General features: G+C 37.6%; 1 long non-coding RNA gene across 1 annotated transcript; it reads left to right on the forward strand.

The window, feature by feature from the left end:
• The first annotated feature begins 9163 nt into the window (after window positions 1-9163).
• LOC138067842 (uncharacterized) lies at window positions 9164-50030 on the forward strand. The gene is made up of 3 exons (XR_011142263.1): window positions 9164-9176; window positions 48701-48805; window positions 49949-50030. It is a non-coding gene; the product is annotated as an uncharacterized lncRNA (long non-coding RNA).
• Window positions 50031-72089: the final 22059 nt, after the last annotated feature.

A 72089-nucleotide genomic window follows, 5' to 3' on the forward strand; every position in this document is an offset into this window, starting at 1 on the left:
TAGAAATTTATTAACGAATTTCCAGTTTGGCACCTATTAGATAGACAAAATTTGTATTCACTAGAGGAACAGCATCTGCCAAGGGCTCAGACCATGCTTCATAGTGACAGGTATTTCCAATTTGGCCAGCAAGGCAGGCTTTGGACTCCGGATAACCTGACTAGAGGGTCTAGATATATAAGGAGAAACTCAATTTTGATTTCTTTACCGTACATTACATTAAAAATTTTGGATTTAGCACTTCTCCTTATAAAAAGAGTGTTAAAAATAAAAAATCGAGCATGTGATCAGTAGAGATGAAAATTCTGTCCACTGACGTTTTCTTTTTGAAATTCACTGTACTCCCAATATCATTCTTCACTGCCAGATGCTCTTTCATTTGTGGAAACCAGAATTACAGATGTCTTCATTTTTGATAACATCCAACCCTCTTTCTGAATATGAGGGTAATATCACACAGAGAGAGGCCAGTAATAGAAAACACATATCAAATCCACCTATTTTTATATTTTCCTTTACAATTTTATGTGTCTTAAGAAAGAGCCGAGTCATTAGATCCTTGAAAGACACCGCTGTTAGCCCAAGTGCAAGATCTTGCAGAGATGATGCCAAGCAAAGCATCCAAAAAGAGAAACTAAAACTATTTTGATGTTGCAACAAACTGAAGTGGGTTTTAAAATAGAGTGTTTGGGGATCAGAGTGGTTCATTGGACAGTTCCTCTGACCTTGCCATTGAATTTTCATCCACTGTTTTGTCTTTCTATCACTCTGAATTGCTATAGGTAAGCAGACATAGTATCTTTGGTGTGGTGTTTAGGTAATTTCTAATCAGTTTTCTCATTCCACTCATCCTAATATGTAGAGCAGCAGCACTAATTCTTCTGGTATTGGGTATTTTCTGATTATCCTTACATCTAAGGCAAGTGAGATTTTGTTGCAATTCCTTTTTCTTTGTTCATGTAGCACTCATACACACAGACACCCACACATTTCTGCTAGGCTAAATTCTTTAATTTTATACTGAAATCTATCTAAACTGCTCCCAACTTACGACAAGAACTTAATCAGGAAAAATAAAAAAAACCTCACCACTGAATATGCACTTAATTAAATTTAGAGCAGCAGATTGGAACCCTTCTTTGGAAAACTATTTGTAGTTAAATTTCTAGTAATTTTTACATTGATTATTTCTGGATGTAGCCAGTAGAGACTGCATAATGACACCCTCATGATTAGCCAGTGAAGAGACTGCAAACTGTATTTTACTGTTATAGAGCAAATGATTAGAAATTAACCAACATGCTGATCTGAATTTCATTTAGGTAAGTAGTATTTCATCAAGCCACAGTAGCATTTTAATTAGAATTCATTGAGGGTGTTGTTGTATTAGGGATATAAAAGCCAAGAAGACTTAGATGTTAAAACATTCATCAAGTGGTTTAGTTCAGCCTTCCATCTCACCAGTAATATTTTTATATTAGAAAAGATTATTAAGTTGGTATTCTTTCATTAAAAATCAGGTGGTGATTTATTCTGATGGGCATAATATCAAATCAAAAGAACTGTTATATGGATTAAAAAAACCAAACAGACAGAAACCCAAACTCTAGCCCAAAACTAACGTCCCCCATGGTTGAGCTACTCTGACTGCAGGTTTTTTTCTGAGCAATAATAATAACGACCCACTGGAGTTAATGAATTTATTAGGATTTCTACCTATACAGATAAAACAAATAATTTTCTCTTAATTTTCATGCTTTTGTATCATAAAGATCACTTTTAGACAGGAAGATAAATGGCACCATGACAACAAAGTTCTGTAATTTTCAGGAAGTCCTAACACCAGAATTTCTTCTACTGTTACTAAAGGCAGAATAATACATATCAAATAACTTAAACATCATTATTGGCAATTTTAGTGGAGAATCAGTGTAGAAATAATTCACTCTTAAAGGAGTAACTTTCAAAATTCAAAGCTGTCTTGATCTTTATCAGTAACTATTACTTTTGGAAGTAAAACGTATGTAAACAACCCCCTCATATACAGTTACATCTAGTGAAGATACTACGTTAAATCCTTATCTGGAACATAAACACTTACTGCAGTTACATTACAAACACAAATAAACGGATCGGGAAACGTTATGGGATTTGAGCTGTGAAATAGTCAGAGCACCCACGCTCCTGTCCATGTGATGCCTGTCTCACCCTGTCTCCGGTGGGGCAGGGGACGTGACCCTGCGTCTTCCCCAAAACTGCTCTTCCAAAATTCTGAATGAAATAATTGAAAAAAGGAATGAAAGGATGAATGAAATAATTTCATTCACTTGTGATTGCATAATGCTTTTCTAAAAAAGCTGTGGCAGTGCTGGTGTTGGGTCGGAGGCAGCTTAAGCTGCTGGTTATAAAGAGAGTTATACCTTTTATTACACAGCTGGAAAACTGAGACAAACTTTTGCATGATTTCACACCTGAACAGGAATTGGGTACCCACTGATCTGCCTAACCTGGCAATTTGTTCTGTAAACAGTCTAAAAGTGAGGAAAGTGTCCCAGCGTTTTCCCACAACTGGTTGGTTACTCAGCTCTGACTAGAATAAAAAGTGTTAACTTTTCTCTTATTTACATTAAAATATCTCTATAGGAATAGGAGCTAGGCAGGGATATCTTCTGCACCGGGAGATTTTAAGCAGCCGCAGTTCCAACAATTTTCAAGTGTCTTTGCTTTGCTAAAACATGTTACTAGCTGAGCATGAGATCAAGAAAAGAATCAAGGGAAGTAGGAATAAAATCATACTAGGCACATCAGATGTGAAATTCTTAATGCACAAACGTAATCATTAGTAACAAGGTGGGGAATATCAGACCCTAAGGACAATCACACTTGTTCATCAGGTAGGTTTTCGAAAGTATTTCCAGAAACAATTGTGATGTATTTTGGCTTTATTCATCATGGCGGAAGCAATCGTGTTAAAGTGGAAGGAAAATATCCCCAGAATATAATTGTTTAACCTCTTTTTCTTTTTCTAGTAAAATCTCTTTTCTCTCATCTAATGCAAATTGAGCAGAATGCTGCGAATGTATGTCTTGAAATACCAGGATTTTCGTGACAGCCTGTAAGAAAATGCTTCCAAATTGCCCATTATTTTGGCAGGTAGCCCACTAGAAGTCTGAACAAAAGCATTCAGACTGTGACCCACATTAGCCTAACGGTATATAGCAACGACTGGCTGAAATCTAGCACGTATGAAGTACAATCATCCACTTCCCAAAGTGGATTAATAATCCCGAGGTATTTCCCTGTAGCATCTCTGAATGGCCACAGATTCACCCTTTAGGAGAGCGAGCGAGGCCTCCGTGGCGGATCGGCTGCGCGGTGCCTGGCTCTGGCCGCGCACCAGAGCCCGGAGGAGCCGCCGGGCTCCCAGCCTGGCCGCGCCAGCATCGGCATCGCAGGCGGCTGCATGGTTTGGCGCGCCGGAGGGGTTTCCGGAGAGCGCTCGCCGGTGGCCTCTCCTAAGTGTTCATTTTCCGTATTTTCTCGTGTTGTTGCTACCTAATGTTCATTTATATCTTTCACCTGAGCTTCTGTTCTGATTTTCCTCTTCTGCCTTGATGGAGCGCAGGCCCTACTGCTCCTGCCCTGCCTCTGCCCGAGGCACGCTGCGATGCCCTTCTTCACGTCCGCCCTGGCGGCCCCGGGCCCTGATCACCCCGGCTTTATTCGGCTCATGAAGCGGGCAAGAGTTTACAATTTACTGAGTCCCTTTTGTGTGTGTACCGTCTCTTAGTTTTTCATGAAGCAACTTGGGATTTTTTTAGTCTACGTTTACAACAATCTCTGGTTAAAAATAGTAATAATAAAATCCCCTCCAGTTGTAGTGATGCCTCAAGCAGTGTCGTCTTTTACAGTAGCTTTAATGAAGCCGTTATGGACTGGTTGATCAGAATATAGTAGTGTTACGCCATACAGACAATCGGAGACCACAGGTCACATTTTAAAGAGGGCAGAGTGAAAGGGTATAATCCAAAGCTTACTAGCATGAAGAACAATCTTTCCTTTGATTCCAGTGCGTCGATCACTGATAAATATTTCCTTTGAAAAGATATGTTCTACACAAATGCTTTTTTTGGTTGTTTCTCTTGTTGTGGGAATATAAGAGCTCATTTCTTGTTTGTCTTGATAAACAGTACGTTTATGCTACTTTCCACAAAAACTAGAAAAAGAATATGGGGAATTACGTAGTTGTTCTAGACATTTATCCTGGAAAACTGTGCGCAGTGTTGTCAGCCTCTTGGTATTTCTCAATATACAAGACTACTTTCTGTTATGTGCTCTCAGTTTGAAAAGGACAGATAGGACACTGGGTTAGAAAAACTTGGTCCTTTTGCCAAACTTGGTGAGTTTGCTAATTAACTACTGATTAACTGTTTTGGTATCAGTGAGTAATTTTAAATGCCCCTTCTGGTTTGAGGTCACAGAAACTTTCCTGCAATACAGTTCAAAGTACGGATGGTAAAGGGGGAATAATGCTGACCGTCAGTCGCATGTCCAGGTTGATTTAGGTGCGAGTAAACTGGATTGTACGTTACCACGTGACCCTAATGATATAACAAGTAATGGGACAGTGATGACCCAGATACAATAACACACGGCCTGATTTGAAGTCAGGGTAATGAGTGGGGGGAAAAAGAAACTTTAATGACCTTCAGATCAAATGCACAGTAAATAAAATGTTCTGGGCTGCATAAAATATACCGCTTCCTCTAAATCCCTCTTTGTGTCAGCGGTGAAAACTTACCACTCTAAGGAACCAAATATGAACACACTGAATTTTAAAATGCTGAAATTGAGATATAAATTTTGAAATACCTTGTATGAAGCAATTCTGAAGCCCATTACTAATAGGGATTGACACCTGAATATGGAAATCCCATCTGAAGCAGTGCATGTGATGTAAAATCTGTTTACTAACCAAGCAGTAACGCTAAGCTGTGTCAACTGTAATGTTATTGAGCGGAAGCAAATCGTGGTTACCAAATATTTCTGTTCTTTGTAATACCTGTGAAAATATGCTGTTTTAAACAGTAGATTTTATTTAGATTTTCTGCCTTTGGGAATACTCAGTAATATAGAGTTAATGATTAGAGGTGAGCAAATCCCTAATTAAGTAAAAAAAACATGCTAGGGAAGCTCTACTATACTGGGAGAAATACATAGAACGGTAGATAATCTAACACTAACTTGAATTTCTCGTTCCAATTTTCTTGTCAGTGACTTATCACTTTGTGCTGCAATTTTCCCCTTTTTCTCCTGTCAATCACATTCATTGGTGTGAATCCAAACCAAGTCTACAGGCTTCGATGGCATCACTCGGTATTTACAATAGCAGATCTCAGATCGAAATCCCACTCTATTTTAACATATCTTGCTCCCAGTGAAGCCTCTCCTCTATGCTGTTGAAGTTCCCAGAGTGCACTTTCTCTCAACTCATGCTTATGGTGTATAAATAATTTGGCAGGTGCATTGTATTAATATAAATGATCTGTCACAGTAATGATTTCCTTGCAGCCTAAGTGATGTGTGCAGGCATAGACAAAGTGGCAAGTGTTCCTGGTTAACTTTTACTGCTGGTGCTGTTTTAAGTAGGGCTGCATTTATTTGCGGCTGGTGGGAATTCTGCTCCTTTCTCCAGGCTTTTTAGATGCGTTCTGTTTCTGTTCTAAACTAAGTGACCTCTTCTGCAGGTTAATATGAATGCCTCAAGGATTTCATTCTTATCATGCCTTTTTCTTTTCCTTGTGAAATTGCGTAGTCACAATAGGTTAAAATGAAGGCTGAAATGGAAAAGAAAATACAAGGTTGTAATAATGAGATATGAAACTTATCTAAACTTGAATCTGAAGACGGAAATGTATTAACTGCTTTGAATAAAAATGTAACTGCGTAATTATTAGTATATTATACAAGCAAATGAGATATCGTGTCGCCCTTCTGTTTACCACAGTGGTATCTACCCCATGGGCATGGAGGCCGGATCTCCAGGCCTACCTGGAGGTCAAATTCATGGTACATTCCCATCTTTAGGGACAGTTTGAGGGACAGTTTCAAAACCAATGGATCGTGGTCCATCACTATTCTGCTTAGCTAGATTTAAATTAGCAGCAATATGCTCCAAGTTCTAATACCATTCAATATCTCTATAAAAAGCTCTATAAAAGTTTCTAAAGTGGCCCCCTCTGATACAGTGTTACCTGTGTGCATCATAAGCTTTTTATCCCCACAGTTCTCCTGTGAGTACCTCCTGGCCTGTTTTGCAGATGGCAGAACTGATGCATGAAGAAACTATATAACTTGCTTGAGATCATAGAGAAACCTGTGGCAGGATGTAGATAAAATATCCTGACAACAGTGGTAAAAGTCATGCAAGTCATGAATGTAAGAATAAATATTGAAACTGGATAAACTGTTCACAGCAAGCGTGTTATTCAGAATGTTTAACTCATCTTATATGTAGGTCATTTTATAAACCTTTTTATTCTTCCAAAATACCGAAGCAACATAGTCTCATGCACAGTCTTCACTGAGGTTATTTTCTGTATTCACTGTTCAACATTCCTTTGCCACATGCATTTTTTTGATGGGGTATCATGGATTTGGTGTTTTTGAATCTTTCCAGTTTTTTCATGATTATTGGGGAATCTTTTTTATTTAAGCAGATATTTCAACAATTAACATTGTTGAAAAGAAGAACACTTGAATGTTCTGTCATGAAGAAAGAGATACCCAATCATAACCAATTCATGAATTTTATTCAGATGTTCACAACTGGTTTTTCTGCCGTATTTGCTCAATCTAGTGCACAGAGTGCATATAAATATTCCAGTATTATTGCTACTGCCTATGACAAAAATACAACTAATTAGGCATGCTGAAAGGAGAAGGAGAACTTTAGCTACTTTAATATGCATTGCTTCTGTCACAGAATGTTCAAACAGTGGTGGTGAATCAATTTGAAAACTCCAAGTGGAATGGTTAAAATAAATTAAATTAAAAGCCTAAGGCTGCTCGATATGCACTTTTGAAGACTTTGGCTGAGATCCTGCGTAAAAAGTCCCTGCCAGACTCAGCCACTATTTAAAGAAATTATCGTATTTCAACAAACTCCCATTTAACTGTCATGAACTTTTCTATACTTGCTTGCACATCATTACTGATTATCAAGATATTTGTATACAAACGGAAGCTCTCTTTTCTGTTAGCTGGTCCCTGATTCATTCATTGATAGTACGTTCCTGTGGTGTAAGATCACATTCATTCTTGTAGCAATGGTAGGAACATTGTAAAAGAAAATTATCCACTGTTGTTTCTGCCTCTTCTCCTATTCTGGAGACGACTGGAATTGTGGCACCCCAGCTTCCTGGTGAAGAGGAAATACAATGACAGGTTCTCTGCTGGCTTTGAATCCTGTTCTTGTAGGATCACCCAAAAACAGGAGGAGGAGACCATAATCACAGTCTTAAGCTTTTGTTTTCCTTAGGGTAGAGATATTGGACTTTTTGTGCCTCCTTTTTGGCCTTTCTTTCCTAGTCTCCAAATTTTGTCTGATTCTGGCTGATTTTCACATGTAGGTTTCAACCCACTTCTGAAGTCATCACCCAACTACATCTCATGTGTAGTTGTGTCATTTTCAAACCGTAACTAAACCAGTTATGCAATAACAAACTGGCAGGACCCTAAGAGGCCCCTTTGACCTAAAATGGGTCTAGTTGAACATGTGGCATCCTTAACAGATACATATCAAATCTTTTTCTGAATATGGAGACTTCAGACTTCCCAGGAGGCAATCTCTTCTAACAGATCACTATTCGTACTGTTTGAAAGGTTTGTTCTAACAATATCTAACATGAATCTTTCTCTGCTGCAATTGTCCCATCCACGTGGGCATAGAGAACATTGCATTCTCTTTCAAACAGCCTTTTGCACGCTTGGTCTTTCTCATCATGTGTGCCTTTAATCTCTCAATTCCAATTCTTTCAATCTTTTCTTGCAGGTTATGTTTTCTAGACCATTTTTCTTGCACTGCCCTGGGCCCTTTCCAGTTGGTCTGCTTTCCTCCTGAAGCGCTGTGCTTGCATGGTGCACTGCTCTCCAGCAGAGGCATGCCCGGTACCAAGCAGCGTAAGAGATATAAAACAGTGAAACAAATTTTAAATACTGTCAAAAATGAAAACTAATTCATGTTTCCAGTATAATTTCTGGGAACTGTGAGTATATTTTGGGAGGGTATCATGAGCAGTGTTCCTTCTCAGAATGTGTGCAAATAATATTGGAATGAGCTATTCTCTGTCTAGCCTCTGCTTATGTACTAACGTCTTTTTCTCATTAAATAGAATAACTAGAATAACTGTTAATGTTATATGTCACCTATATATTTAGGAAAACAAATATACTATAGAAATAGCAAGTAATCATCCCTTGGAACTGTGAACCATCTAATGCACAGTATGTGTGCATCTATGTCATATTCAGAACAGAAATAAGACAAATGACTCTGCAATCCTCTTTTGTCTTCCCTTTGCATTATAAAAGCAGTATTATGTTTGCATGAGCAAACACTGAAACATTAGACTGTGTCAGTACAATCTTAATTTGGCCCCTGTGAGTATATTTTAATCACGTGATCATATATTATTTTTTTCATGAAAATCCTGTCTCCTTCTGTGCATAATGAGTAGCATTTTCACATTCTCATAACTTGCTATTACTTGAATTGTTCCCCATTCAGTTCTTCAGTTATCTTAATCCTCTTTTAAAAAATTTATCCGTGACTGAAATGCCTTCTTGTAAACAGTTGTTTTATCCATGTACAAAACTAAGGATTTTTATGTCTCCTGCCCACTCCATCTGTTTGCGAAGTACTGCAATTTAAAAGTATCACTAATGGGTGTCGTTGAACATATTTAGAAAATATCCCTATTTAGCCCAAAAGTGTCTTACTACAATGCAAATGCTGGTAGAAAACATGCTTTTTTTCTTTCACAGAGAAAAAGATAACGCATGTAAGGGCAGAAGCACACAATCTCTGCTTAGCACACTGAAGTCTCCTATATTTCTTTTATTGTAGGCTGTTTCCGTGCCGACTCATGTTTCGTAACGGGACGCAATAACCCACAGTAAGTATGCAGTTTTTTCTGAACAGAAGAACCTATAAAATGGTACAATGTACTGAGAGGAAGCACCTAGTTTCCTCAGGTCTTTAGGCAACTAGGCAACTCCAAGATGAAGCTGAAGTTCACAAACTCTTTTTCTCTGCAAAGGGTTAATATTAAAGCAGAAGGCATTAAGTGGGTGGGATACAAATACCTGCGGGCCTTGTTAGTATCTTGGGAGCAGCTGTGCTGGGTAATGGAAAGAATAATAAGATCTAGGTTGAAGCTGGCTTCTTTTCCAAGTTGGTTTGCATCTTACAGCAAGGGGAGAATTTACCTTTGAAACTGTGCCTGACTCAGCTAAAACTGGACTGAGATAACATTTACAATGAATGTACTTATTCCTCTGAAAGGTAATCCTTTGAAAGGGTATTGATCTGAAATTGAAAGAATTTCAGTGCCCTTTGTTTCAGGAGGGAAGCAGTTTGCATGGTGGAGGGAGGGATGCCACTAAGATGACTGTTACATCACTGTATTTGTGAGGTCCAGGTAAAATGCTCTTTTAAAATAGTTACTAGCTATGTTGTGCTCCTTAATTGTAAGGAAACCAAGGGAGTGTTAATAAAGCAGAACGCTTGAAGTATGGCACTGTGCTCCCGAAGTTCATCTATCCTACTTCCTTTTCAAAGACAGAGCAAAGATTGCTTTCTTGCTTTGTAATGTCTAGTGAAGTTTCTGGTAAGGACAGAAAAAAATCCTTATGTATTCCTGCTGCTTTGTTTGATGGTATTAGCTCCCAAACTTTGCTGATTTTATAGTCTTCTTATACTTTGTTGTTTGCCGTTGAAATAAAGACTGGAAGCACCCGCGTAAGGTGCTCTCGTACTCTCTGTACACAGCAGCTTGACTTAAGGCAGTACAGACATTAAGTGCGTATGGCGCTGTGTGTGTCCCCAGTGGCCTTGCCCATGCTGTGTGGGCCACCAAACCAGTATTATAATAATTAGATGAGACGAGAGGAAAAGTGTATGCCCCTTTTTACTGGGGTGGAAGGAAAGGCTGACGTCTGTAAACTAGACAGGGCAGAGTCCTTATGCTAAAAAGGATGAGTTTAGCGTAACGTTTGTTGCCAGGTTGTTTGAGGAATCAAGTTCTGGCTGCTCTGTTAGTTACCTTTGTGTCAGGCATCCCAAATTTTTTTCCCTAACTTTATATGGCAGCTTTGATTCTGAAAGAATCATGTGATTACAGAAACTAGGGATTCAAGAGTAACTATCCTTATCCAGCTCTGTCTGTACAATGTGTAAAGAGTAGTATATTTATGTATTATTTACATGCATATAACCTACCTCTTTCTGTAACACTGAAAATACTTCCTTTTCTAATTTTAGCCTCTTATTCTTATGTCAATGCAGTTGAACTAATGTCTTTTGCTGATAAGGATTCATTGAGGTTTCTCTTGAACTTTTTGAAGCACAAATGATACTTCACAAGTCTATAAGTTATTTGCAAATAGGTGCAGAAAAAAAAGAAGCTGTAACAGAAGTTATTCTTTATCTATAAGCTATTTCCTTTATTAATTGTTGAATGAGGTGCTCCTGAATAGAGACTCAAAACATTGCCTCCTTTTTGTGCAAAGTAAAATATAAGTATTTATTATTGTTTTCACTGTATTCCTCCTCTGTATAGCTGCCTCCGGTATATGGAAATAAGACTTAACTATAGTTCTTCTCTAAAGTAATCTTGCCATTTACACAAATTATTTGTGAAGACTTTTCTTAAAAACTCTGTTTTCCAATGGTTTTTGTGATAAATATTTTTGTTGAATTTTGTCCAGTGTCTTTTCATGAAAAACTGGAAGAGACAAATCTTGCCTTTTATCTCAAGGTGAAAAAAGTCATTTTTCTACCTCTCAGTTTTCAGGGTAGATTTTTAATTTCCCCCGACAGAGCAATTATATTGATTGGCTGTGAGATTTGCAAAATGGTGATGGATCTGTGACGCCTGCTGGAAGCATTCAGAATATTGCACTGCAGACATTTTGTAGGAAACCTAGGGTATCTTTTTTCTGTGGAATTGCAACAATTTCTTTTAGGTCTAAAAAGAGATTAAGACTGGCTTTCTGAGAACCCTGAACCTGCAAGGAGGTCTCCCTAGCCCTGCCAAGGAGTTTGGCTGACTTGCTGAGGCTCAGGCAGCCCTCTAAATTTTTATAATGCCACACTCAGCTGGTCAAAATGCCTCACATGAACATGAGGAAAGAAAAAGCATCTGTCCCTCAGTATTCCCTTACCGCACTTCTCAGCCACAAAGTGGATGTAACACTCTTCTAGTGTACAGTATTTTGAGAAAAATATGTATGCATATATGTATGCCCCCATCTGCTTGGGCACCCCGAGATGTTCCTGGCTGTGTAGGGCTACTCGCATGCTCATCCCCTGAAGCATGCTCTCGTGCAGCAGCTACAGCTGAATATCTTTAAGAACCCCCTATCCAAGATAAGCCTTACTAGGCATTTCTGCACTGAGGGTGTTTCTGCTGATACAGCTTGAAAAGTGCAGCTGAAGCTGCATAGAGCGCTGCAGTTCAGCAGGCTGCAGCCAAGTATCAGCCTCTTGTCCCAGCCTGAGGGCCTAGTGTGCAGCAACTAACTACTCGAGAGTCATGTCAGTCTAGTGCAAAACTGGCAAACCAGCATGCCTACGGTTACTGTAGAGATGTTCTTTTTTTAATCAGGTTGTATCTTGTGCAGAACTACGTAGTTCCCAGTGTGGAGTGGGTATTTTTTTCTGTTAAGTTTATTGTTTATTTTATGGTGAAGGTCCAATAATGGTTCAGTTTTATTGTGTAGGGATGGCATTCTTTTAATAGGATGTAACTTGCCTGTAGTCCTCCTTCATCAGGCTGATAGAAATACCTTGTAAAAAATTCATTGACTGGAGGAACAATGGGTCAGGTTCTCAGCGCATGCAAGTGCGGTGAGCAAAGCACCAGCAGCTTACAGCAGCTGTGGTGTTTCAGTTGTGTCAGAGACCTTTTAACAGTCTTCATCTCTGTGCTTAATCTTGTGAAAACTGCTAATTCATGTTTGGCCTGTTAGCATTGCTAGTGTGGGGACAGGGTTCAGTAATCTGGGTCAGAGAGGCAGTATATATTAGCCTTCATGATTATTAAATGCTATTGTCCAAACTGCATCTGCTTTTAAAGCTGTTATGTAAAGTGACCTTTTGAGTTTTGCCATTCAATGGTTTCCACAGGTAGTAGTTTTTGGAAAAAATTTGGTTCAGAAATATCAAGTGGATAGCGTTTTTCCTTCTAATGAGAATGAATACATGAGATGTATAATAATGGAAAACCACTTAAAAGGATAGAGGACTAATTATTATGAGAGCTGACAGATAAGGCTGAGAAATTCCGTTTCACTGTGATATTGGTGTATATCGTTGCTTGTGGAGTTCCCTTCTCGCTGAACTCCTTCCACCACTGACAGCTAGCTATCACAGTCTGCATGGGCTCATACCTGTGCATAGGTATTTCTAGTACTTCTGTGAAGAAAACAAATTCTTTAGCTTCTATGGCCTTAACATAGAGGCTTGAATTGTAATTTTAAAACCTACTCGGGTAACAGGCTGTATAAAGCCTAACGGGGGGGGGAGACCTCTACACCCTGTAAATTAGCCATAATCCTTTTCATAGTATCTTTTTCAACATAGAAATAGTAAACTTTCACCCAATTTTCCACTTTCTTTGTACCTCTTAACAATGGTAATAGACTAAGAAATGCTCTCAGCTTTTTCTTTGATCAGATTACTTGGTTTTCCTGACTTTTTTTTTCTACCACAGTAGCAAAGTGCCCGGATTTTTTTTCTGGAATTGCGCATCTGAAACTGATCTGAGATAGATTGAAAAAACTATTGCATTAAATCTATGCAGAAGTGGAGCAGCACCCAAGTTCAGAGCTGCAATTCACACATCATCCAGTGAGAATTAAAAGCAAAAATGTGAGTGAAATTGGATAACTAAAATGTTTGAGTTTGCAAAGGCCTAAAATGTCCAAAGTCTTTGGCAACAACTTGCACTTGAGAAAATTTTTTTTCTTTCCAGAATTCTTGTCTAAAAACATTTTTATTGAGTTGGTTCACTTCTAGGAAACTGGCCTTTCCTCTTGGAGTACTAGTAAATTCCCTTTCAGTCCATAGCGTATGGAATCATGTTACTAATTGCTTGTCAGGGTTCTTAGCCATTAACAACATACACTCAATCTTCAATTTGTAGTTTGTTGTTTTTACAACAACAATTTCATTTTTCTGGTTATTTCATTGATTCACTAGGATAGCCTCTCGGTAGAATTTGCCTTATTTTATTCATTTAAAGTTCATGACATATGCCAAAAATGCTATAAGTGACTGCATTAGGCAGACTTAGTTATTTCTATTAGTGCTAATAGAAACTGAAGGGAAAGCACTCTTTCTGAAATACCGTTTTCTTCATCAGCTGCTAATAACATTTTATGTAAGAAGTTAACTTAAATCCTACTGATGCAAAGATCTCTTTGCATCAGCTTTTAAGATGTTTTGGGGACCTCAAGGAGTAACCTTGATCTTCTAGATGCATTACTGCTTAATACTTTGACCCTTTCAAATTTCAGTTAATGTTTCCAATTTTTTCTTTAAAATCTGATTCTTCTGAACATAAGAATTCCAATTCTAATGCTACAGAATCAAATCCATAGTTAATGAAAGAGCTTCCTTGGAAGAATCACCAGTTAGATGCATTTTTCAGAAGTAGTTTAATGACAAACTCAAAGAATTCCTTAATTTAGGAAAAAGAAACATCACTTAGCAGGCCATCCATTTCAGCTGAAAACTCTGCTTTCCACTGCTGAAGTGACTGAGTTTATGTAGCAGCCTAAGAACTTCTGATGCATCTGCCAGTGCAATCTGTCAGGGATACTCAAGTTTTACTTTGAGGCAAAAAATGAGAATTATAGCAGCATATACAAGTATCTCTATAATCTTATAATGCACAATGGCAAAAGAAGAACCAACATGCTGCAGTGAAAAAAGGGGTAGGTTGGGAGCAAGGGAAGGAGTTCAGCTTTGATTTGCTGATGACTTGCCTGACTTTCACACTCCTGCTAATTCATTACCAAGCATATTGGAAGCCAACACATGTGCCTTGAGGCATTTTCTCCTATTCTTTGTCAAAGTAGTTTTTAAATGGCACAATTTAATGACTTGAACTGTTTCCTTCTGGAAGATGTGAACTGAATCCAGTCCCCATTCGGAAGGTGAAAACCCTTGTACTTCCAAAATACCATCTAATCATCCAAATATCATCTAGCATTCTTGAACAGTGTCCAACTCTGGCAGCAATTGACAACAACTTCAGATATTAGGTTTTACAGAAGTCTTATTTATTGTGACAAATCAAAGCGCTGCCAGGGTGCTCATCTGCCACAGAGCTAATTTTTCATGTTGTCTGTTGTACGAACAAGAAATGCAAAAGCTTTCTATAGTTAGTTATCTGATTTGTGTGGAGAAGAAAATGCACATATTAAGTTCTACAGAACAAATACAGTTGCACGCATGCCCATGTACACAGTTGGCCATAGTCATTCATATATGGTTTTATATATATATATATACATGCATATGCTTAGGTTGAGCCAGGTCTTTGAAACAAAAGTACGTATCCTTTTTTTTCTGTGGTGGGGGGAGGAGGAGTGAAACAGAGTTATCCGTAGACCACATATAAAGATAACATATCATTATGGTGCTTATCAGGTGGACTCACCTGTAGACTTTTCATTACAGATGAGGGTTGGATTTACCTTTCCCTATGGGCAGGCCAAGTCTAGCTTGGTCTTAGAGGCTCTGTCCTATGCACATTTGAAATGTGGAGGAGGAGGCAGAAGAGACAAGAAGTCTCCGAAGATACAGTTCCTTATTTTTTTTAAGAATATCTGTGAAGTATGTAACATTTATAAATGTTATCCACAAAGCTTGTGTGTTTTCTGTTTACAGCCAGACTGTCTGGGGAACTTCAGGGTTGCAGAAACTAAATATATGTTACAAAGTCAATGCTGAGTATCTGTTTTAGTGGCATGAGAATAGCATGACTGGATTCTGACATCTAGTTCCGTAAATAATGACTGTACATATTACAGAACATCCAATAACTTTTTCCCTTTTTCCTTATTAAATAAACATCTTAAGCTATTTTGTAGTGTGCATGACGGTGACTTCCCAGAGTAGGAAGCTGTATTTTCTGTGCATGAGACAAGTTATACTTCCCCAGTAAACAGAAACTGATACTGGGGCTAGTTGTGCACATTTTCAATTTATAATGTGGTTTCTCTTCAAAATATCCTATCTGTTGTGATCTATTTTTAGTTCTGATAAACTTTATCTCAAGTTATGTGTTTGATACTATCACAGCTCAATGAGCTCAGAACATCAGGATTTTCATTCAGCCTCTTTCAGACTTTAGACTCTGTCTTCTAGAGTGGAGGCCTGGAAATTCACCTAAATTAATGCTGAATTTTAGAGTATTACAATTTTGAATGAGGTCTTTCATTTAATTTATGTAGGTATTCCCTCAAAGCTTTCTTTTTGCACACCTTTGGGGAGACCCCACTGATAACCAGCAGACAGACTGCACATACTTTTTCAGTGTGCAAAGAAATTTCACTGCAAAACGTGAAATAAGGAGCTGGCCCTTTGACATACTGAATAGATGAGACGATGGTGAAAGTGCTTAATTTGCATAGCAAAAAGGTGAGACTTAACATGACTAGTTGTCACAGTGGAAGTGAACTTACGTCTATTGGAAAGTAAGGCGCACCCTTCTAAGAGTGTTACTCTTTCCCCTTCAGTGTTCTACCTTTCCTTAGATAAGGTCTCTTCTTGAGAGGGGGTGATAACTGCTGAGAATGAGATGCAGAAGACTGGCCTCAAACTCTTCACATCAGTCTTGCCACCACAGTAATTTAGAGAAAGTCAGTATCATCTTCAAACTATCATCTTCTGCAACTGGGACACATAGTTACGAGGGAAGCATACCTCCCTCGACATGTTTTTTCCCAGATTTTGATGAGTGCTGCATTCAAACTCTAAAGCCTAGAGTGAAACTTTAGCAAGCCTAGAAGTCAAAAGAATGGTTTCTTATAACATAGTGGGTGTAATTACTCAAGATCTTGCAGCCTAGGCTCTTGTTTTGGTAACTCATCTTCTTCTGAGCATCTTACTGTAGGCTCAACATGTACTATTTAATAAAACTGTTTAGGGGCCAATAATCAAATTACTAAATTTGACTTCTTACCTGATATGTTTAAAGGGGAGGAGGGGAAGCCACATTACTGCTGGATTGTGTTGCATCTTTACAGATAGGGCTGTAAAGAAGGCTTAAGGGAAGGCGAGAGCTGATTTCTTCTTCTCCTAATCTATAAACTAGTCTTCTGTAATTTCTAAGCCTGAAATTATTCAGTGGTTGAATCAGAACAGGAAACAGGATGTACTTTCATATGTGTAACTAATAACATTAGTGGAATTCAGTATCAGAGAATGTGAAGGATGCCAAACAATTAAATGGGTTACAATTGATTACTGTCATGGAAAACAAGTTTATCAAGGCCTGTAGACTTAGAGATACTGACTATAGATAACAGACTTTTGGACTACCCTCAGGTTGTTATGGATGTTCCTAGTATCAAGTCCACCAAAAACATTGTGCAGTTCTTGTCCTTTATTGATATGAGACTTTTTTTACTAAGACTTAGTGCCTGTGATTTAACTCTTAAAAGGCATGAGGCATATGGTTTGCAAAGTTCAGAGCTATGATCATATCATCATGCTGTCATCTAAAAACTCATGAAAAATTTGCAGTATCTGCCCTTCTAAGTGAGACTTTAAATTTGTATGAAATGAGTGGAAAATATACCTTTAAATTTGTATGAAATGAGTGGAAAATATACCTGAATACCTCCGAGTCATGAGGAAAATACCATACAGCTGTTCAAAATGGCAGATTAATTAATGCATTAGAATATCAGAAGTGTCACTTATTTCATGACTGCATAACTCCTGAGGATTCAGCCCATTCAGTTTTAAGCGAAAACTGGACTATGTGAACTCTAATTTTTTTTTAGTATTTAAACTATTAAGAGTACATTGATGTAATATTAATCTGTTTGCCCCATAGTCTCCTGGTTTCTTTAAAAAAAAAAAAAACCTTGACATGTTCAGGCTTAGTTTTTCCTCTTTCCTTGGGGAAGGCACCAATACAGGATGAGAGACTCTTCCATGCTCTCATGTTTCCCTCAGGTATAGGAGCAGGCTGAAGTGAATGAGACAGGAAAGAGCTCAATTACTCACTGGTAAGAGTCTATCTTTCCTATTAAGTTTGAGTATCCGGTGGCCAGCCATTGCGATGTCTTAAGGAGGAATGTCAGCACTCAGAACTGCTTTATTGATCTAGTAAAGTCAGAGGCCTTGGAAAGCAGTAAAGGCTGAGACTGTATTGGACTATTTCTTCCCTCCCCTCTATTCGCTCTACTTTGTCATTCCCTCTTGTGGTAACAAACGCAGCTATCCTGGAGGTGATGCATTGTTTTGGGCATTTTACAGATCACATTGCCTAGGTAAAGTACTCGTCTATAGAAAGACACCCCCACCCCAGTCAGTAATGATGATCAGCTATGTTTGTCAGTAAGAGGAGATCCTGAGTACAGAATCATTCTTTCAGGGAGACTGTCATCTCTTGCATAATTATACTTCTGTGTTTTCTCCTAAGCCTATAAATCATTAGAAATTATGGTCATGCAATTAGTTACTTACAAACAGTCTGTAAGCTATAAAGAATTCAATCCAGTGTCAGTATGAAAACAAACATCTTCATTTTTTCTTCAAGGGTTCCAGTAATTTTATTCTATTGGAAATAAAAATTATCCCTTGTGACGCAGTACTAAAAATGGTGAGAACTGTACATCTTTAAACTGAGAGAACATAAAACATCATGCCAGATCCAGATAATCCTCTCACTTTTTTGTTAGTGCTCTTTAATATGGATAACTGTTAGGCATTCCTCTGTTACTACTTTTTCTTTCCTGCTTTCCCACTCTAAGCCTGGTTAATACTGTTAGAAAGATTAAAAAAAAAAAAAAAAAGATCCAGCAACTCTTTCCCACAGAAAGATGGAATGGTAAGCAGCACAAATGATAAAGAGCAGGGAAAGGGAGGATTAATGTGTGGCACTTGTATTTGGATTCTTTCTGCTCAGTGAGCAGTCCTCTTAAGCTATGAGAAATACTTACCAAGCACTTCTTTGTACTTCTTAAATATGACTGAGGTAGTTCCACAGTCATAGTAATTTATAGCTGCTTCCCAGTGTTCTCAGACTCATCAACAACAGGTGCTGCTGCAAGACTTATTTTTCCCATACACGAAGCTAGAGCCCTGCAAGCGTTCTCTCCAAGAGCATATAATGGATTGTTATTTGTCCATATAAACCTGGTCAGAAAGTATTTTAGTCCAGAATTATTCTAAGTAAAAGAAAGAAATGGCAATATCCATAACAAACTCAGAGGGAAATCAACAAAATTGAGAAAGGTAATATCTCTATGTGAAAATGAGCGATCTCTTCTGTAAATTCTCAGGGCTCATTTGGATATGTGTATTTCAGCTCATGTATTAGGACAGTGCAGTCACCTCTCTTTCCAAATATAACACTGCCATAGCCCCTCAATAAAATCTTTGCTCTCTGAGAGTCTTGGTACTATATAATATTGTCTATCATAGTTCTCTCTCTTCTTTTCCTTTTCTTTGCCATCAGATTAGATGGCAGCTATATAAATACTCTGATATCTGCAACTGAAAAATTAAGTGTTGGGTAGGTACAACTTATTCCTATTTTACAGCCTGTGAAAGGCTGTAAAGGAGGAAGGTGTATGTCATACAGTCTAAGAAAGAGATAAAATGCTTTGTGGTGGTAAACTGCTTTGTGGGCCACAGTGCTCTCAAAAATTCAATTTTGGCTAAGGGAAGAATTAGATACCAGGATTAAATGCTGAAAATTTCGTTTTTGAATGTTGATAAAGTCTCTTAATTACCCTATAAAAAAATTAACTATTTTCCATGTCAGAATAGGGACATCAGTTTGCTTGAGTCGTAAGTACATAATCAAAGTTAACAGTTCAGTGAGATTTACAGTTGCACTACAAGCCTGCTAGCCACTGGCCTGCAAGACAAAAAGAGATAAAACAGTGGGAAGTCTGCCACCAATTTCATGGTATGTGCCCCACGGGTGTGTTTTGCATGCTAATTAAAATCAAGTGGATGTGCACACTTCAGTGAATGTCTTCTAAATAAGAGGCAGGAAGATCAGAGAATACTTTTTGCCTCAAAGATGCTAATTTTGTACAGTCTAAGCTAATATAACATTGGACCTTTGCTCCTACATTTTTTCCAAACTTAAAATTAGTGATCTATCAGTGTCGACAGAGGTATTGCAATATTGAACCCATATTCATTATGCATAAAAGCATAACTTAAATTCATGTGTTCATTACTATCAAGCAAACTTTCTGTCAATTTTCAACAAAAGCAAGAAACTAGCTATTAATTAATATAGCTCCACAAATTTGCCATCTAAAGTATAAAAACTCCTCTTAGAAAAAAATCTCAAATATACAAAAATACTAAAAAGAAAAAAACACTTGGACATTGTAAATAAGTGCATTTTCTGTCATGAATATAATGAACTTCTCTCCATGTTTCATTAGCTTGCCTCATAAATTTGTCTATAAAGCCTTAAAGTATGAATGTTCTTAGAAACCAAAGATTATGTTCGCTTGCCTCACAGAAGCACTGTTCAAATGATCCAGATGGATATTCACAGAAATGCTCAGTGTTTCTGGAGGGCTAGCAGTATATCACAATGACAGCTGCCGTGCATTGTTTAGGTATATTTGGGGTTTTCCCCCACCTTATCTTTGCATGCCCTTTTCAGAGCCATGGAGCTATTGACCACCAGTCTGTTGTCTCTGAATGCCACTGCTTTTCTTGAGAGGAACTGTTCCACCTGCATCCTCCTCACAGGACCCCCTTTGAATTAAAGTAGGTAGAGACAGTCTAGACATACTACAATATGGGATAGATTTTGTTAGCATGAAGGTTTTTTGCATACTGGATGTCTCAGCCAAACTACCCCTCTTCTGTGACAGAACGTGGAAGAAATGCTTACTACAGAGCCAATCATGACGGCCTAAAGATGAGGGGAAAAAAAATCAAGTAGAAGCCATTTAATTTTAGTTTCATTCCAAAATAGTCTAACAACTTCCTTTCCTTAAGACGATAAAGTCCAATACTTAAGGTTGAAAGATGTATCATACCAAAACAGTAAAATCATAATCCCAGTGTTGGAAAATGAAAAATGCTTATCAGCAGAACTGTTAAACAGTTCTTTAACTGTTTAACAGCAGCTGTTAACCTGGAGCATACTATCTAATTTGTATTAACATGGAGATTTCATTTATGCAGTGACACTTTCTTCTTTGAACTGCATTTTGATCTTGTGTTTTTGTCAGGCTTGTTCTGATACTGCAGCAGTGCTTTCCAAAGCTAGTCACCCCGTGCACCGTGGCAGGCTCCTGCGTCAGCACACTTGACAGAGACCCTGGGTTCAGTTCAGTGCTCCCAGAATCGCTGAACCAATCTGCTTAAATCTGAATTTAAGTTAATGCATGTGTGCGTCTGTCAGCCTTGATAGTACATTCCATTTACATATATGTGCAGAAATGATTTCCCTGTTCATATGCACTGACAAAATATCAAGTTTGCTTCTATTTTTTATGCTGCTATGTACAGGGAGTCTTCCTTGCCAACAGGCCTGCTCCTGGCCCGGTGTTGCTCTGAGCTTTACTGACTTATTAATGTGTCAGCCAGAGGCAATTCAAGGACTACTGATAGAAATAATATCTTAATAGATTTGGAAGAAGTAGAGATGTTCTCGGTACAACAAACCCACCTTCAGGTCTGTGAGACCCTTTGAATTTATTTCAAACTTGAAAAATGGATATTTGTCCAAACTCTTGTCTGCTTTTTACCAGCATGCTAGTTGTTCTTAATAAAAACAAAAAAAAGTCTGCCAATCTTTTCTGGACTTTGTCCTTCAATCAGCCCAGCTACTACAACTCTACAACAACATGCCAGTACACCAGCATATCTGGGAGAAGGTATGTCTGTTTTCAAGGTACACTCAAGATCTTGGATGTTTTTGGCGTTCTAACTTTTTTATTATTCCATGACAAACTTCAAACTGCAATGAAAGAGGTAGTGGTCAAAATCTTACTACAGCGGGCTTTTTCACTTCCATGTCCCCCAAAGACAATTTATGGTAGAGTACATGTAAATGAAGCGTTATAGTCTTGTTAACTCCAATTTTTGCTTGAAGGTAGTGGTAGCTTTTGTTACTGTTTAATGTTTTAAACTGCTTTTACTATTCTAAGCATTGCATGCTAATGCTCTAAAGTGTTAAAAAAGTAAATATTATGGCTCTAGGTTGTTGAGTGATTCTGTTTGTTTTGGAAATATTGTGAGTCCAATTCTGTTAAAGCTAAGGGGGAAAAAGCGGGATAAAAGCAAATAATATTGTTTACAGAAGTATTCCCTGCTATAGCCAGGTTGAGGGAGCACGGTAAATATTTTGTTTTGCATGTTAATTTCAGCGTGTACTTGAATATTCTTTTCATGACATGACAAACTAAACCTCTCTGAAGAGAAAAGGGAAGAATGCTGCATGTAGTTGTTTAGGTGCCCTTTTGTGGGTAATTGCATGGCATTTGGAGGTAGGATTTCATGGCTGAAGATGGTGCTACGAATAATGATGGGAAAAGAACAGTGTGGGTGAAATGTAGGTGCATAACAACTCGAGAAATGCAGCTTGGCAGCTAGCAGGTACAAAGTGAACATTGATGCTGACAGCTGGAGGACAGTAAATACGAATAAATGAAATGAGGTGGCACATAACAAATCTGGCATCATACTGCAGATAATTGAAAAGATCTAGGCACTCCTGTAAAATTTTATGTTTCAGCCCAGTATGTAGGTATAGTGAAAAGTACTAGGAAGAGTGGGTAAAGTACAATGCAAATGAAATCTTAATGATGACTTTGAGATTCCACGTTATAATTCACTCAGATGAATCCAGCAGTTATGCCACTGCTGAAAATAAGCCAATTTTCACTAGCATTTCCGCTCTTTAGTTAAAATGCAAATGACAGTATTTGACCTCAGATGACTAATGTTTCAGCAGCTCTGAAAAGCATGTCCATCCCTCCCCTTTTTTATACACTCAGTAGTACTGGGTAGCATAATACATTTGGATATGGCCAACACAGTCATATGGGACATACTGCAGCAAGAGAAGTTACACTGCAAAAATCACGAAGAAACTACAGAAATATTATTTTTGAGCTACTCTCTTTAAAGTGGATTTTAATAGACCTGAGTAGATGGCGGGACAACTTCCTTCAGACTAGTCCTCGAAACGTGCAAGTGGATAAACCCATGTTTATTAGCTACAGTGGATTTTCTGCACACTCTGTGCTAGGGTAGCACGTAGTTCTGTCTGACTGGAGAGGGGGAAAAACGTGTTCAGAGTTGTATCATTTCACAGTTCCTCAGCAAAGATATTTTCTGTCACTTCTGTGGAGCAGTGGCAAATGACGCCTTCCCTGCCTGCAGGGCTTGATGCCAGGCAGGAAAGGGGCAGCCTTGCCTTGACTTCTTCATAAGGCTTCATGAAACGATTGCCCATTTGCATGATCTGTATTGATACTTTTCTAAATCTTGAGACACTGTGATTTAAGAGCTAGAGTTTTTATTGTTTGTCTGCGTTTTAAGTTTTCTTTTAATAAAACAAGCTGCTCCTGCTTCTATGCAGGAAACCACTTAGGATTTACTGCATCTTGTTTATCTTGAATCTGCTGGGAATCCTTGATAGCTGCTAGCTACACTATTAACAGATCTTGACCCTGTGTCCATTAATTTTTCTTTCTTCATCAATGCTAATCTCAGTGTAAGCAGTTCATGAATAAAGGCCTCCTCTTGCGCCACCAGAATAACCTTGGAAGCAAAGAAAGTGCTCTTTTTGGTTCAGGTTGACCAAAACAATTCTTTTCTACAGAATGCCTCCTGATAGAAATGTTACTTGAAGTAACTGTTTTAAAGCTATCACTGTATAATCTGCTTTAGTAAAAAACATAAATTAAATGACGTCTAGTACTCCTTCCTTTCCCTGTTTTTTCATCTTGACGCAAGGCTAGGCCAGATTAGGTTAGAAATTCATCTAGAAGTCAAGCAGGTGGAATAAACCATGTACTTATCAGTTTGCCCATATCTTACACTGATGAAGTAAGTATAAGGAGAAAATAATGTAGTGACCTGAAGAATTCCCACTGAAGGAGCGTTGCCTATTTTGTACACATGAGGAAGACAATTTCTCTTGGCAAGAAAGTAATGCAACAGTCTTAACAGGCACAGCGTATACTGGGGAAAAAGGTTTGCCAGGAGACTGTTTCCAATCTACATGAGTGTCAGGAGGGCTTCTTACACCCCGGAGAACTATCTTTCGCACTGGATTTTTGGGGCTGCCTTAATGGCTTTAACCTCCAGTACTATTGCCGTAAGGTGACTGAGCGAAGGGGTGGCAGGGAGAAAGCTCTGCAGCCATGTAAGAGCAAATGAAAGGAAAGCAGCGCAAAAGAGCGTGAAGGAAATCTCTTAACTGTATAAAACTTAGTCGTACAACATGGCCCAAATACAATTTTTTTGGCCATAAATCTTTACAGTGCTTGCTCTGATTTAAGGAGCTGGTATAGAGGGTAAGTTCCTCTAGTGGTATGAATTGTTGTGACTCCACTGACAACAATCTGAATTAAAAGTTCATTTCTGGAGTTTAAAATACATGGGTAAATAGTGGGATAGAAACGTTTCAGGTACATTCCCTATATCAAGAAATGTTTTTTTCTCACTTGGTGGAGAGCTAACTGATGCTTCTTTAAAATGTTAAATTAATAGAAAACAGGGTCACAGTTGCCTGTATTTAATTTAGAAATGAACAGAAAGATTTCTAAGGAAATCCTGGAGGATTATCCTACAAGAATACTTCCACAGGTTTTGGTAGTCATCTTACTGAGTGTAGTAGATTGTTCGTATAAAATACTGTTCAGTTTTGAACAAGGTATTAAAAAGTATAACTGAGATCAGATATTATGTCCTTTGAAACTAAGAAAAAGCTCCCATTAATTTGTATGGTAATAGATAAGCTCTTTCATTATATAGAAAGTGTGGGGTGTTCTTTTGACTCATTACCAATCTACTGAAAAAACATTGATCTAAGATTTTTAGGGATCTCCCAGAGGATAAGATCAGTGACTTGTTGCCAGATCTTTATTTCTTTATCGGAACCAATGAAAACTCTGCTTGCTTCTGATACTTCTATATGAAGTTAACCCTGTCCTAGTCCTGCAAAAGGAAATACAGAGATATACTGTGAATGTAAGATATAAGAATACAGAGAATACTGTTTTATATATACATATGTATCTTTAAATATATATATAAAATTATGTAGAACATAGTAGTAAAACTACAGAACAGAGTGTATATGTGTGTGTATGTTTGGGCTACGCTGAGCTAAGAATAAATCAAGCCCTTTGCTCACTTAGAAATAGTAATGAGACTGACATATTTGTTAGTTAGATGTGATTTAATGTTTCGTCTAGTCTTCCATTTTAGTTTTCCCTGATAATATAAAAAAGACAAACTCTTATTCAAAAGATCTTTCAGTGTAATTCTTCTCTTGCAGAAGGCTAGTACCAAGTCTATATAGCATTTAGGTTCTACATAAATTTTATTTTCAAGGTGGAAGGTGTAAAATGTGTTTTTTAGATGTTTTCTGAGCAAAGACAAAGCTCACATCTGAGTGTTATCAACACCATACCTTTAACGGTAAGAACAGTGGAAAAGAGCCAAGATACAAGAGTCATGTAGGTTCTAATCTACCGTATGTATTATTAGCACAGGTCTTAGGGGTTTTATTTTCTTAAAAATTATCTGATTCCACACTTGCTGAATTCACTGTTAAATTTCTACCAATTTCAGTTGCACAGATGTTTTTAAAATTCCAATCACTTCTAAACTGAGCATGTTTTTTGTGGCAGAAGCAATATAGGAGGAAGAGACCAAAACAGAAGATACACCTCAAATAGAATGTGCAAACATTCTCCAAATAAATAAGAATTATTCTTGTCATTTTCCGGTGTGTTATGTTAATTATAAATTATTGCTCATTTTTAAGATAAAACTTTTTTCCGTGTTTCTAAGTCTGTGAAAATGGCATAGCATTTAAGCAAGCTGGATCTCTCTAGCCTTCCTCACGCTAAGAGTTTATTCCAAAAAAGTGTGAATTGATTCTCCGTACGCATGGACTCTGAAACTAAGATTTATTAGAGAAAGTCAGTGCAAAATACTGGGCCCGTTTAAAAAAACTTGAAGCAGGTCTGTCATTGAAAAGCTACAAGAACTGTCAGTTTTCCCATAGCACTTGACTGTATTTAGAACTAAAGCATGACTTGAAAATAGAGATGCAAACCAGGAACCAGGATATATTTTTTAGAAGTTTTGGCAAAAAAAAAAAAAAAGTAAGTCTGTAGCGTTAACAACAACAGCTCATTTCTGGAACACAAAAACGTTTCTGGGATATTCAACTTATTTTGCTATTGTTCAGTGAAGTGTTGCTTGCCTTCCTACTGAGCACATCGTGTTCAATCCATAATGCAAATAGATTCAGTTCCAATTCATTTCATCCCCATGTTTTACTTGTTCGTATCCCACAGAGCTATTCTTTCAATGCCAGATATCTGCTCACTTTACTTCATTTCTTTTTTCATTTATTCATTGCCCTGCTGCACAACTGAGCCACGCATTCTATCTGTCAATAAGGTATATTTGAATGCACAGCTATTTATCTAGAATAATAATGGTCAGCTGCTATTAAAATGGACAAGATGACAGTCTAACATTAGATGTGCATGACTGAGATACTCATCTGATCTTTTAATATGGCTTTGTAGATCAGATGATTTCAGATTTTAAAAATGCTTATTAAAAAGCTTTTAATGTTACCTACTTTCATATTACATATGTGCATCTATATTTCTCTGCTATTCCTTACACAAATCAAGCTCCTTATGTAGAAATTTCTTTCAAATATGCAAATAGATGCACATTAGGATTGCTTTCATAGTTAGCTAAGATGAGTATCATTGTGCTGAATTAAATTTAGTATTGATGATTTCAGTGACAAGTATAATCTGTCAAATTTCTACATAAACCTTCTACTCATTTCTGAATATGAATCTTTCCAACACTGTTGAAAGTCAGAAACCTGGGCTTCTCAGCGTTCTTTTTTTTTCAGTATGCTTTTTCTTCTGAGTGGAGCTCCACAGAGAAATTGTGGGTTTATTTTCTTTCTGCATGTTCCTCCAGCAGCTGATGGTACAAACAATTCTTTTATTGCTTGCAGATATTTACACCTTTGAGTAATACTAGAGCTAAAGAGTTGTTGAACTCTCCAGGGAAAATTGGCTCTTGCTGTAAGTTCGTTCTATATAAAAACTAATATTTCTAAGGGATTTACTTTCAGAAAATTTAGGTGACCTTGGAATTTCCAACATACTTATGCAGATGTTAGATTGAATGCTGAATATTTCAGCTTTAGAGTAATAGCTTTTACGCAGTCATAGAATCTTGACAACCAGATCTTAATACGGCTGCTCCATGCAGCTGCCCCTTGCTAGTCTGTGAAATTGTTTTGTTTGGGATACCCCCTTTAGATTGCATGTTGACTGGCTCATTTGTTTGCCTTCTGCGTTAATGCTTTCAGGAGTGTTTTGTGTTGTTTACCAACCTTTCAGTCTTTTCTCCACATTGCAGTTGAGCTGAAACTTGAAGAACTTATAGTAGCAAAATTTATAGTGTACTTTTAGCAAAAGCTCTAAGTATATGCAAAAAGAGCTGTAGCTGTGGCAAAAAGCCACTTGTCCCAGCATCTTTTTAAAGGCCAGGGCCACCAGGGGTAATGGACTTGTGGCCTTCATGTGATAAGGAAGCACCAGTAGTGGGCAAAATCTCTTCTGGCTTTCACCAGCATGTTATCTTCTTTGTTTCATCCTTCCTAACATAAGGAAGTGCAGAATTTGGTGCCTTTTGCTTAATTGCCATATCAGCTTCTCAGGATAGCCATCCCAGTTAGAGGGGCAGCTAATCATAACACATTTTTGAATATCCTAAGAACATGTATTTGGAAGCTGAGCTCTGTTGGAGTTGCAGACTCTCGTTGCTAAGGGCTGCCAGAACCATAACAATTGCGTGCTTTGGAGCTTGTCGGTTATTCTGACATAACCCTTCACACAAACCAGGATTAGGTAAACTAAACAGTTTTGTTGTTGGCAAAAGCCTGAAAAATAAAACATGGTAACAAACACTTAGGCAGTAGTGACAGAAGGTAAGAAAGTAAGCCTTTTCAGAAGGTCTGACACAACTTTTCTTCAACATCCACTTGACAAGCTAGCTGCCGGGATCTAGGTTGTACCAGCGTGCTCTGCAACCCCTTTCCCTTTCTCCATGGGATTCAACTGCCTGTGTTCAAGCTCAGCTCTGATACGGTGCGGCCATGTAGCCTTGGATCTGACTGCTGTGGAGAGACAGCTGAGAAGCCTATTAGTAGCTCTTCCTGCCTTGGCTGGGGAGCTGCATTTTTGCTCAGGCCTTTACCCTTGCTCCTTGCCTGGCCTTGTACCTTGCTTGTCCTGACCTTGCTGTGTTCGCTCGGCTTCCCGGCCTGAACCCTATGGACGTGACAGGCAATTGTGACTGTTGGCTGCCCCAGGCCCATCACCCGACCTGCTGTGCTCTGCTCTTGTTCAGGTACTGAGGAGCTTGTGTCCTGTGTTGGTGAAGGCACTGGGACTCCCTGATGCTGTGAATACTCAGCCAATCACATAGTCAAATGTAGTCTTAAATACCTTGCAACACTAGCTTTCAGATGAAAACTTAGAGTTGGAGAAATATCCTAGCTTTTATATATATTCCATCTTTTTGGAGGGGACATGGTATCAGTCTTGTTCTTCTTTCTTTTTCTGAGCTCGGTTGATTTCCAGAGCTGTCCTATGCTCTATCTGTAGTCATCACTATCATGACGCTAGCATATATCCTAAATAAAGATCCTGTCAGTCTCAAAGCTATTTTCCCAGTGGGAATCCCTGGTGAAGAAGATGGAAGATAAAACAGCAATTAAAAAAAACTAGAAGCTGAATGAAATTAAGTCTGCAGGGATTTTATTGAAAGATTTGGGGTATCTTCACATGTTGTGAAGAGAATTCTTCTTTACTAAAGGACATCTGCACAAACTGAGCTGAGATCTAAAAAGAAGAATGGAATTTTTCCATGATAGGCCTGATCATTATCAAACTGGAGACTTTTGCTAGGATTTTACGTTGAAATATCTTCTTCCTACATACCCTGTTTTTTATTGTGTATACAGACATATGTTCTTTCCCATACAGTTGTCTCACCATAAAAAGATTTGCTCATGAAAAATGTGGGAAAAGATTCTTAATAAGTGCAGTCATAACCAGAATGTGCCAGAAGTGCCTTCAGAGGTACTAGGAGTTTACTATTCCCATATGTCAGACAACTGACATCTCAGCAGGTTTCGCTCATGTACCTCTGAGCTGGGGGAGGGAGGAGGAGGAGGAATCTTCTGCATCCTTTCTTCTACCTTTCTACTGTTGTTCTACAACCTTTCTACTATCCCCTTGGGGAGATAAGGGGGAACCAACAGCTATGCATAATGTATCTGGCTATATGGACTGCATATCAAAGTCTCAGATTCTGGTAAAATAGTCCAATGCCAGCCTAACGTGTTTTTCTTCCCACCAGGACTTTCTCCAAGATGTAGCTCTGTGTTGCTCAGTGTCTCCTACAGAACTGTTTTAGCTTTCAAAGTGAAGTACGTAGATAAGTCCTTGTAGAGCAGTGTCTGGAAAAAGAAATGGTACTTATTAGGATTTTTAGAAGAAGTGGACCTTTTTTCCCCATTATGTTCATACTCACAAATGCAGAAAAGCTTCAATTCTTCCTTTAATGTTTCATTTCAAGAAACAAATTTTACTTACAATGAATACTGCTTAAATTCTGAACTCAAAGCTGGAGTATTTACACCAGAGAATGTATATTGTAAATGGAATATGGCAGGCTTTCTAAAACCACTCAACAGGACGCTAGTGCATAGGCAGTTAAATCAGCCAGCTTACAGTGAGCCCAAACGCCTTACAACTAGAACCCTGCACACAGAAATAATTACTTAGTCTGATTCTGATAAGAGAAAATTAAATGTAAATGCTCTACCTTGCTAGTCAGTGCTGCAGTGGCCTAAATTCTCTAATCATGAGGTCTCAAAAGAGCTGTGGCTAAACAAAAGCCAAGAAAAGAAGATGACTTAACATACTCTAAAACTTCTAACCCTTCCTCTTTAATCTGTCCTTTGTTTCTTTTTGCTATGACTATCTGAAATATTGAAAACCTTAGTGGTTTCTCTAGATTTTTCTTCTGATTATGAGAATGATATCCAGTCACTGCATTGATCAATCTTAAAGGAAGAACAGAAGTAGAATATCAAAATCACAATGTAAAGTTTAAAAGTTTACACTAATGTTCTTAGATTAAACATATGAAAAATAGAAAGGGTTCAGTGTAAAACAAATCTATCCAAAGAAATAATCTGTTTTTAGGCGTAAACCCTGAGATGCATGCTAAGTTCCTTTGAAATGCACTGGGGGTTCAGATATACAGGGTATTTAATTTCATTATGTATGACTGTGACTAGAGAACAAGAAAATTCAGGAACCATTTTTTAAACAGTGCATGAGCTTGCTGTCTGAATGAAGTTGAAGAATCTGATCAGTAGCTTGCAAAACCCAACTTCTGTCAGCAGAGAAAAAAGTATTTTTGCCATCAAAATAATAATCTACTGGAATTATTCACTCAAATCTTCTAAAAAGCCTGGGATTTTAGTGGGAGTCCTTTATGAATTCATAGTTAATGTATCAAAGATTCATATACTTACATGGGAATGTCTAGAGATAGAAATAAAGGTCAGAATCTTTTCTCTTGTACTGTGCTTGACTGCATTCAATCTAGTCTGTCACTCTCCTCCCTTCACCTGAAGTTCCCAATTGCTTTGGGGCCTGGTTCATCATCCATGGACGCCAGTCAGGTTTTTTCATGGACATGAATAGATGAGGGATCAGGTCCACAGCAAGACACTTCTGTTAAACGAGTGGAACTTGTCCTACCTCCTTGAACTCTGAAATTTAGGAGAGACTGGGGTCTATTATACACTGGGGTGTGTAATCTCAGAAGAGAATAACGTAACTGAAATCTGCTGAGCCACCTGTGCTAAAAGCTCTGCTATTACCTTGCTGAATAAAATGTCTGGTTTTAAAAAGTAGACCTTTCAACTGAAATAGGCCCCTACAGGAGGCCTGAAAGTCTCTGAAACACTTTAGCTCATTCTTAATGACTGTCTCATTTCTCTGAAAAAATTAAAAACTCTGTAAAAGTTCAGCAGTTATACAATCAATATATCTGTCTGAAGGTGTAAGAAATAAGCAAGAACAAGTTTATGGAGATAAGAAGGATAAATTATTTCTGAAGCAGAAAGCAGATGGGCGCTTGATTAGCTTTAACAAAATATGTTATTCCCATGGAGTTCAACAAATTGCAGCAAATTAGGCTTTGGCTGAATGAGTTGTTGGGTGTCCAAAAGCTGGCAAAGAGAAAACTTAAGCAGTTTGCTCATCCTTTGCTTCTACGGGAAGGCATGGTAAAATGTCAGAAGGTGAACTATTGAATGGACTCAGTAATTATTTAATTACACATTATATTATTTTGCTATTTTTCTATTTGCATGGAAAAAGCAAATGAAAGTGGGAGGGTTGGGGGGAAAGAAAGGAGTACAAATTAGAGAACTAAGTTTATATCAGTGAGTAATGTTCTGTTTAGACACTGTTTGCATTATGCTTTGTCCATCTGTAATATAGTGAATATTACCTTCAAAAAGATATCAAGATCTTAAGCATGCTAAGGAAGGACTCAAGAAATATTGGCTAAGTTGATGGAAAATTCCAAGGAAGAAAGATTTAAAGAACTGAGTATATTTGTCAAATGGGCGATTGAGATTATAGAGAGAAATGGGAACTACACTTTTTTCAGGTACAAAGTACTGATAAATCATGACATTGAACTGAAGTTAAGAAAAGAGCAATTTAATCTGGATATTAGACAGAGACTAGTAGTCAAAGGATACCTGAAAGATTTTTGTTTCCGACAAATACAGCACATGATTCTATCAGTGCTCTTAACCATGCCTAAGTGTCTATATTAGGAACATAATCAATGGCTTATTATAACCTCTTTCAAACACTTAATAATATGATACTAGAAATTATTTAAAAATGCTATCTGAAAGGGGATATGCATTCACTTCATTCAGCTAAATGGTTTGAATCACACAGACTGACCATAATTTTATTCTTGTGGACCCTCCTGGCATAACATACTCAGCAGCTATAGAGACAATATTGACTTGCTTTCTAATACTGCTTAGTTTTGCAAAAATCCTCTAGGAGTCTGTACTTGAATAGCAGAAGGCAGCCTAAATATATGAAATGCTAATAAGACTTGAATGATATCGTCACCTCCTGGATTATATCTCCAGGAATTGTCACTGGAAAGTAATCTTTTATTGAGATGCATCTATGAAGTCTAATAAAACCTGCATAAAATTTTAAGCTATAACAATTTCAATTTCCCTTCTCTGGCAGATTGATGAATAGTATCTTTCATTCTTTCATAGACAGCTTCCTTAAATTCTTCCTGAAAATATTTATAAAGGTAACTTTTTTTTAAAGATAAAATAGTACTGTTTGTATACTTTCTACTAATTTTTGTATAGATGAAAACAATTTGTCATGCATAGACTGAAACATTTCATTCTCGAGAGCTGAGGTGTTCATCAAACTATGATGAGAGGAGTTGCTGTGTCTGTGCTTTCACATGCAGTGGATCTAATATCTGATCTATTTTGTGCTTTTTTCATTTCTTCATTTTTCGAGGCTGTCAGGGATTTACTAATCTAGGAGAGTTATCCTCTCAACTATGATCTTAGCAGAAATCATGGTCCACATAACTTAAGTCTCATTTGCTGTTTGAGGCTAATTCATCGAGCTTGATGATTAGGTATAGTAAAATGATGCAGTGTATGGTGGGGAAATAATTTGCTTTTCTTCAGCTTTCTCAGTGATAGCTCAGGATAGAACACCAGAACAGCACTGCACTTCTAGGCTCAGCTCATGAGGAGAAAATACAGTACTATAAGCCCCCAGGAGAAAGCTCACCATTGACCTTGTTAGGATTTTGGCCACTGAATTGAGTGAGGGCAGGATCCTCTTTGACGTTTTTTCCTTGATGTTGATGCTTTCAAGATCTTCCTGAAATTCAATAGGACAGGTCATTGGGAACCACCTTGTACAATTCTGATTGTTTTCCAACAGACTGAGATTAAAAAGGCGTTTGGGCAACAAATATTCTATTGAAACTGAAGACTTATACTTACAGCTGACATGATAAACCTGGCATTTCCATCCCAAGGAGCCATGGAAGATTACTGCAGTATAAGGTTAACTTCAGTGAATTCACTGAATCAAAACAATGGAGATTGCCTACACTGATTGCAGAATCTGAGATTTTTTTCAGTTTATATATATTGATGAAAGCTTATGAAGTCTCCACCAGGTTAAATCATTTGGATATCTTTCCCAATACCAATAAGTTTTTTAAATAAAATTGTTCAGGCCTTTAACTATCCTGTCTGTAATTCTGCTTGAAAAAAATAAATCATCCTGTAACAAAATACAGTTTTTTCATTCCAGCAAGATGAATATTGCTTCAAGCTTATCAAGCTTATCATGTAACTTTGCTAAAAGTAATATTAACAAACACAGAACTTAGCTATACGCTTTTAACAAAATAAGACAGAAGTTGATTTGTGGTTTGTTTTAAGAAACACCAGAATTCATGTCTGACTTGTTTAAAGAGCTTTATCCTTTTGGATTATAGAACTCCCTAGGATTTAATAGGATTCAATGCATGTTTTATCTACTAATTATATGGGACTCATTTTCAAGAAGGCAATACCCTTTGGAAATGAATATTCTCGCTCCTCCCCCCCCCCCCCAGAAAAAGTACATAATTAACTTTAGCATGAATTTTCAGGTAAGCAATTCTTACTGGTAATATTCATGACAAAATTTGAGTTAAAAAATGTTTTTAGAAGTAGCCCCAAAATTTCAGAATAGTTGCCCAGGATTATAGCAGCATACAGCTCTGGAGCAGCAGTCCAGCACCAAGACGCTGGTACAGAGCGTTGCAGTAATGGGCAGTCTTAGCAGTGAGGTAGCTCTGCAGTAGTGTTTAGTGAATGAGTTCAAACCGGGCTTCGACAGCTTTAAGGAAACAGCATTGAAACTGTAATGCAGGTTCAGAGTAAAAGAATACAGATAAAGGGACCTTCTTCACACAAAGATCTGTGGCTGAATGTTGCAGGCCAAATTCTGTCTCGGAGAGAAGAAAAAGGGAGTAGCTATTAATTTTAGTCGACTACGAACTACTATAAGTGCAAGCAGTATTTGGCCAGGAAATTTTTGTTTATTTTGTGAAAGTGTGTCCGAAGTGCGGTGCTAAGGGTAAGCATGTAATGTCTTTAACTTACTCTGAAGTTCTCTAATTTGTTTTATTCTTCCCTGTTCTTCACCTCTCCCTGTCTCCCAAGCAAATACTTAACCATCTTTGTCTTCCCTTCCCACGTTCGGACGTGAATTAATTTCTCATCTGAATGAGTATGTTCATGAATAGTTTAAAATCAAGTCAAATGCATTTTTTCTTCTGGATTTAATATGCAAATTTACTCCCAGAACTACAAATGAAACTCAGCTGTAGCCACCTTTCTTATTGTCTCTCTTTAGTGAGTGCTATTATGAGGGTTTAAGCATGACAGATTTTTTATCTCCAATTTGCAGTAAGCAATCTCAGAAAGCAACCCCTGCTTTTTCATTATTATTTCTGGAATTATTTAATTGCTGTTACTATATTTTCTTTTAATTTTCTGTGCATATGGTAAAAGCTTTCTGTGCTTTATTGCAAAAGCTTAGGAAAAAATCCCTCCACATTTAGATGACCAGGTTCCATTCAAGTGCTTTTAGGCCATATTCATCATATCATCATCCTCCTCCTCCTCCTCCGCCTTTAAGGAATATAATGAACATTTTCACTTTGTGGTAGTGTTTAATTTGCCAGCCTCACATCATTACAACAGCTTTCAGGAGATCAATAGGAGCAAACTAATATTACTGGTATGGTACAGTAAGGTTCAAAAAATTTTTTGCCTTCAGAGGCTTCTTAAAATTATTGTTTTAATGTAATCACTATTTAGACAACTCGCTTGAAGAAACTGTTAAGGGAAAATGCAAAATTGCTCTGCTATTGCAATCCAATAAATATTTGTGGAAGGCAGAGTTGATTAGGTCAAACAAGTACGCTAAAGACCTGATATTGCTAAAGGGTTTTCTTTACACTAATGAATGAAATGCCGTGATCCATGCCATAACACTTGGTGTAAATTAGGAAATTGTATATCTAGCCTATCAGCAGCAATAACTGTGATGTTTAGAATTATTAGATGCCTAGTTATGCTATGAACAGTGCAGGCACATCCTCAACACACAGTCCTTGCTCCTGTAAAAGCATACAGGGAAAGAGCTGCAGTAAGTGGATACAAGAAGACGACAATCTGGCAGTGAGCACTGGCAGGCTCTACAGCAAGTAGATATTTTTTGTAATTGAGTGCCCAGCACACTGGCCCGCACTGCCAACTCAGTATTGAAGTCAGTTATGAGGAAAACAACTTAATCTTTGAAACTTTCCCTGATGCCCCAAGGCTGGTACTTCACTATTCTGTCACTTCTCAAATTGGTCCAAGTTTTCAAAACCAAGCTGAACTAAATGCTTTCACTATCTTTTGCTGTCAGTCCTTGTTGTTTTTTAAAATGTTCATTTGCTTCTCTGGATTTATTTCCTTTTTTTTTCCCCTTCCACATTTTGTCAAATTTCTAATCCCTACATGTCTCCCCCAAACACAACACAAGTCAGATGGAAATTTTCTTTAATTTCTTTCAGTATTAAGAAGTTGTTTTGTATTCCAGTCTGGCCTTTCATGAAGTGCGTTTACATGCTGTACAAGCAGTTAAGATCCAAGCGAAAGCAGCTCTATAGAAACCTCTTGTAGCCTAATGGTAACATCTTACTTCCTCATGTAACCATTCATGAATCTGTGTTAAGAAAGTAAATGAAATGCATCTAAACCTATGAGGAGCTGGTCACAGTTTCTTAAGATGTCATTGCTGCAGGACTCTTTTTTTTTTTTCTTTTAAACTAAACTTTTTCTGGAGATTACTAGAAGAAAGTCTTGGCAAAACAGAATGGATCGCTCTTCCTCATCCCTGTCAGCCCCAAGGTAAGTGGTTTAAATATACTTCACTCTTGTTCACTTTCAGTCAGTGCTTGAAGAAATTAATCCATCTTCCAGAGAAATTATTCACAGCTCCACCATGCAGTCCTAAATACTCCAGATAGCTTCTGCTGGTTGTGGGTTTTTTGTTCATTTGTTTTAGAAATGGGAAGCAATTGATTTGTGCAACAGATAGTCATCCATTTGGTCCAGGCAGACTGCACTGCTGCGTTTCAGTGCTCAGATGACATTTGAGGTGTAATTCATATTGCAAAAGGTGATAAACCTAGCACTAATTTGTGTTTCTACATGAGCTCATATCTGCAAGGGAGAAGAGGCATTTTAAAACTTTAACCGTAGAGTAGCTTCTATCAGTATGGAAGCTGCGAGTGGCTCCTGTTTATAAATCAGGTGTTGTATTTAATAAGTTGAGTGCATGGATTTTGAGGTCCTGTTTTCACTGTAGTACTGTGTGCAGAATCATCATTAGCCCCACATGTCTGTTAGAATAGAAGAATGCACAATAAAATAATAGTACTCTTTTTACCCTTAGGTAAGCCACAGATCCTATGTTTCAAGAGAGGCCTGACGATTTATACTAACATAACTTTCTGCAGTAATTCAAAGGTTTTATTAGGATAGGTTAAAACTAAGATGGAGAAGATAAAGGCCTACCACATCCTCTCCTTCTGTTTCCCTTCCCTGTTACCCAATGGAAAAGAGGGAAGGTACGGGGCTTCCGTAGGTCATCAGCCATATCGGCTTTTGCTGGATTTGTTCTACTCTTAATAGTTACAATTAGGTAGTGCTAGATTCTCGCAGTGCAAAGGAGCAGCAAGAAGCCATTAATAATCTATAGGCAGCATTGACACAGGTGCCATGACAGAAGCTTTTTGTAAGTGATTTTGCCAATGACTAGGTGAAGTGCTTTGTTTTACGCTGAGACACGTTATGTTTGTGTTATGACACTGGAACTGGCGTGTTCTCTCCAATACCTGGCTTGCAAATTGTGGTGAAAACCAGAGGAAAGTGACATTTATTGTTGTGTGGGTATTCTATGCTTGGAATTTTTTTTAACTATTCCACATTTCTGCTAGAGGTGCACTATTTGCCTTTTTTGCTACATCTTTTTCATCCTGAATAAAGACTGCTTTAATGAACTAGGTTGTGCAATACGTAAGGGTAGGGAGATAAGATTGTTCGCTAAATTGGTGGACCAGTGTTTCTGTACTGGTGAAATTTCTGTGCTTTGTGTGCAATTAATTCAAAGTTTCAGGAAGATTCTCTTTGAACAGATAATTTTGAGCTCTTTCAGTTGTGTTAATTGAAAACACCTGCCTCCAAAGTATTTGCCTTTTTCAGTTCTAATAGATAAGCCAGACACCACATTTCTCATGCCACATGCTGTATTGAACTGTCTTATCTCCTGTATTTTTCCATTTTTGGTGTCACTGGGGTCTCTTTTTTTTTTTTTTTTTTTTTTTTTTTTTTACTTAAAACAACATCGTAACTTAAGACTAGATGGGTACAGACATGTACTTGAGTTATATAGTAAGGAATGCATCAACTTTCCTAGAGATTTTTAGAGGAGATTTAACACCCTGTGAATCAATTTGAGACAAGCAGAATATGGAAGATGCATATGGAAAACAGGTTTGGCAGAATAGTCTTGTACAGATACTAAAAAAAAGTTTGGGTTTTGCTTTTTCTATGGAAATAGATGGTATTCAAAAGAACTTTCAGAAGAGGCATCTAACTCTCATAGCTCTAGTAACCTCAAACTATGACTTTCAATGCAAATCACTTTTTGTTGCCTTCAGTTTGAAAAAAGTTAAGGAAAAAGCTATGAGAAATGTATAAGGTCTCAGCTAATGTTAGACCTGAAAAACTAGAGAAAATAAAGCCAATGCTGCTGCTGTTACTATTTCACTGAGGAACATTTCAGTAAATTACAGAATCACAAAATCGTTTAGGTTGGAAGGGACCTCTGGAGATCATCTAGTCCAACCTCCCTGCTCAAGCAGGGTCCTCTAGAGCATATTTCCCAGGATCACATCCAGACGCGTTTTGAATATCTCCAGCGAAGGAGACTCCACTACCTCTCTGGGCAACCTGCTCCAATGCTCTGTCACCCTCACAGTGAAGAAGTTTTTTTTTTTTTTTTTTTTATCCCACTAAATTATCCCACTAATGTCTGTGAGCACAGCTATAAGCCATAGTTTGAAAAGTAACTGTTAGCAAGATTCATGTTTAAGAAGTATTGGCAGAAGTGTGTGTGTGTTTTGGTTTTTGTTTTTTTAAATGCTACTGGTGGTAGAATTTTCTCCTAACTTTATGCTGGGCACCTAGTCCAAGCTTGCTGCTTCCTCACAAAATATAAAGAAATATATCTTTAATTTCTTATTCCTTTCTATTTATTTCTTGAGGTTTTGTTAAGTTTACCTTTAATCCTCTAGCAATTAGATTTACACATATTCTGTCTTCTTTTGTACAGTTGGAATAGCCATGCTGGTTTTCCTTTGAACTTCTTCAAGGCTTTCTTCGTAAGTGTGCGTTGACACTGAACTGTCAGTACTGCACCTTTCAATAGTATCCATAACCTCGGCAAAGATTTTATCCTTCTGTTTCTTTCCAGCAAGTATCATAGTTTTCACGTAGCTTTCCTTTGGAGAGTAAGCCTTACTGTTGTCTGCGTTTTGGGGCTTTTGTTGCACCTACAAGGAAGCTGAATCTAAGGATGATATGATTCCTAGCTTTTTTCCTGCTGTAACCTTTCAAACCAAGTCCTGAGCCTTGATCAGAAGCTTCTCCTCCTGTGACTCTGCTACCTAGATGCTTCATGAAGAAGGCATCTGAAAATGCAGGTCTGAAAATTTAATTTCAGCATCTCATGCTGTTTATTTACCCTAATTACCCCAGTAATGGGATAATTGAAGTTTCGTGCTCTTACAGTCTTTCCAATTTCCTGTAGAACTTGCTGTCATCTTGGTCAAGAAAGGAGAGAGATGCTTCTAAAACTATATTATTCTTATCTTGAACTCAAATTTTAATTCATCAGAATTCTATTTATAGACATATAGTTAACTTATCTAATCTGAAGCATTCATATAATACTGCTCTTCCAGCAGCATGTCATTACTCTTCCTCTACTGTGCTAGTCACATTAGCATTTCTGTTTTCACAAGGTTTATTTCTGAATGCTCTGTCAAAATGAAATCTATTTATAAAAAAAGAAAAAACAAAAAAACAGATTAAATTTTTACCTGTGAATGAGTCCACGAGTTATTCTGATTAATCAATGTATCAGTTGTAGGGATTTATCTCAAGTGTTATTGACTGGTTCTATACCTGACAGTGTGCTTCTGTCACCTAATAGGGTGATTATTAATAACACTTGCGCAGCATTTTACAACTGATGATGGAAAACTGAACAGAGTTTTGCAGCTGTCCATCAGTGCCTCCTAAGGGAAAGCGGGAAAGAAAGCAGGGAATAAATTACTGTACTGCTTGATTGATGCTCTTAGATGCTTCTCAGAAGTCTGTTACAACTACAGATTTTTTTTCAATACTTGAATGCCGAAGAGGCAAGGGATGCCTGAAAATCCCACTAGGTGCAGGGAGGAACCCAAACCCCTTTAAAGTGCCTGTCTAAGCCTGCTCAGTTTCACAGATCTGTCAGGCTTCCGGTGTAAAGTACTGTGGCCTGAGCACATTATGCTGCATTCAGATATATTTAATGTAGTGTTTTGTATTAAAAAGATAGCTTTTGATGTTAGCACATCTATTCCCTTGTCCAGCAGAAAAAAAAAAAATCAATGAACAGTGGACACAATTTCAAGGAACTGTTGTGTCCCGTCGTTTTACGTAATGAAGATAAAGACCCATGTATGCAGTAGAACTGAAGAACTAGCACATTTTTAACTAGTAATGCGAGTACCACCTAGGCCTGCCCAAATTCTAGCCCAAACAGCCACAGTAGTAGAGGGAGTAGAAACTAAACTCTCTGATCTCTGGTCGGGAGGACACTGGCACTGAATCTGTTGCGGATATAGATTACAAATCTTAATCCCAAGGACAGCTCTTTATTTTTCTCCTGTGAGATAACTGTTATCTCAGCCTCCTGTGCTACCTTTCAAATATATTGGAAGCTGCCTGGCCAGCCAGTCAGTGTCATCTCTGAGTACCAGTTGTGCAAACTGCTTATGCTATACACCACATGGCTCTGTATGTTGTGTACCTTGCACTTTTCCAGTGGCAATCCTGTGTGTGTGGATGAACAAGTAATTTGGAGACTTGCCAACAGAAACCCCTCTTGCTCTTTGGGCATGTTCTGGTTTCCTACTGTCCTGGACCAGGGTATTTTTGATAATGATTCTGATGTCTTGAAGTTCCTGCCTGAAGCTGAAGCGTGCCGGGGAGGTGGTGGGTTGGGCAGGTGGCCAGAACGTCCTCGCAGCCAGTAGGAGCACGCGTCTGGCGAGAGCAGGGCAGAAACCTCTGAGATGAGTAGAGGGTAACTGCAAGAGGTGGTGTGGCCTTCAGACACTTCAGATGTCACTTTGACAATGACTGAGGAGTTGTTTGAGGAGGTGGGACGGCATTTGGGAGTCTGAGGCTGGAAGGGGGACGAACCCTGGGGTAGAAAGGGGAAGGTCCTGGGCAAGAAGGTCTTTGAGGGCCCAATATATATGGGGGAGAACGAGCAGAACTGGGGAGCTCTGGGGCTGCCAAGCGCATTGGAAAGGTTGGGGCTACTTAGTGGTAAGGGGACCCAAACTCTGGGATAGGAAGAACAGGGAAGACAGTGAGAAACTTGGGCTTTAGGAAGATCATTAAGAGGTGCTGGGGGGTGAGAAGTTGTAAAGTCACCTGAGGAAACCCCTCTCTAACCAGAAACCTCTAGACATGTTTTAGGTTTTATATATATGTAGATATAAAAATATGTAAAATGTATGGAGGTTGTTTTACTATATATATATATGTACACACACACTCCACTGTATTGTTGTTTGCTGTCTGACATATGACAGAAGAGTAAAATTGTAACAGACAATTGCAGTGAAGCAATAGTTGTGCCAGTAATTACTATACCTCATCCTTGATACAATATTTCATTTTACCTCCCCAGTATTTCATACCTGGTAACTAAACTAGTAAAGGCTTATGGGACTGCGACAGCTCCAATCCCTTCCCTATTGCTTGAAATAGAATATTAAAAAATAAAAAAAAAAAAAACCAACAGTAATGTACCCTGCTGAGGAAATGCTGACCTTCTCAATTTTACCCTTTGGGAGGAGGTCAGAGTGCTGAAGAGGCAGGAGGACCCCACGCTATGTGTAATCATGTGGCTTTTCTTGAGTGTTGACTGGACCTGAGGGGAGACAGGTTCGGTTTCTGCTTGGGCACTGCTCTGATAAGTATCCCTGGGCAACTTGCTTTCAAGCTCACTGTCTCAAATACCCTCACAACAATGAGGACAATGTGTTTGTAAGCTACCCACAATTTTCGGTCTGCCTGCTCTGCCCTGGCCCTAATCTGCACGCATCTCCTGGTGTGCTCTGTAGGAGTTAACACATGGGGCTGTTAACAATATGGCTGTTTTCTCTTTAAAGGTTATTGGAAATGAACATTTCAAATAAGCATAATTTCTGAAGAATAAAATTATGTTTATTTGTATTCAGATATGATTCCTGGGCTAATGAAATCACAAAATTTAACATTTTGGCTATGACCAACTTGCAGAATCTGTCACCCACTGCTGTGACTTATATGCTGCCATACTTGCAATTCCCCCTGTGTGACACAACAAGCATTCTCACAATGTTAATATTCATATCAGAAACTAAGATTTATTTAAAATAAAGCTGTAAGAACCTGAAAAGCCTACCTGGCTTCTTTGCCTTTAGAAACAAATGAACAAACAGGAAAACATGCTTTGAGCCCCAGTCACTAGAAAGAAGCAAACAGAAGTCAGCAGAGAAAGTTGTCAAGGAAAGAACAGTTCTTAAATGTAATAGGAAAAAAAAAAGATGTTTTGCTTCTAAAGTGGTCTTAGTCTCAGATGAAATAACTGAATTTCTAATGGCAAATATATAGACACTGGCAGTGCTTGGGTATTCTTTTTCAACCCAGCCAAGCTGGTAAGTGTTAGTTTCCATGTGAGCTTGGCTGAAGGGTCTTTTTCCATCCAAGCTGGAATCTCTGGAGAGCAGCTTGCTACTGTTAAGTTTTAAACTGCTCAGGTCATTAACATACCAAAACGGTGCTGGATCATGAATGTTACATCCTTTTTATGCTTTCTGAGAGTCCATAATTAGGGTGTAGGAGGACCTCCCTGAACAGGCGATGGAAGAACTTGTGAAGCACGAAGGACTTGCGGAGCCCAGCTGTGACACTGGTGCAGGAGCCCAAGGCTAACTCCAGACAACGCAGGCACGGAGGCAACGGCTATAACACCGGACTGCTGCCTCGCAGCACTTGTGCCCTGGGCTAACCTTACCGGAGGGCACAGGAGCACCAAGTTGCTCCAGCTGGTAAGAAGAGGTTGGGCTGAGCCTGGCATTGGACAAGCTCATTTTTAGGCAAGTCTTTAACTATAGAGTTTTGAGAATCGCTGGAGTGGAGTGCTCCCCAGCTTTTTCCTCCATATGTTTGTCCTTTAATCATTGAATTGAGACAAATCTTCCAAACCCTGACAGCACTGCAGATGTCAACAGGGCAAGCTGTTTGTGTTCATTTTAAACGTTCTTGTAACAGTCCAAGATTCAACTAAAAAAAATCACTTAATCCTATACTGTGTACTAAAGAAGTTGTCTGAGGCTTGGTAAAATATCTTGTTATGTCAGAAATCATTTGTAGTCTCTCTGCAAGAGCCCGTTTTTTCTAACTGAAAGATAAGAAAGGATTAGGTGGTGGGATGAACATAAATCTTACGGGGACCTACCCCTTTCTGATTAGCTGAAGAACAATAACAATAGGGACAAGAGAGCAAACGCCAGTCACAGCTAATGGACTTGTGAAAGTTCAACTTTGATTGGGAATTGAACTGGCATTAAATAAGAATTATCACAAAAAAATAGGATTAGAATTTGGATTTTACATGTTTGTTTTCATGGGATGATTTTGGGATATCTGTATACTTGACAGCCTGCATCAGATTTTTCCTATGCTCCTACTTGGCCAGAGCTAGCTTAAGCAATCAGGGCAGGTTGCCCAGCTCAGCAGAAGTCACATATTGTTGAGGCGCAGAAATCGTGAGCTACAGCAGCCTACTTTTAGATGTAGTAGTGCTAAAAGCAGTGTTGATTTCCATAATATATTAGATTGTAAATTGCAGTGCATCATAACCAGCAAAACCATCCTTACAGCAGGAACAGGAATATGCAAAAAAAATTCACGATACTATGTCAAGGTATACCATTTCCTTTAACTACTCAGACCTGTCAGTTTCTCGGGGGGGGGGGGGGGGGAGCAGTTTGGTTTTTTTTCACCCTATGCAACCACCTAGCCCTCTGCATGCGTCTGATGCATCAGGTGAAGAAAATCACATAGCTGTTCTGATTATCTGATTGTGGCAAGTAATCACTTTGTTAATTATTGTCTTCTATGTCCTTCTGTCATTAGGAGCTATTTTGTTATTTTTTTTTTGTCCCTTAAATAATTGCTTTTAATAAAAAGAATTGAAAACCTAAATGGGAAACCATGGACTTAAAATGTTCAAGATAAGGATTACATTTTGTCTTCAGTCTTCATCTAGTCTCTCATTGGACACCATTTAAAATTTGCAATATACAGAAGAAGAAATTAAGTTATAAGCTGTTATAGAAGGAGATTGTAACCACCTTCAGATTTGGGCTGGAAACATCTCATCTTCTGTATCTCTGTCTCATTATTACCATTATTACCATTATTACCAATTCTTATTTGATAAGAACCTGAGGAGAGAAAGATTTTTCTTTCTAGCCATCTAAAATAAAATACTTATGTATTAGCCAGAAAGAAATTCAGTACACATCTCTGCAGTGCAAATGTTCATTTTTTCTTAAAACCATATGTTGCTTAATGTGCCTGAGCATGGTATTTCTTTAAGATATGTGTTATAGTTGGGAAAGTATTTCTGTCTTTGCATTCCTTTTTCATTTTAAACAACTGGAAACAGTTGAAGGTCACCAAACTATTACATCAAATATATCTTATTTTAACAATAGTACAGTTCATTTATTTTAAAAGTCATTATGATGCACCCTATTCAATATTATCCATGTATAATAGTTTTAAGTAGTGTTTTCCTCAAATACTGTAAATATAAAATTCATAATCTGTTTTTTAGATGATCTGTACTGTTCATGCTTCCCATAAAGTATTAAATAACAATTATCATTGTTTGGAAGAAATTGAGTCACACCAGGGTAATTTTGGATTGAATGAGAGGAATTCCTGTTGTATAGTGTCACTGTGAATTAACGGTATTTTCAGTCATTGCAAGTAACATTGTCAGAAGTTTGGGAATTGTGATCAAATTATTTTTAGCTTTGACTTTTTTATTGATCAATATCTGGATAGGCATTTTTATAATGTCAAAATAAATCTAACATGTACAAGGTACAGCTGAAATACAAGAATGATAAAACTAAGGTGATAATACATAATTTGTAGTTGTCTTATTTTCTTAAAAGAAACAAATTGACACAAGTAATACTGCAGGATATAAATGGACCCTGTATTTCTTCAGGCATGTACAGCCATCCTTACAGGTCCTGAATCTTCTTTTCAGTGGTGTATTAGAAGTTTGTTCAACTACTTTGGTGTCCTGTTCTTTTCACACCTTAATTGTGAGCTGATTTTGTGGTTTTTTTCATAATATTGTTCACCCCAGTGTCCTCTTGCCCACCAGACTGGAATTAAGCCCCTCTTTTTATACTTGTGATTGTTTCATTGTGACTACTGCTTTTAGTGTTGTGACTTCTGGCATTCCTCATTTGTGATCTACCTTGTGCCTTTCCAGTACTGTGGTGTTTCCATTCCACAGTAGCAAGAAGTCAAGATCATTCCTGACACAAGTATATGGATGTGTATTTCAGCTAGAATTCATATTTACTTGTCTTTTCAGTGTTCTGACAGACTTTCTGGTGAAATAAGCTTTCATTTTTTTGAGAGAGAGAGAAAGAACATATCTCTAAGCGCCACTAGCAGTTCTGACAGTTTTATGTCCATATTACTGTACCTCGGTAAAATAAGATGTCTCCTCGCCTGAGGAGGGAAGGATGCTTTATGGTGTTCTGAGCATCTTAGCTGGCAAAAAAGGTAGGATGGGCTAAAAACTGTTGCTCAAATGATACAAAGGAGTGCACTTCACACTGGGACGCTACGTAAAGGAACAGTTATTTGTATGTGACAATTTTCTTGCTTGAAGTCAAAGTTTGTAGCAGCAAAAACATCCATGACGCCCATTCCACGGTGGATGTCAGTCTCTCATCTGTATGTGTATTACAAAAATTGACTGTAGAAGTTTGTGGCTGAGAAGGGTTAATTCATGGAAGTAGTATTGACAAGCTTCTCAGAACTGATTCTAAGCTAGCTTTCCTTTATAAATAAAATCATTAGCAGGTGAGTTTTCTATTCTTAATGTACAAAGGCCCTACATGCAAAAGTATTACAGCAGTTGCACAACCTAATGTACAGTTTGGCCACAGCAGTGCCAGATATTAATACTGCATCAATAACTTAACCTTTCACTGGAAAAATTAAAACACTGAAAATGGTTAAAATAACCTCATTTTTCTGTTTTAGAACTGTTTGAAGCATTCCGTAATCTTTTTAAGTGTTTAATTTGAAACATTTTGAAATCTCATTTTTTTAGGTCAAATGAACAGATCAAATGAGCTCAACCAACAAAATATTTCACCAATCCTGATCTTCACTTTTCATCTAGCCCTAACAGCTGTGCCAGCTGGGAGCTGTTGCCTTTCTTTCATCTGTGAAGATGTTGATCGGAAAGGCCAACAGATCTGGGACTAGACAGTGCTGTGAGATCAGTTCCTCTCTCCCCGCAGTTTGTCTCCCCCACCATGGGAAAGAACAGATGTGGCCACATCAGAGGAAATTGTAAAGTTGGTTTTAAGGAAAGAATTCAGTAACAACCTCTAATAAATCTTCAAATATGGTTTATTTAGTGGTATTTTACAAATTATGTAAAAATGGCAAGACTTGTAAGAGTAACAGAATGGAACCTGAAGTCCTTGACTTAACAGAGGTTATCTCCGTGGTCTTGTTTTATTTTTATTCTGTCATCTTTTTGACTAACAAATGTTTTCACTGTTAGACCATCTTCGTATAAGGCTAAAGTAGAACTTGTTTGTTCTGCCTTGTCAGAAGTAATGTCTACCACATTTTTTCCTCGTGGTATTATTTTTTCCTCATGGTATTGTTGTCCTGCTGTAGACATTTCAGAGGCCGTATAATTAAATTGGTTTTCACAGATTTTTTTCTAATTAATTCTGATAACAAGTTTACAAAGCTTGACTATACTATAGGACTCACTGGGCAAGATAATTAAGAAGACTTTTTTTTTCAGCTGGGCATAATTGTTTCTGTTAGGACGCAAATGATCATAAGCTAACAATTTACTTTTCAGCTGAAAGAGCTGTGTTTTATAGGTAAACCATATAAAATTAGATAACATATGCTCTAAGTGACAGACTGGATGTACATGTTGATTCATGCCACTACATAAGCACAGCACCAAAATCCTAGAGACTGTTATTTTAAACTCAGGCAAAAATAAGACCTAGTCTTTTTGATGCAAGTTGATTTGAACAGTTAGTTGTTGTTTGTCATAGCCTACACGCCTAGCTGCAAATGGTGCCTCCAAATATAAGTGTGGAGAAACTTAATAGAAAAAAAAAAAAAAGTTGTTTTCACCTCTCCTCTATGCACAGTACAAGTTTCACAAAGGGACAGAGAGCACAGAAAACTGTCTGAATGCTATAAAATGCAGCAGCAGTCAGGCAGAGGTCTAAGGTTAAGAGTGGTGGGCTAAATGACAAAAAAAAAAAAAAAAAACTTTATGTTACATTCCTTCTCTGGGTTTTCTTAATTGCATATCCTCTTCCTGCAATATTCATTTTGGTTGTATGCTATTATGTGAGTTCTGAATCATGAATTGCGTCTCCTTCCCACTTTAAACTCATTTACACAGAATATTTTGCAATATTTATTGAGCAGACCACGAAATGCGGAAAACACTCTTCTCTAAGCAGAGAACGTTGCTCTGCCCTTCTCCATTTCAGCCATGTATCTAAACCTTTTTTTTTTAAAGCAGCTGGTGTTGAAATGCTCCCAAAGTAGTTAATTGCACCTAGCAAATGGGGCTCGTTACAGAATATCTTTATTGGGTTCAGAAAGAAGGTGTGAACTAGATGTGTGGCGAAGTGACAAAAGTCATGGTAAGGATCCCCTGATGTTTCTTTCAGATTCCAGGATTAGTTGCGCTGAACTTGGGAGATCATCCTTTGTCAAGTATAAGAATTTATTAGAGCTAAGCCGTTCTACGCATATGACAGACAGTGGACAACACAAAACAATTAAGACAAAGCAATCTACTAGTATAACAAAGCTAACACAGCTGAAAATAGAATACATGTATCAGGGGTCTACAGGTAAGCCATGGGTGCACAGTACAATGATCGTTCTCACCCTTTCCTTGTCCTTATGGGCCACCTCTCCAGTATGGTTTTTCCCTGGATTGTTCTCACCACGCTCGAGCTATGCCAGGATGATTCAGGTTCTCCCTGGCAGCTGCCATTGGGGCATCCCTGCTGATAGGTAGGTTGTCGGGTCTGCAGGCCCGCTGACGGCGAGTCCGAGTCCACACAGAGCTATGTGGTTGGCTTACTTTTATCCCTTCTGGGCTTAGTTCGTTATGCATTTGAACGCTGCCGGACCACGGTTACGCAACAGAACCAACTGTCTCAGCTGATAACAGTGTGGTCAATGGATAACAGTACGGATGTTCAACAGATAACCCAGTGCACAATTCCACAGTACCTAGATGCCTGTGGTGTGAGTCTGTGGAGACACGGAGCTCCTGGAGCGAGTCTAGTGAAGGACTACTATGGTGATGAAGGGACTGGAGCATCTCTTATAGGAGGAGAGGCTGAGAGAGCTGGGACTGCTCAGCCTGGAGAAGAGAAGACTGAGGGGGGAATCTGATCAATGTGTCTAAGTATCTGAAGGGAAGGTGTCAAGAGGATGGGGCCAGCCTCTTCTCCGTGGTGCCCAGCGATAGGACAAGAGGCAACAGGCACAGACTGAACCACAGGAAGTTCTGTCTGAACCTGAGGAAAAACTTCTTTCCTGTGAGGGTGACAGAGCACTGGCAGAGGTTGCCCAGAGAGGTTGTGGAGTCTTCTTCCTTGGAGATATTGAAGATACTGAGCAGGGAGATTGGACTAGATGATCTCCAGAGGTCCCTTCCAACCTCAGCCATTCTGTGATTCTATGTCACTTCCCCTTTGCTGAATAGGTTTGCTCAGTGCTCATGGGGTCACTGGAGGGCTACAGCAGCCCCACAGTGCGGTGACTCCAGCCATGGTGCACCCAGGGTGCCTTAACTCTTGGGGAGCACCGCAGAGCAAACTCCTCTTCGGTGGGCTGCACCATCCTGAGCTCCATGGTTGCTTGTGCGGTGCCTATCAGTATCCAGATGAGACAAAGCATCAAGGAGACGATAAAGGGCCAGCATTAGGGATATTTTGAGGTAGGAAAGCAAAAAGATGAAATTTGCAGAGTTCATTGAGGAGTTTGTAGTTCAGGCCTCAAGAAAAGCATGCATCTTGCACGTCTTTACTTGTCTCTTACAGTAAAGAGTCTTAGGTGAAGAATGGAAGCTCTCCACAAGGCCTTTCTGCTGCAGTTTTACTGAATTATGGGTGTATCCTGAGACAGAACATGGAATATCCCAAAAGGTAAGGAACGAGCCCTAGAGCGGGAATCAAAACCTGGATTAATCTTGTATGTTGCTGAGGAAATTAACCCTGCAACATCATCTTGCACTATTTAGAGTTTCCTAAATTCAAGCTACCTTTTATTGATGTCCCCCCCACCCCCACCAAAGTGCTAAAGGACTGGATTTGGTGGTGAAGTCTCTTGGCCAGCTGAAGGAAAGAGCATCGCTCTGAGAGACAGTACAGTGGTTGGTGTCAGGAGTAATTCAAGGGAAGAAACGAACATATGGGTTGTCAAAAAATATTTAGGTTGCATTATGCAAATCTGTTGATGTATTGTCTTGAAACTTAGCAAGCAATAGAGCTAAAGGTATTTTGGTAGTAAACTACAGTAGTTAATATTTAATTAAATATTAGACATTGGAAGTGTATAAGAATGTTGTTCTTCTGTTACATATTTCCCAGTGTCCACATAAAATATGTTGACTTAATAGTGGTTACATGCTTTCCTGCATATGCAAAAATTTGTCCTCTACTGGTAATTATTTTGTATCAGTTGCTTTATGCAGTTAAAATTAATGAACCACTTTATAACAACACGGAGAAGCCAGATTCTTTCAAATTGTTTTGTAGGTGGCTTAACTGATGCAATTCAAAAAAGATCTAGTACTGCAAATGTGCCAATGTTTTTCTCAGTAGCTGTTTTACTTATTACATCATCTTACACTAATGCACTGATCCAGAGGCTCATACATTCAGCAGGTGAACAAGCTGGTCGGTGTTGTGCTTTAACAAAATCTTGTGTGTTATATGAAACGTCATGGTGATTACGCAGCCTCAGAGAATAGGGTCATGCAGTCTTAATGGATTAGTTATAAACCTATATGAAAATGGCCACAGCTTGCTATTGCTCTGTAGCAGCAGAAAAGGAAAGACATTTATTTCTCATTTAGAGATAACTGTCTGTGGGCTGTATGTTTCCTTAGACCAGTTTCTCTGGCCACCCAGATTCAGTTATGTCTATGCTGACGTGATGAAGAAGAAAAGCGTGAGTCTTGCTCACTTTTTGCACGCTTCTGCCCTTTCTAATAAAGTGTTTTAAAACTCCCCGTGATGACAAGTGCTAACTTCCTGCAATTTTGCACTCTGTGTTGTGTCATCCAGAGAAAACTGGAAACAGTTGTGTCCAAAGGAAAAGACAATACGAAGTGACAACTTGCGCTGGCCTGCAGGAACTTGATCACGTTAACTCCCTAATGGAGAAGCTAATGTATGTCACCGTTGTAGCCCTGTGCAACGAATACAGATTGGAGAGAACAGAGCTGCCTCTAGTTGAATATGTACTGATCAATGTGCAAATGATTACTGCAGCTTTCATTTTCAACTATGACTGGTAAAGACCTTCAATTTAGATATTACTGCCTGTGTTTCTCATTTTACAGTTTTGAAGGAATTCAGTGAAGTGAAAGATTGAGTGACAGATTGCTATTATTCACTCAAAATGTAAATAAACAAAAAAAGAATAAGGTGTTGGGATCCATTCAATAATAAATTAAAAAATAATAAAAAAATAAGTAGAAGTGAGCAACTGTTTTCATGTCTAGGCAGTTCTCTCATGGTGAATTTGTTTGCAAAATCTTAAATTAACAAGTAATTTTATACAGCAAATTACTATTTAAATGGAGTCTTATTAGCTGCAAACTTTGCATCTGCAAATATAAAAACAATTACTTTTCCCTGTGAAGAACAGACATAATCTTGTGGCTAAGACTCTCGCCAGAAACCAGAGAAATTTCCCATTTTTGCCTCAATTTCTTTGTCACTGAGGAATCTCTTAATATATTAATTATTGTAGTTGTAAAGCAGGAGTAACAGTTATCTTTTCCTTTATTTTTACCTCTTGGACCTAATAAGAGCCGTTCCTTACCTTATCAGTGATGTCTACAACAAGAGATCCTGAGCTTAATTGCTCAAAATGTTTCAGTTATAATATATCATAATCATATTAATCATAAGACTATCAATATTTGAAACCTATTCACAGTAGGTGTTCTTTCTCTAACAAAGAACTCATGAGGTGGAAATGATGAACAATTCCATTTTCTCTTCTTCCTAGTCATGAGGAATTTTCCTTGTCAGGATTTATTAAGCATTCAGCAACACTTTCAGTGCTAATGTTTACATGACCTGTAAAGTGATCATTGACGTTTCCAAGACACTGTAGTGATACTAACCACTATATAAATGATTCCAAATTAATTTAAAAGCAGAGAAATGAAAACTTATGCAAGAAAGTGTTTGAACTGAATACACAGTTCTTAGAGCAGAAAAGAACTCGGGAAATACATCTTCAAGGACAGTGCGGGTGCTGTTGGGCTCTCCCTCGCCCAGGTACGTGCTCTGGTTTGATGCACCATTACTGTGCCACTTGGCAACTTTGTACTTCGCAGGAAAAGCTAAAAGAGGTCATTCACAAGCATCCTGCAGGCATTTCTGGGCATAACTTGCTAGTCTCCTCTCTGGAAAGGAAATCAGATCTGGAAACATGCCGTATTCCCAGGTGCTCCTTAAACTGCTCTTTACCATAGCCTCAGCGTACCCAGTTTTTCAGCTTCTGTATTGTATGAGGTATTCCTTACACTAGGAAGAAAAGAATAATCTGTGGTAGAGAGAGAAACATTACATTCCCAAAGCATAAGCTGTTACCAGGTCAGGAGAAGCGTCTTTTTTCAGATGCTGGAACTGAAGATGGTGATAGAGGGAGGCTGTGACTGAGGCTGGCTGGCAAAATGCAGACCAGCAAAATGGAAATATGCTGGCCTTCAATCTCGTGTGGCTGCGAGGAGCACCTGCCTCTGCAATCGCTTGCATTTCTCCTCTCAGGCACAGAAAGCCCCATTGCTACACGCAACAGTGAAACAAGTGAGATAGCAGGAAAGACTGTGTTTGAGAATCCAGCATTAGGTTCCCTCTTCATGTCTTTTAGGTGCTTCGGTAAGAGATGTGAAGTTTAAAAAAATATCCCCCAAATGCATCAGCTCTCAGAAAACGTTCATGGAGTTTACTTATGTTGACCAGTAGGTGAGGATAGGCACTGAAAGACCACAGGGTTTTCAATTATACTTGCAATGTCTTTATTGCATGTGTTTGGAAGCGGAGGCATAAGCACTGCTCTACATCTTTTCTGTTCTCAGCTATCAGTTCTTCACTCTTGGGAGCACTACCAATTCACTGAACTGAAAGCAAATACAAAAAATCCAAACACTACTTTCTAAATATTTAGCTATGTACGCTTTCTATCTCTGTGACTCTTTTTCCTCCCAAGTAGCCATTCCTGTAATGTCAGTTCAAATTTTCTGCATAGGTTGTATGCATGTTTTTAAGAATTACAGAGTAAAACAGTTACCCCATAAAAACTGAAGGATTTATTTATTTAATTACTTATTTATTTTTACCACTGAGGGCACTTTTAAGGAATTATTTCAATTCTGAAGACTTCAGTCAAGTCAGTTTTGCTGTCTGCATTTATAGATGCTTAGAAGCAATGTCATCAATAAGATCTGCATTTTTAATACATTCTGAAAGTAGTCCTATCACTGAAATAGATTGTCTTAATACTTTTTTTTTGCATAGATTCCTTGATCCACATGTGGGCTAGAAATATGGTGACAATTTTCAAAATAACTTGTATGGAAGAAATTTGTGTCTAATATAAAGCCTCAAGAAGAAGTATCAAATCATTTAACTGCGTTTGATCAGAAAGGCATAAGCTGTATCTACAAAAGAATTCTTTCAACGTTTCTAATTAAGTAGTTTAGGAGAAAATATGCAGCCATTTGGTTTGTACCACAGTTTTTACAAAAACTGAACATCAGAATAGCTGCATGCTTAGAGGGTCAGTTCTTCCACTGCATTATTCACAACAACCCACCAGGCTCATAGAAAAGAAAATGTTTGCTGAATAAATAAAAGTGACTGCTGGTTAGTTTAATTCCAAAGCCTCAGACAAGAGGTGAGCAGCTCAAAAATGTGCAGGTATGTGCTGTGGGGAATATTCTTGAAGTTGCAGGACAATATATTGATTTGGTGTGTGAATAAGATAATTACTATCAATTGGGCAATTACACAACTGCACACATAATATCATTTATTCTCTTAATCTAGTACTTGTTAAGATGTGGTTTTTATTTTTTACACAAGTGTTGCATCCAGTTTTATCAAATATTTCTTGTGTATAAGAGGCTTGCATGCTATCACAGGGAAAAATGCTCAGTTCGTGTAGTTTATCAAAACAGGACTGAAGCGGTTTATTGATTTATTAATGATGTTATTAACTAGAAAATAGTGAAGTGTGCACTTTTGAGGGAGCGGAACATATAAGCGTGTGAAAATACGTAGGCACTTCCCTCAGAAAAAGTTCAGCTTCTGAATATTTGGTGTCACCTGGTATAAGAAAGGTGTTAGGAGTGAATGGGTGAAAGCAAGCAGCTTGCAGCAATGAAAAGTAAGTGGCACAGCGTGCTGTGCAGTTGGATGTGTCCTATTTGCAAGATGTTGCCACACGGTTCCATAGAGATTTCCTTTTATGGGAACACCCAAGTATCGAATAGAGTGTACAAAAAGAACTTCCATTAACTTTATTTTTACTAGTCAGTGTATATCTATAAAGCCTTGTGGACGTGTAAAGCCAGAATGCCATTTCTGATTCCTGTACTGTTCCAATTAGACAATTAATAGGAATGTTCTATAACGCTTGATATATGATGCAAATCGTATATGTCATGGAGAACACACAGAGAAAAGTACAACAGCATTTTTCATCTGAGGTTACTGGAAGCAACTGGACATTTATATCACATCAAAAATGATAGTCATTAACTGTAGTTGTCCAGTCTCTTTGTGCATCTATAAAAGCACTTGGTGCTTTACGCCCTCATGAAAACTCTACTTTTGACTTGGCATAACACCTCCTGTGGTATTTTATAGTATTCACCTTTCAAGATGAAGTAGGTGTTTGTAAAACTGTTCAGCAGAATGGGTGCTAACAACACCGAAATTCACCTTGACTTCCACAGCGCTATGCACATAGACAGGGACTAAGCTGAGCCTGAAACTGGAGAAGAATGAAAGAGAAATCTAAAGACAACAAAATGAGAATTACATTATTTGTGCTGTTTTCTAGTCTCTCTCTCTCTCTCACCAATAATCTGAGGTCTATAGTGAAAACTACTTTTTAATACATAACCATGTTTGATGCTTAGTTCACACAGTTTGTAATCGTTTTTTCTTCTTGGCAGGAACAAATCTAACTCTTTAAAGGTGTTTTAGAGATCTTTTTGCTACGTGTAATTTATATCTATTTTGGGCTGTGTCTGACACAGTTCTGAAGATTCTGCTGGAGCGTATCCCAAGCAGTCATTGAGGAAGAGCTTCTCCCAGGACCATGTAAGTTATAGTAGCCAATTCTGAGTATTTTTCTTAGACTTTCTGGTGGGTTTTTAGGTTCAACTGCCCTGAAGTATGTACCTATAAAATTGCAAAAGCTAAGCACCTGAAAATATTTAAATTTTACAGGGAAACATAGGGAGAATAGTTTCACCCTGTGTTTCTTTTCTCAGAGCAGGTGAGGTTACCACAGAATCTTGAACAGAGTTTGATTTGGCAGAAAGAATAGCATTTCATCCATTCCTGTCTAACAGTCATAAACGCGATGCAAAAATTGATGACTGGTTTCTGTTGGTGCATGGCTAGGCCAGCTACTTCCACAAATTCCCTAAAGCCAATGAATCCATTGAACCTTGGGGTGAAACTATGAGTATAGGTTATTTTTATATGTCACTATTTTTTGCTCATAAAACAGAGCTTAGTGGTATCAGTAAAGAATTAAAATGGAGCTTGAATTTCATCTTAGCAGGTGATGAACTTACATTGTATTGGTTAAGGTGAATTTCTTGAAATACGTATCTTCAATTTACACTATATTTATGTAAATTGATGATACTTTATTGTAAAGAAGCACTTCTCTGACGTGTATTTTTTAGGTCTTTCTGCAATATCTAATATTAACTTCTGTTAAAAAAATGTAATTAGGCATGTAAAGTGTATGTGATACTGTGCTATCCAGAATATTGGTAGAAACAAATTAATGTAAAAAAATTAGACTGTATAAAATGAGTTACATATCAAACTTTGCTTATAGTTAGTGTATAGTCCGTTTTTTTCTGAGGCTGGCTACATATGGTCTGACTGACTTAATTCAGATTATATCAGCCTGAAGAAGCTGCCTGTTAATTTTGCATTATCACCTCTCGATATTGTCAAGGTATGAACTGATTTGGAGTTAATGTCATAAGTGTGGGTTAATTTTAAGTATTTCTTACCTCTATGGGAAAGTTAGAAATTAAAGGTGTTTATTATTACAGATGGACATTTTGCTAAACTAAAAACTGCAAGATTGCTTGCACAAAAAGCTCTGAGCTTCACAAAGTATTTGTAGGGAGTGGGTTTGCGTGTAGCTATACATGCCCAGGAGCAAAATACGGAATTAACTGTTACCACAGGGAATAGCAGTTACTCCTTCATGTTAGGAAGCAGGAAAGTTTAGTCCCACAAAGGGATATAGAGCCTGCAGTGCTAAGAAGATGGAGATGATGTTTCCAATCCTTGTTCCAAGGAGTTTGTACATGTTTTATACTAACTGGTCATAGAATGAAATACCTTTAAAAAACAGAGTATTTCAGCATGGAGCAGAACGTGAGCTCCCAAGTGAGAGGTCAGAAATAAGGACTAACTTTAAGCACAGGCAAATAACTAGTGCATGTGTTGGGGGAAGCGTCGCACAAGGGCCAGGGCACGTGGCTGGCACCAGAGCCCTGGGCACCGAGGCTGCTCCAGCCATCGCCTGCTGCTGCGAAGAGGAAGGACAGGAGCGAGGACCGTCCTCGGCCTCTGCGGCTGATGTGTGCGCAGTCATGCACCTGCAGCAGGGCGAGCGGAGGGCGCGCTGCCTCTTAATTATGGCACCCTCAAAGAAGGTGATGAAAAAGCTTGAGCTGCATTAGGAAGGAGAGAGAGCTGAGCAGGAGTCGTCTTCTTTGTATGCCGGACGCTGCGAGGGGCTCTCATATATATTTGCAGAAGCCTAAACAGACCATAAGTATGACAGTGGTAGCCTAACGCTCAGCCCTAGACTTAAACACATTCCCACTGCAGCCTGCTCCTCACAATGAAAATACTGGATGCTTTTCACCGCAGGACATCACTTACTCAGCTAAGCATGGACGCCTAGCTAAAATGCAGTTGCCTTTATGGCCAAGTTCAGGCTGGAAGACTTTGGGTCTAGATTTAGATGAGAAGCCCAAACTATTGTAACTTAGTTCTGTATAATTATGGCAAAGTGAAAATTTTAGCCTATTTTTTGTTGTTGGTTTTTCCCCCTAGCATTTATCTCCCCCTTTTTTTTTAATTTCCTGGCTATGCTAAGAATAGAACAGGTACAATTCTCTCCATACACATAATATTGTTCATAAGGAATAGATTAATTCTTAGTTAAAAATATATGCTTTTTAAAATTTAATTTGCATATTGAAAAATAGTACATTAATGGAAAAATTATTGAATATATGAAAAGAAAGTTTTCTTGTGATTAAGCCCAAAGTGCTAATAATATCCTCATTCTTAATATTTAATATTTTAGGGGATTAGCCCATCATTTGCTTTTATTATGATGATTATTTGAAATGATTTCCTTTGCCATTTTAGGATGTCTGCTCTTTCTTTTCCAATGTAAGGATTTTCCTTTTTTTTTTCTTTCTTTATATTTATTTGTAAAACCAAATATATGGTTCAGCATGCGCACATTTTGGTAATATTCAGATTTCAGCCAATATGCGTATTCTGTCTTTAATTCTATTCTGTGCCACTAGAATTATTGCAATGATAATTTTAACCTGTGCTCTTAGACATTAATCTCCAAAACCTGTGAAAAGGGTGTCTTTGACTTCCATGCACTTCGAATCAAGTTATATTGGTTAGTACCTGACAATCTTGCTGAAACAATTAATGTACAATATATCAGTGTGTTGCTTCCTGAGTATTATTGGCAGAAAATGTCTGGCTTCAGTGGACTAGAGGCTTGAGTGCTAAATTGAGGATGTTGTTCTCATTGAGATTATTTAAATTATACCTTTCATGAGCATTAAAATGAATAAATATAAATTAAAATAAAAAGTAGTGGTTAGCTGTTCTAAACAAGAAGAGAGATGCTAGATATTTGTATTACAACTTACTGTAACTACTGGAAAAAGCTTATTACTGTGGGGATGAGAGCAAAGGCCAAAGAGGATATCACAGCACATCTGCAAAATTGCCTCAGTGATAAGATGCCTGTCTGACTGAGCACCCCTGACACTCCCAATCTGGTAAGAGTATTGACATAAATTGTTCAAAGAAGAAACATTTGCAATAGGAAAGAATAAGAAATATAATAGAAAAGCTTAAATCACAGTTCACAGTGTCAACAAATGAAAAACATCTCAACTACAATTGATAAGGAATATATTCACTTTCAAAATGCTGGTATTGAAACTGTCTCTTAAAAATCTGTACCTAAAGGTGACATTCCAAGAACTTTACATTGTTGATGTCTTGAATCATCTTTTGAAGATCTGAAATGCACAGTTAAAGTAGTCTCTCAATATCCATCAATTTCAAATTGACAGAAGGGCATACATACATGCAAGAAGAATTTCTAGGTTCATGTTTTATTAAAGCATACTTACTGATGCCTCCATTAACTGATAAATTGTCTTTTGTCTGTATATTACTAAACGAAATAGCTTTATATTATTTTAAACTCTGCAGCTCCAGCTTACCTTGTTGTTATTAAATATGCCTTTATTTTTTCTTATATTGGCATATACAGAGTAAAAGAGCCATAATTTGTGAATTTATCACAGGTCAAAATCTGTAGACAGGTAGTATTTGCCCCTTCCTCAGTAACAGACATGGTTAATACATGCAGTAACTTGAATGCATCCTGTGATTAGCAGAGAAATCTATTTTTAAGCATTAGAAGTTTATTACCATTGTGTTCCTAGAAGAAGCAGTAGAAATTCCTTTTTATCTCGATAGAGTCTGAAATTTAAGAAATTAAAAAAAAAAAAAAAAAGGAGGAGCAATCCTTTTCCACTGGACTACAGCTAATTTGTGCTCTTGAAGTTGCCATAAATATTGTACCCCTAATAAGGAACTGCTTGATGGGTTCTCAAGTCCTTCAGAGAGTTAGGGCCTTGTTTTATAGACCTCTGCTAGTGAATTTACTTCCTGGCTTAAATCTAAAAAGTCCACCTGTTTCTAGTGTTGAATTCCTAATCGCTGAAATATTGGATTTACTCAGTCATGATAAATAGGACAGCATTTGTAGCATTAGAGGAGAATTAATTTACTGGTCTATAATAGTAGGCCTCGATCCCGCAATTCAAATTTATGGAGGCCATTTATGTGAAAGTCAATGTTAGCATTTTACATCATTAAAATGAACGATATGATCCATGAGAGGCCAATATAACTGCTCTCCAGGACCTGAAAGATTTCCTAAGAGACATTCAATTTACTCCATTGTTAGAAATCCATGGAAACCTCTTCTGAAAACTCCTAGATATTTCTATCTTATGATGGGAGTACAGGTGTTTGGATTAATAGTCTAGTGGTTCCAGTTATGTTACTGAGTAAATAAGCTAGGCTTCATACTATTAGCATAAATTAGGCCAGTATATTTTGTTTATTATTACATTTGTAGCAGATACATCACTTGCTATTGTGCTCACTATCTAAAATGCGATAAGACAGTATACTTTGTATTTTTCATCATAACAAAATTTTATTTCATCGGCCATAATGTTGATTGTTGTATATTAGCTGTGTATTAACTGAAAAAGGCTTTTTTATATGTTTGTTAGGACTATAGGATATTTTGGAAAAGGATGTTGGAGAAAGTGTTTTTCTAAACTGACATGATTTAAGTGAAGTCTCTGAAGGAAATGACACAATTTCATTAATTTTATAAGCACCGGTTTCACTTAGCATTAATTTTATCATGTCCTTAGATAGTTTGGGAGAACTTTTTTCCCTTGGAACTCTGTAACTGAAATGTGGTATGCAGATCTCCTAGCATATTTTACTGTGATCATGGGAACAAATTTGAAAACTTGCAGATGAGAGTATATACATGAATGTTTCATAGAAAACACATGCATGCCACTGTACAAAATCGAGTCGTCTTCAAATGAAGGTCTGAATCTCTCAGTTGAATATCAGTGTTACTACTATACATGGAAATCTTGTAATTGCTGCATTCTTCTTTTCTGATGTGCAATAAGAGATGTGCAAAATTCATCTGGAGGCGAATTTTCTGTGGAATGCATAACATAGGCAAATGAACTGATAAATGTTCATGCACATCTCTTACTCTCCTATACTAAGTGGTGTATTAGTTAAAATTATGCAGAATTTAAAACTCATATGGTAAAAAGGCCAGTTATTATTTATTAGCAGACTGTAATTGCTGATGTTGTTATTTCCTCTTCTCTCAATGATAAACAAAGCCACATTTTTATACTGAGATTTTCTCTTTTCCCTTTACAACCACTTACTTTTTTTTCACAAAACAAAGCAATAAAACGTGTTATAATAAAATTGTCAAAGCATCTATTATATGCATTTCTAAAGAATTAAAAAATTGGCGTGTATTATTAAGGACAATTAAAAAATCTTGATGCAAGTTATGTAATTTTTTATTAATTCATCTTTTCCCTTGGAGAAGAAAAAGTAAGTCTCAGTTATGCATCAAAGGACTCTCTCTATCCAAAAATACTTTCCTCAGTCTAGTGTATGTTTTATATTGGTAGATAATGAATAAAGTCAGAGATAGGCTTATAGGTATAGAGATTGCTTAAAAATGCAGTTGATGGTGTTGGTGCTTTAAAAATTTTATACAGCTTCTGGAACCAAAAAGACTATTTTTCGAAAAGAAAATATTGATTTAACTTATCTCATTAATTGTATTATAAATCCTTAATATTTTCTTCCAGTAATACACACAAACACGTTAGTGCTTGCTTTAGCAAAGTTTTTTAGAAGCACTTAATGAAATAAAAACGGAAGTTTTAAAATCACAGCAAATATGACTGCCATCCTTCAAGGCTCAGAAGTTTAAATTCCATGATAATCGCCTCTAGGTGCTAGAATTAAGAAGACAAAAATATAATTAATGAGAGTGAGGTCACAGTCACGTGTAACTAAATTTGCTGTCAATCATAAACCTTGTTATACACCTATAGGACGTTTTACATATGTAAACTTTTTCTGAGCAGCTCAATTTCTAACTTATTACTTCTACTGTTAATCTGACAAAATTAACAAAAGGACAATGTTAAAAGTAAAGTGGATTTTTGGAAAACGCTCTCCTTTATTTGAAGGCCATAAGCCAATCTTCTCACTGGCAGTTGTTAAAAAGTAAAAAAAACCTCCTTAATATCCATTAATATTAGACTTAGTAAGCGTTACAGCTAGACTGAAGTTCAGGCGCAAAGCCCAGATTTGATATTTCTCATCTTTTTATGTTAGGCAGTGTGAAAAAGCATTGCTGAAGTTGCACGCAAAGTCTGGAATCAGTATGAACTTTGGTTAGTGATGGTACTATATTCACGTGAGAATTTTCCTTAACTCTTTTTAAGATATATTTATAGTCATGTCTCCCTAGCTAGAATGCTTCTCTTAGCATTGATGTTGGATTGTCTGGCCTGAACGTCTGGATTACTTATATTTTGTGATGACTACAAGTATTTCAGAAGAGAAAATTAGACTCAAAGTGTACCAAAGTGAACATTTTGCAGACTGAATGGCAGAATGAAGAATGGAACAGTGGAAAAAGAAACTGATAGACACAGTCACTACTTAAGAAAGTTCATCAGAGCCATGGAACTTGTTGACAACTAAGCCAGGCTCACAAGTTTTTCTGCAAATGGCACAGCTGTAGGCAACCTCTAATGTGATTCAATGGAGAGAACATATGACTGATGGTCAGGAGTCTTAAATTATGTCCTTAACTCTGTCAGGATTTGCTCTATGAGGCTGATGAAGTAATTTGACTTATCTGCTTCACTGTTTCTGTATGGGACTAATAATGCTGACCTATCTTGGTAAAATTCAATGAAGGCTATTGATAAAATAGTCCAAGTTTCATGCTAAGTAATGCTTACGGGTTAGGTCGTCTGTGGTGCTTCAAAAGTACTTCAAGGGCACTGGAAAAACTCAGCTGGCATGTAAGTGTGTGGATGTGAAAGGGTGTATCACTTGGTGCAATGATCATTAGGTGAGTTTCACTCTGAAGAATGAAATGGCAACATGAACTATTATCTCCCAGTATAAGAAAACTGAGATTTGTGGCAGGTGATCAGTTCATTCCTTTGTTAACTGAAAAATATGGCAGACAACCAAAATAAGTAGTACTACAGGTGATTTTTTTTTCATTGAGGGTACTTCTAACATTCTTATTATGGACATGCACACAATGTATAGCAGAGAATACTAGAGGAATGTAATTATACATTTATTGTATAAAATATAATTATTCCTCTGTACTACTATCTCTATTAAACAATGAGAATTTTTCATACTAAAAATTCTGCTTCTGCTTTCAGGCATCTTAACTATTTGAAAATTATTGCATAGAGGTTGGAGGTATTAAGTCAAGAGAAATTAAGTTATCACACTTGAAAAGACTTTTTGACTTGAGAATGCCTGAGTCTGCATTTGTGTTTCTATTGATTCTGAAGTATGGCTTATATTAAAGATATGTACTTCCTTACATACTTCCAAATAGATGACAATTATGAATCTGTGAAAGCAGATTTGCAGCTAATAAGGAAATTGATTAGATGTTTAAATATGTAAATCAATATAATCATTTATAAATATAGTTTCATCTTGCATATTTACATTTTAAGCAAGTGTTTTAAGGTATGCAAGTTTACCTGAAAAAGGATATTTTATTCTTAATAGGTTAATAAAAATTAATTCTCATTTAATTTTCTTAAGAGTTTGCTAATTCTAGTTGGACTGAACCCTTCTTCAGAAAGTAAATCCAAAGCTCTTTACATAGCAGTAGTAGGCAGTTACATCAGAATGGCTGGTATGCTTTGAAGGACAGTGTAATTCGTTAATTGAAAAATGACTGAAATATAGATTAAGAAGACTGGAAAAATATGTCCTCTTATGTGCCATAACTCGTTGCACAGCTGAATACATTATTTTTGTTTTCTATGCATAAATTTGTAATTTTATAGGAAGATATTGTTTCTTCATCCATTTCTGTAATTACCCTGTAAGAACTAGCATGTTACCACGAATAAAATTATTTCTTGTTTTATTTGTCTCTTGATTTAGGTTTTTATAGTTGTCATTATAGGATATATATTCATAATCCATCTACCTCTATATTGATGTATAAGTATCTAAACTTTTGGAGTCGTCATATTTTAAATGCATCCTCAATAAATTGGATAGCTGGACAGACTATGGCTATTGTGAAAGTGTTTTGAAGAATATTCATGAACCTACAGCTTTTAAATTCTTAAAATCCCATTTAAACTTTTTTTATCTTTAACAAAGAACTTTATGGAATAGCTGTGCAGGAACAGCAATAAAGAATACATTGCAGTACATGACATTCCATTTCTTCATAGCTGGGGAGATTAATGAACTTGCCTGTAGGGTTGGCCACTGCTATCTCTAGTGATACAGAAATAAATACTCATAACTATAATACATTCACTCTTTCTTAGATGAAATGCACCCCTCCCTCCCTTTCCATTAGATTCCTTTGGGTTGTTTTTCTTTTTAGTCTTTTCTGTATTTGCATGCCAGCATTTTAAGAATGTTAAAGAGTAATTCATTCTAGCCATTTAATACAAATTTAATTAATTTCATTCTGCATATTGAGGAGGTATGAATGTAAAGATTAAGGCCTGAATATTCAAAATTGGCCATCTAAGGTTAGATACTTAAATCAATACTTAGGCACCTAAATATGTGATCTAACTTTTGAAAGCACCTCTTCAAATGAAGTAATTTCTAACATGAAATGCCAGTGAAAATGAGATGATATGGTATGGAATTTTAAGGAGTGGGGGAGGGAACGCGTTGCCCTAAACGTATAGAAATTAGTCAAGAATCAAGACTTAGCTAGTGGGGATCAGGGTCAAGCAAATACTTCAGAAATTAAGTTATAATAAGTCGCATTTCTGCAATTTCCACAACCCTCTTGCATACCACAATAATTTAAAGGTTTTGTCCTGGTTTTCCAAATGTTATTAACATAATTTTATTTGTATTCAGGGAATTTGTTTCCTTTAACATTCTTTAGTATTTGATCAAGCTTTCTAAACAGAAAGGAACTTCTAAGTTCATGTTCCAAAGTCCATATCCTTACTGGGTGATGTTCTTCTCATGGATTCTTGGTAAACTATTAATTTTGATTTCATTGTGCTGTCCTTTGTGGGAATCTCTATCTCTCCATAATACTAAAAAGATTTTAAATGTAATTTTTAGTATGTAATTGGAAAGAGACTACTCACATACATAAAAACAAATAAAAAACCTCCTCAAAGATGTTCACATTATATAATTTTTGTTTAATTTAATTCAATTGAAAACAAAGCTTATAGTGTCCTGGGTGATAAATAAGGTGTGCTGACAGGTGTACTCTGGGTGTTGCAGCAGAAGGAAAATTAGCTGATATTTCCATGATCAAGATTTATTTTTATTTCCAAGAAATGGGATTCCAGTTTTCACCAAACAAACCTTTGGTTTGACTAATCCTCAACAGATCCACAATAGCTAGGAATGCAATTACCCCATTCATTGTGACTTTTTTTAGTTTTCTTCTTTCTCCTTTTAGTTTTCTTTCTGTTACCTTCAGCAGGCCTAAAGAACAAATCAAGATGCAGATCCACGTCTTCCTTTTTCTATATTTAAAAATTAGAAGGAAAAAAAGAAGCCAAAAAACATGTTGGGAAGTTGATATGAGAAAATCAGTGGAGTTTTATTTAAACTATTAGTAGTGCAATGTTAGAAATCTTTAGAAGAACAGAATATATTGAATATCTGCTCTTATCTTGCATTCAGTGAGAATAGTAAATATTCTGTTATTACCTTCAAGAGCTGAATATTCTTTTAGCAAAAGGAAGCTACATACAGAAATAATGGATAGCAATTTATCTCCTACTTGATAGCCAAGGCCTTACACCTGTGCAACTTAGAGGTAAGAAAAGGGAAACATAAAGTAACCAAATGTATAAAAACAGTCATAGCAGTTTAAACTATCTTGTCTCTAGCAGTGACCACTAGAGGATGCCTAGGGAAGAGGAAAAGGGTATAGTAATATTTTCTTGGAAAAGGAAGCAAGAAAGCAAGTAATGGCAAATCTGTGCAAACAGATAGATAAACAATATTATGAACAAAATGACTTTTCCCATCTTTATTTTGCTACTTAATATTGGTAGGCATCACAGCATTATGGTGGTCAATGAGGAAAACAAACAGTAGATTAAACAGCCTTTTACAGCTTTGTTTACTACTTTCCTCTCACTTTCTTATGAAACTGTCCAGAAAAAGTATGAACCACAATAAACAGTAAGGTATAACTCATGCAAATTATTAATGCTAAATTGATTATGTATATAAAATACCCCTAAAAATACTACAGCTAAGTATTTTGCTGACTATTTGGACACAAAATAGACCACAATGAATTTATTCCTAGGATGCAAATATATTTTGCATTGCAGTCTTCATTATCGCATAGCTTCAGACTTATCATTTTTCCGTGCTACTGCACGTTATGGGAACCAGCTGTGCCTAAAAAAATTTAGCTTTCATCCTTCAGTGAGCTGATTAAGGTAAAACAAAAGAGAAGTATTGGATAGGTGTGGAAATGAATTTGTTGTTTCTTTTTCTATAAAATCAGGTGCATCATTAGAGAGATGTTTGCCAAGATGTTAATTTTTTTGCTCCAAAAGGATTTACAAGCATTACCCAACTGTCTGTTCTTATCAGACTTCACTTGGTTGCAAATGAGCAAAGGATTTCAGATCAAAATTCACCATTTAAAGCAATTTGATTAATTACTAGACCATGGATTAAGTAACTGAATAAAACTCATACATGTAATGTAGAGAAAAATAGCTTGTAAATTTACTGAAGAACGTAAATGATAGAAAACACTTCAAATTTCCAACCACTTGGAATTTCTACCGCTCAAAAATATTTCTAGATGTGAAATAGATATGTATAGTTAAGTTCTACTGAATTTTTTTTTAAGAGCTATCGCCTGGTCATTATTTGTGCCTATGAAAAAAGTACAGTACTCTGTTATATAGTCCTTATCACAGTATTCAATCAGAGAGTGTTTAAAAAAAAAAAATTCAATATAGTAAATTGCCACAGCAGATAATCTACATTCAGTCCTAGCCTCAAATTTTGTAAGAGGTTGAGGAAAAGACCTGGGCCTGCCTCAGCAAGTCCGATTGAGCTTTTCTTGATACTAGCTGTTGTGATATTAAAGTAAGTTCAGTACTTGTACTTAGTTCAGTTTATTGTTTGCTACCTAATAGCTAGTACTTTCATGAGGAGAAGGAGAAATGCCATCCTTCTGTCTTCTCAGGCAAAACAAAAACACTTTTTTAATGCTTCTAGACTCTGTTCTGAGCACATGTATGTTACTGTGGGCTCAGGCCCAAACATCATGATCTTCTGTGCTGTCTGTATGCTGGTGTGTATTCCGGCCCGCCTCTGGAACGAGTCAAGTGGCTTTGAAAACGGTACTCGAGGCCCCTCGATACCTCACTGCCCCTCAACTCCTGCACCCGCAACGCTGCCTATACTTTTCCGGGGCGGGATGAGTGCGTGCACAGCCGTTAGGGGTGGGGTGGGGCGGGGCGAGCGCGTGCTCAGCCGTTAGGGGTGGGGTGGGGCGGGGCGAGCGCGTGCTCAGCCGTTAGGGGTGGGATGGGCGCTTGCTCAGCTGTTAGGGGTGGGGCGGGGCGGGAAGGGAACAGCCTGTGCTCAGCCGTTAGGGGTGGGGTGGGCGCGTGCTCAGCTGTTAGGGGCGGGATGGGGTGGGGAGGGGCGGGGCGGGGCGGGGCGGGGCGAGCGTGTGCTCAGCCGTTAGGGCTGGTACGAGGCGGGTGGGTGCAGCGGTGGCTGCTGTTGGAGAGGCGAGGTGAGGTGCTGTGCTCTGTCAGCTTGAGGTGGGGTTGTTGGAAGGCTGGTTTTGGAAGTTGGTGAGTGGCAGCTAGGCAGAGGGAGCTTTGCCTTCAAACTTTTGTTTGGTGTTGCCAGCAAATCCCAAGCATTCTCTCAGGGTTTGTCCTTTTTCTGAAAAGGAGTCTAGCTTCTGAAAGTGAGGCCCTTTTTGGTGTGACTTTGTGGAGAAAAAAGTGCTATCTGATTCATGTGAAATGTCCAACTCCTACAAAGTTTCAGTGCATGAAGGAAGATCCTGCTGATGCAGCTCTTGAGCCCCCTCTTTTTCTCTAGGTTGAGGAAAAAGCTTTGGTCATCACTTTCCTGCTCTGAGAAATGTTTGTTTGCAGGCTAGCTCTACCATTAGGATCCAAAGCTCTATTTAAAATAAAAGATTTACACTTAACTGGTCTAGGGAAATAAGTTTGGAGGCTAGGAGACGTATTATTTGGAATGGAAAGTCGCAGTCTGTTATGTGATGCAGGCGTAGGACCTGTGCACAGTGCAATAATACTGGGGGAAGGCTTTAAGATGTTATATTATTCTAATCACTCCCAGCTCTTCAGAGCTTGTAATCTTTCCTGAAATTAGGACCATCTTAAATTAGTTGTTCTGCTGTGCAGTGGATGAACTTCTTGGGATGCGTGCCATAGTTGTTACTCACTGTGTTAAGTACCCAAAATCCTATGAAAGGATAACAAAATTTTTTCTTTCTCTCTCTCTTTTTCTCCCCCTCCCTCTCCCCCTAAGTGGGAGCCTTGAAGGTCATGTCTCAGTGTGCTCATGTGTCAGCATTGTAGAGGAACTATCTAGTCCCAGCAGAGAACACCAAAGGTAAATTTTAATGCGTGGAAGCTTTTTTACTTCTTTTGGTAATGTCGGATGTGAAGGTTTATATTTTCACACAATTTTGGATGGATGTTTCTCTTCCAGAACTGTAGTTCTATAGACAGTAGGTAGGTGAGTCTCTTCTCATATATACCAAAAAAGGCTATTTTTGTATGATTCCTTGTAAATAACTGGATGAAAAAAAATTAATTTTCTGCATGACAGTTTAAACACTTAAATGTTATCCCCATCCTGAGGAATATGCACCAAACAAAAGAAAGTTCCTATATAATACTAGACAAAAGTGTAGATTTAATGATGAAGAAGCTTACTTTGGTTAAAGTGAAAGAGATTTTTTCACTACTGAATGGTGTTAACAGAAGACGGCTGAATAAAAGATGAGTTATTCATTACATGGGTATTCCTTTTCACCAGAAGCTCAATGACTACTTTACACTGCTCTTAATGCCTTAATTGTTTTCTTTTATTGAAAAAGTTTATATGTACTTTTCTCAACTTCTTAATGTAATTCTTTGATGCAGCCCTAAATCATATGACAAATTTATTTTCTCGGGCAGGGAAATAACTTGAGTGAACATATTTATGTTTCTGCTAGATTATCTCGTAATTCTAATAAAAGGATTTAAGAAGCAATTGGATAACTTTTGTAGCAGTATTTCCTGCTGAAGAAACAATCAGCAACTAGGCCATAGTCCTTTCAGGATATACAAAGGAGAAAGGGGGTACTAAGGTTTGCGTCTGTGATGTTGATGACTTGTATGATGTGTTTCCTGTACTGCAAGATGTTGACGAGGGAGAGTGCAAATTTCTATTGCAGGTACAAGTCCTTTCAAAGCTTCCATAGGGTAAGGTGTTTTGATACCTTTCACTTCTGGGTCTATGCTCAAAGAACATACTCTGTCTATAAGCCAGAAGGTCAGAATTTCATAACTCCTTTTTTTCATTTGACTTGCTAATTAGACTATTTGGAAGCTCTTTAATTCTCCCTTTTGGTTAGAAATAGTCCTGCCACTTTTTTTTGAAACCAGTGGAATTTAAGCAGTAGATTCTTGTCTCTGTATGTTCACAACTTGGAAGTGAGAATGACTCCAGTGTGAAGTTTTTTCACTTTGATTTCAGATAAAACATACACAGGGATTTTCATGCTAGTGCAGCAAATACAGTGAAATTGTAGTTGATCTTGCTTATAAAAGTAGCTGATACTGTTTTCTGTTCCATTTTTGAGGATTGCAGTACTGCAGCAAACACTCTTGCCAGGAAATACATTAAGAATACTCTGTCTCTTGACATTCACTGAGTTATAAATGAGCAGTTAAAATACAATGATGAAAAAGAAGCTACCTGACCTTTTCAAAACGGGTACCAATACTTATTCAGGATGATTTCCTAGCCAAGAGGTCACTATCTAGAGTGTTAGGTTAACAACTTAGTGCTTTACCAGTCAATTAGCAATCTCATGCCACTAGTAAGCAGTCAATTAGTACTGCACTGCTTCTGATCTATACCAGGACAAAGCAATTTGTAATTATCACTTCTCAGTTCAGTTTATGGTTATGAATATCTACTACTTGAAACAATTCAGCATGAGTTTGTCATATACATAAAACTGAAAATAAGGAGAAAGGACACTGCAGTATAACTAGGATATTGCTGAATTTATGTTCTATAGGAACAAAATAAGATTATTATGGGAATACACAAATTTATTAAACTGGAGTCATGTTCTTTTAATTATGAACTGCTTTGTGAAATGTGCATTGTTAAGAGTTGCACTGACTTATAATAGTATACAAGAACTTGATTTGGTGATGTAAATGGGGGGGAAAAAAGCTTAAAATAGAAAAAAATATTGTATTACTGGAAGGATTAACTTGGTATACTGAGGATATGGGTATGATTCTGTGAAGGATCCTGATTTGGTATGAGTTGATACAGGTGCTTGGGTTGAGTGAAATGCTATTCTGTAAAACTTTAGTATACCTCCTGCTAATATAAATTTCCATTGTGCGTATTGAGTGTTATATTGGAGGATCCCAAATGGCAACCAAAGATAGCAAAAGGAGAAACAGTCCATTTGGACCTATGTTTCATATTGGGACTGGAAGTGACAGGAAGCTTTCTTGGATTCTTTCCTGATGCTTTTGGCTGTTTCTGTAATGATTTCAGACACACCTCTAATGGAGAGAGGTGCCACTTTACTGAGTAGTCCTTGTTCTTCTTAGTTGTGTTCAGAGTAAGCAGCTATCTCCTGTGTAATTCCCCCGATTGTGACTGGGACAAGCTGCTGCTGTTACCACTCAGTTTAACTGCTTCCTACGTCAGAAGGAAAAGTAACTATCATGACAAACAAAGGCCACAAGGTTTTCAGCTTTCTACAGAATAGGGGCAGTCTGTGAAGCTATTCAAAGAGCAGTATAACCGTATAAATATGCACCCCATGTATATATCGTCATGATCTCTGAGCTGCAGGTTTATGACATGAAGAAAATCATAAATGCTCTCCTCAGGTTGGATTGTGATGGCTTGATTGTCTTTACTTTTTGTTAAGTCTTTGGGGTTCTTTTGCTCTTATTTTTCTGTTATTTTCTTTGAAAAGGTTTTTTTGTTCTACACTTTTATTGGAAATGTAGGAGCTTGAAATAAGCGTGCATTCGACTTGCTTCCTAATGCTTTTCTACCTCCATCTTTAGGAAGCAGGTTGAATGCACTTTGCAACAGCCTTTTTAATGTGCAGAAACCAGTAGAAGAGTGAAACATAAAAAATGACCTTCTTTAATAAAGAATTCTGGATAGAAGTTGCTGTAACTGTGTATAACTATTAGCTCATGTTACCTCAAATCTTGAAAAGAGAAGAAAAAGCAGTATTTTATGTTATCTAACCTTCCAGGAGCCACAAGAATCTGAAACTGCATGGAGAAATTCTCTCCAGCTACCTTTTCTACTCTCCCTCCTTCCTCTCAAGTAGCGAATGTTTTTGTAAGTATCTCTTTCTCATCTGCAACAATATTTATCTTTTAAAAAATAAAATGCATGGTAAAACATCAGAAAAATAGATTTACAACTTTATAATATTTCAGAAGTTTGATAGAATGCGAGTTTATTATCAGCTTATTCAAAAATTGGTCACTGGAGGAAAGCTGTCAGCAATTGGCAGGGTCAGCATTCTGTATGGATGGGAGAAATGGAATGTTGTTTATATACACATACACACAGTGTATTTGTGTGCATATGCACAATATGTGTGCTATCTTACATCAGGACCAGAACAGCAAATGCCTGTGTCATTACTTTGTGATCAAAGTGTACTGATGCTTTTGGTGGAAAGTAATCTGTCCCATATTTTTTAAAATACTGTTTCAGGAGCAAGCAGGGAAATAGTGCATCTAGAAATATCCCTGGGGAAGTATCTCTGAAATATTCCAGCAGCCTCTTTCAGATTTTCCTATGCTAATTACTATGTTGAGAAGGTCATCTGTAAAGTCCAGCATCCAAACTCTCCCTGAGGTACTCATAGCAAGGACTGCAGTGAGGAGCCCCTGCGGCTCCTCCATAGCCAGTCTCTCTCTGGCAGCTGCTGACATCTCAACCACGTAACTATGGAGAATCTCCAGCATGGGGATAGACTTTGGCCTTTGCTCTGTCCTTGCTTTGTGTCAGATAGGTCTTGCAAATGCACTGTCTAGTTCCTCCTTCGTGTGGGTGATCAGAAGGAAGTTCAGCCATGTCACTGACTGGGATGAGTTGTTCCTGTAGGGCGTGTTGCTTAACGCTCACCTCCATAACGTTGAGGCATAGCCACTATCGCTAGGAACTGAGAAGATAACGTGAATTGTATTTTTTGAAGTGGGAAGGAGAGAAACGATGCTGATAATAGTTTTAAATGCTAAACAGCTATCATATTAATGCTATTAATAACCAAAAAATATAGTTTGGGCAGACAGGAAATGAGGGATTAAATCTTGTTGATCTTTTTACCACTCTCTTAGAGGCAGGGGATACTTTTCTATGGCATTATGGGCTCTCTATATAACAGAAATGTTATAAGCTATGCTGTTAGTAAGATAACTGTTAGTATTGATGATGACTATTTTTAATTAGAAGAAAAATGAAGATAGATTTAAACAGAGCACAAGCAATGAAATAGTCTGCTGTAACTGCAGCACAGTTATTTTTATCAGTAATGAGTTTTTTTTAAGAGGGGGTAGGTGATTCTGTTTGTGGAATGGCAAGGCAACTCTACCCTGTCCCATTTAGTTCAGTGATATGAGGAGCTCATAAAAGTGAGGGGTCATATTAAGTGCTTTAATTTTCTCTTTAAACATAATTTGAGTTTTTAAGTTCAAAAAACTGTCTTGAGCCAGGGAAAATTATGACTATTACACTGAAATCTTATACTAATGAATATTACAGTCAAAATTAAACCCTCTGTTTCTCTGAGTTTACCAAGTGCACCTCTCAGGATACGTGGTCTAAATCATGTCAGCTTTTAACAGAAGAGGCACTTACTATTTGAAATTACAATTCCATTTTAATATTCCATTAAAATCTTGGGGGGTAGGGGGAAGCAGAGGAAAACTAATTTAACTCTTATCAGTGCTTTGTTAAACTCTCTGCTGATGTCAAAGGGCCGGTGGTGTCACTGTGCCACAAAGGTAGCTATATCTTGGGATAGCACCTTAGTACTGCTGTTTACTTCTTTGAAAAATTGACACCAGAGAAAATTATTAGGGGAGGAGTGTTGGTGAAGTGGAAGAATGCAAATGGAGAGTGGATTGCTTTCTGAATGCAGAGGGTTTAGATCGCTTCTCGTATACTTTAGACTTTTCCCACTGAAATCCAAGACAAATATTACTTTTGTACAATTAGAATACATAAATACGTAAAAGTTCCTTGGATGGAGCTGTCGGGTGTTGGCTAAGATAACACCTTTCAATCAAACAGCTCCCACAAGTGAAATATATGCAAGAGAAAATACTCCATATGCATTTCTAGTTCCTGCTTATTATTAGATATTTCTATAGATTGTTTAAAAGTATAATGAATAAGTCAAAATACTGTTTTAAAATAGATCTTAAAATGATGCAGTCTGGAGCCTTTAATCAGAAAGTTTATTGCTGCCTAAGGGGAAAAAAAAAGAAGAGACTTTTCTGTG

Source organism: Struthio camelus, chromosome 7, assembly GCF_040807025.1.
Source record: "Struthio camelus isolate bStrCam1 chromosome 7, bStrCam1.hap1, whole genome shotgun sequence".
Classification (NCBI taxonomy): Eukaryota; Metazoa; Chordata; class Aves; order Struthioniformes; family Struthionidae; genus Struthio; species Struthio camelus.